The sequence below is a fragment of the Coregonus lavaretus genome (assembly GCF_964263955.1).
Source record: "Coregonus lavaretus genome assembly, chromosome: 5".
NCBI lineage: Eukaryota > Metazoa > Chordata > Actinopteri > Salmoniformes > Salmonidae > Coregonus > Coregonus lavaretus.
The window spans coordinates 69,303,732-69,375,820 of NC_139992.1; the positions used below are offsets into that span (position 1 = coordinate 69,303,732).

Sequence of the window (72,089 nt, forward strand, 5' to 3'; positions counted from 1 at the left end):
GACCTTCATCAAACATCAGAAAAATATTTTGTTTTCATTTTCTAGTGACGTTTTTAAATGAGAGCGGTTCAGACTCTGTTGTCCAACTTGCTAGATTTAAGCCTTATTTACCATTCAATATTACTGCTGTGAGCTATGGTTTTCTCTAGTTTGTTATCCACCTCCACATCTGCTGTTTCTGAAATCCTTCAATTTGGCATTAAGCTTAAGGTTCATTTGTTTTTTCCCCCTCTTTTTCCATAGTCCTTTGTTTATTTGATATGAGAATTGGCTCTTGGTAAAAGCTTTTACTCATCTCCTCTGACTGGATTAAACCAGAGAGGAAAGATCCTATCCTAAGCATTTCCATCCAAATTAAGACTTTGATTGACCACATGCAGGGTTGTATGTGTGTGTTTTGTCAGTTTCTCTGCCTCCTCTATTGTTCAGAATGTTCTCTGTCTTACAGCTGGGTAATGAAATGTATAGGGAATCATTCAATATAAACATGAAGATGACATGAAGACTGTGTTGAATCTTCAGTCTTATGTTAATAATGGTGTCTTGAACAATGACCTCAAAATGCCTCTCTCTCTCTCTCTCTCCAACACACATGCTCACAAGCACGCGCACAGGCACATTATGTCTCCCTCTGTCTGCCATTTATTAATATAATGGTGGGTTTGCTGAATCCGTAGCATTGGGAAGGTGTCGCTGTCAACATCAATAACGTCTGCCGATGTGAAGGGCCATTAATACAAAAGTATCCACTCCGCATGTTGTCACATATGAATAATGGTTTGCATAACAAATCATCTCGCTGTCTGACAGATATTCAAATGCAGGCGCCGCCACAGGCAACGGTCGCAGCACTTTGCTCCCATCAGCGGCTCGCCACTTGATCAAATCTGAAGTTGAGGGCCGTCGATTCGGCAGAATGGATTTTCAGAACACGGAGGACACCTTGTTCCTTGGAAAGATAGAGCCGAGACACCTGTATATGGAGATTGAGCCTCAACGACAGGAAATATTGGTTTGTTTGTGATATAGGGACACAACAACAATCAGAGATGGTTTGTGTCCAGCCGATCCAGACTGTAATTACGTTTTCTGGAGACCCCCTCCCTCTCACACACTTCCATCATCAATCCTGTATCACCATCACCCCCTCCTTCCTTCTGTTGTGTGCTTGTAGCTGGAAATGTTGGAATTAGACCAGTTAACTACACAGATGATATTTTATTGGCTCCCACTTCTGTTCACTCATTCCCCATGATCCTGCTTTGTGCACATGTGTGTTTTGACATTTTAATTGCTGCCCTAAATCAAGGTATAGAAGGGAGGTTATGGAAATACATAGAGGAGTGGATAGAGGAGGAGAGAAACCTGGATACTCTCTGAACTGTGCAATCCAGCTCTGGACAGCAGCTGACACTGAGTGGAGACAGCAGGTAATGAAACAGGTGGGTAACCAAGGAGATGGGAGGAAACAGGGTTCTATGATTTACTATACTGCATGCTGTAGTGCTCATCACTTCACAGCACTGGCAAAGCTGGCATTGTAAGGCCTGAACATCTAACCAGTTAACGCTAGTTAGCAATGGCTCCAGAAACTACCTTCAACTTCCTTCAAATACATACAAATTCTATCCATGAGTTCATCTGACACTGGGTAATTAGAAAAAAGGTATTGATTGCTAAAATGTCGCACCATCCCTTTAACCCTCCCGTTGTCCTAGGGTCAAAATGACCCGCCACTGTGTTGAACCAACTTTATTTAATTTTTATATTTTTTGGATCATTTGTGAGAAGGAGGCAGTGATACTTTCTTTAAAGTCTCACTGCCTCCTTCTCACAAATGATCCCAAAAATATAAAAATGAAATAAAGTTGGTTCAACACAGTGGCGGGTCATTTTGACCCAAGGACAAGGGGAGGGTTAAGGAAGTCTGGGAAAATGAGAAGTATTGACGGGTCGTACTGTAACTCTGAATTTTTACGCGTGATGAAAAACATAAATTATTTAGCATCAATTGAATGTACCTCATGGGACTTTATTGTGAGGGAAATTAGTTTCACTCTCAGGATGACAGCATTAAGGATGCCACAGATGACCAATCTTGGACTTGAATACACTGGGACGACATGACATTAGCAATAAGACATCCTGACTGAAGTCCACAAGAACACTACAGTGAATACTGTAGTATTTACAGTTAACTATAACATAACTACTGTAGTAAAAAACGGTGGTATAAACTATAGTAATTAATAGTGTTTTTGCAGACCGTAATATAATGTAGTATTTACTGTAGTGTTTTTGCAGACTAATTTAATGTACTGTTTACTATAGTGTTTTAGTTTTATTATCTTCAACATAGAAGGGGAGGCTTTCTCCTTGAGGAAACCTAGTGGAGAAATACTGAAAGAGCAACATTTCCATAACCTATAGATAACCTGTGATCTGAATGGATAGTTCAGAGCTTCTGCTCTATAAGCTGTATGGAACACAATATGGTCTATATTTGGCATGTAGGTTTATTACTTATGGGTGACACAAATTGGGATATGGGGGAGGGGAATGGCATATGCAAATTACATACTGTAGTATTAACTATAGTTTAAAAAAGTGTCGTGATTTTGTGGTCATTACTGTAGTACTTACTATAGTATTCTACAGTATACTACAACATTATATAGTAAGTACTACACATGATCGAGTGATATTACAGTGTGTAGTATAGTATACTACAGTTTGCTACAGAATTATATAGTAGGTACTGTAGTATTCTATAGTAACCGTCATATTTTTTCATGTGGTAACCCATTAATGGCCTGGGACCCATAGAATGTAAAGATAGATAACCAATTAGTGTGAATGGTGAGGCCAAATTGCAGGTGGCGCTAAGGGAAATACATTTCAGGAAAGGAGAGGGGTTTTTCTCTTCAGAAAAAATGAATAGGGCTATTTCCCTTGGTTAAGGTGACATTAAAATGTCAAAAGTAATTGGATCTAGGGGAGCACAGTTGAAAGAGTTTAACTCTGAAGTACAGAAAGTACAGTATGGCCAGCCACCTTCTACTTGACAGGAATAGGAGAGGTCAGCTACTGTATGTTTGCCCAGAGAAGAGGTGGAAAAACTATTACTGTTTTGGCTGCAGGATATAAGGTCAAAGTTCAACTGACCTTAATTTAAAGGAACATACTGCATCCACTTCACCCCACCATATATATTTCAAGTCCTAGGTGGAAGATCAAGTAATTCTGTTTCGCTACAGATTTTGAGGAGGTTTCACCCTTTCCCAGCGTGTCAGCAAATGTCACGGTCATACAGCATCGGTGATCTGGTGGCGTTCTGTCTTCATGCCTTTGCTACAGCAACACACTGTACCTGACATTTAAAAATCTTGACATTTCCAAGATAAAAGTCCATAAACATCAGAAGTTTTAGAATGAAACAAAAGCTCTTTGTATTTCATTTGGATACCACCAATACGTCGGAGACCAAACTTTTCTTATCGTATTAGTTGCCCTTTTTCACCCCCTCAGCTCTCTTGTCCTTCCATGTGTTGTTGGTCCAACATCGAGCGGCCAGATAGTGTTTCTGTGTCGTTGCATCAGCCCAGGGTGTTATGACACAGGCAGAGCCACACAGGTGCAGGCTCTCGGAGGGAGACCGAGGGAGAGGTGAACTGATATTGAAGGCCTCATCAGACCCAGTCAGAAGTCGCTGACTTGGAGGGTTTCAGGTCTATATTGCTGAAGCACTGTTATTGCATTTCCTTCTGTAAGCCATATGGATAGGGAGCATTTGTCTTCCCCGGAGGCATCAGCCTCACCACCTCCCCTTCCTCAGACGGCTGTTGGGATCACAGACAAGACTTGAATTAGCTGAGGTATAGTAGCACATGGAAGGACTGTGGGAATCAGAGTACATAGATAGCCAAATACCTGCTGGGGATAGAGAGGAGTAGAAACCTTTAGATTGGTAAACTTTTTATTGCTTACACAACATTTTAGATAAATTAAGCGTATGAGTCCTCTTGACACTTCGCAGTAGTGAGAAATTGCTTAATGCTATAATTCAACAAAATAGTCAATCTTAAATTACATAGTAATGATCATTGTGGTAGCGACCATAATAACTAGAGTGTTGAGCACTAAACAGAAAAGGGAAAGGAAAGAACATGAGAAAAGTGTTCCCAAATAAAACGAAAGGAAAAGATGGATTACCCCCACTGAGAATTAAAACTGGATACTGTTATAAATCTGGTACTGGGTGTCTGAGTCAGGCAGTGTGGTGCAGTATGTCTGAAGGAGAGAGGAGTAATCTGATTGCAATGGGAGATTACTCTCTGCTGCCTGTGTCCTGGAGGAAGATCAGAGAGCGGCCGTGTCCTCTCTTAAATTCCCTGCCCATTAGCCTTGCATCGTTGGGGAGATTAATCGAACCTCACGCGCACACGACAATGCATTTGTCAGCTGCCTCATCGGCTAATATGAGGCTTTCAGCATGCCTTTTTACCCCCTCCTCTTAAAATACCATAGAAGGTAATTCTAGAAATGCTAGAATATTGAATGGTGCATTGGGGAAGAATCAAGCAGATTTGGAAGACATTATATTCTAAAAGTCAAACATGAAGGGAACATCTGAGACCAGAGGATTTTATAGGCATGAGCCAAGGTTAAATTGCAGTGCATTCGGAAAGTATTCAGACCCCTTGACTTTTTCCACATTTTGTTGCGTTACAGCCGTATTCTAAAATGAATTAAATGGATTTTTTTCCCATCATCAATCTACAAACAATACCCCATAATTACAAAGCAAAAACATGTTTTTTGAAATGTTTGCAAATGTATATAAAAAATGATAATAATAATTTCACATTTACATAAGTATTCAGACCCTTTACTCAGTACTTTGTTGACGCACCTTTGCCAGCGATTACAGCCTCGAGTCATCTTGGGTATGACGCTACAAGCTTGGCAGACCTGTATTTGGGGAGTTTCTCCCATTCTTCTCTGTAGATCCTCTCAAGCTATGTCAGGTTGGATGGGGAGCGTCACCGCACAACTTTTTTCAGGTCTCTCCAGAAATGTTTGATCGGGTTCAAGTCCGGGCTCTGGCTGGGCCACTCAAGGACATTCAGAGACTTGTCCCGAAGCCACTCCTGCGTTGTCTTGGCTGTGTGCTTAGGGTCATTGTCCTGTTGGAAGGTGAACCTTCGCCCCAGTCTGAGGTCCTGAGCGCTCTGGAGCAGGTTTTCATCAAGGAACTCTCTGTACTTTGCTCCATTTATCTTTCACTCGATCCTGACTAGTCTCTCAGTCCCTGCCACTGAAAAACATCCCCACAGAATGATGCTGCCACCACCATGCTTCACCGTAGGGATGGTGCCAGGTTTCCTCCAGATGTGACGCTTGGCATTCAGGCCAAAGAGTTCAATCTTGGTTTCATCAGACCAGAGAATCTTGTTTCTCATGGTCTGAGAGTCCTTAGGTGCCTTTTGGCCTAACTACAAGCAGGCTGTCGTGCCTTTTACTGAGGAGTGGCTTCCGTCTGGTCACTCTACCATAAAGGCCTGATTGGTGGAGTGCTGCAGAGATGATTGTCCTTCTGGACAGTTCTCCCATCTCCACAGAGGAACTCTGGAGCTCTGTCAGAGTGACCATCGGGTTCTTGGTCACCTCCCTGACCAAGGCCCTTCTCCCCCGATCGCTCAGTTTGGCCATGCGGCCAGATCTAGGACAAGTATTGGTGGTTCCAAACTTCTTCCATTTAAAAATGATGGAGGCCACTGTGTTCTTGGGGACCTTCAATGCTGCAGAAATGTTTTGGTACCTTCACCAGATCTGTGCCTCGACACAATCCTGTCTCGGAGCTCTACGGACAATTCCTTTGATCTCATGGCTTGGTTTTTGCTCTGACATGCACTGTCAACTGTTGGACCTTATATAGACAGGTGTGTGCCTTTCCAAATCATGTCCAATCTATTGAATTTACCACAGGTGGACTCCAAGTTGTAGAAACATCTCAAGGATGATCAATTGAAACAGGATGCACCTGAGCTCAATTTCGAGTCTCATAGCAAAGGGTCTGAATACTTACGTAAATAAGGTTTTTCTGTTTTTATTTTTAATACATTTGCAAACATTTCTAAAAACCTATTTTCACTTTGTCGTTATGGGTATTGTGTGTAGATTGAGGATTGTTATTTATTTAATCCATTTTAGAATAAGGCTATAACGTAACAAAATGTGGAAAAAGGGAAGGTGTCTGAATACTTTCCGAATGCCCTGTATGTCTATTTCTATTAATCCTTGTTCAGGTAGTAGTGAACTATTGCAAGCACTTGCAGTTGAACGATTCAACACAACCAGACATGAATGATCCACTTGCACAGCCAATAGCATGAAACAACAGAATGTGGCAAGATGTTTCCATTCAGACAAACCACATCTGTCCAGCTTTCAGGCTCCCTACAGCTGCATTCAGCAAACCATGGCAGAATGTTTCTCTGATGGTGGCTATTATCTTTCCAAATCTCAGCCTGAACTTCCAATATTCCACATATGTCCACACACAGGGAGGGAGGGAGAGAGTGGGAGGGGAAGAGAGGGAGAGAGAAAATACATTTCCTGATGAGAGTCAAGATGAAAGTCTTTCTAGCATTACGTTGTAATTCATGGTCGACTGGTCCAGTCGATCATTCAGTCCAGTATTTATATCCCTATCAGTGGGCTGTTGATCTTGGGTGCCTCAACGTGGACCTATGTGGGGCTGTTGGCGTCGGCTCGGACTCAAGAAGATGACGGCCATGTTTATTTGGTCACGCTGCACCCGAATGGCCAGTCTGGACCAAAGCCTGGGCTCTGAGGCCCTGAAAACTTTCTTGTCCAATTCTGCAACATCCTCCTCATCCACAGCCTCATCCACCTGCCACTCCACCAAGAACCAACAACAGGGTGTTTACTTACACAGGTATTTAGGGCCTCTAGTGTGGTACGGAGGGGGTAGTGTTGGAGTGTTTACCCTCCATTGGCATGGTAGTGTCCCCCGCCGCCATGGCCACACAAACCCTGCACCCTCCATGAAGACACATACGTTTCCCGGGGCTGGGGAAAGAAAACAAGGCAGGAAGGAGACATTTCCCATTAACTCTGGAAATTGGTACATGCTGTGCTGCGGCACAATCCAATCACCTTTCCTATTTTACCACCCGCTCAACCTGACACATACTGGCAACTCATGTGCACTTTGTTTTTAGCTCTACCATTAGTCCATCCACAGAAGTATAGAGTTCGGTATATTCCTTTCCTCTTCCGCCTTTGAAGAGGAAAGAACAATATTGTGAGTTGCTTGCAAAAGTAAGTTTGATTATACATTGTTTTGCACAAATATGTTTTTTTGAGTCTGATGGATATGGAATAAGAATATTGTTTGGCCCGCTTTCTTTGAAATGATCAAATGTTTCTTTCAAAAACAGACACCCCAGGGTTATTCGGTGAATTAAAACTATTCTTGTTATAAGGGAAATGTGTCTCTAATATTGTCAGTATAATTGAATCTTGAAAAGGATGCTTTTCATTTGAATGAACTGATTCAAACATGTTGAAAGTCATTGTTTATTAACGTGGAGGTATTATTCTTCCTAATTATAAAAAGAAGAAGAAGAAGGAAAAAGAATAGCTCTACAAAGAACAAGGAACCATTGCAGAATATGTTTAATTTGTTTATTTTTGTATTGTGTTACGTTTGCTAATTAGGTTTGCAAAAAGCTACTTTCAGTTGAATTTAGTTTGTGTGTATCAGTGTGACAAGTACTGAGTATACGAAGAGGAATGACGCAGGAAATAACAAGATCAAGGTTTACTTAACAATGATAAAGAGAAATAACTAAGATAGAGTAAATGACACAAAGCTTAACAATTCCCCCCCCCCCCCCCCCAGATGCGCGGCTCCAGCCGCTGGACATCGCCGGCCAGGAGGACGACCCCGAGGACGAGGAGCGGGCCGGTCAGGGCGGCGACGTTGGAAGTCCCGAATTAGGTTGGGGTCCAGAACGTCCACAGCCGGAACCAAGCTCCTCTCCTCAGGACCATACCCCTCCCAGTCCACCAGGTAATGGAGCCATCCCCAACTGAACCTGGAGTCTAGCAGGTCCCTCACAGCATACGCTGGACTCCCGTCAATGTCCAGGGGCAGAGGAGGCGTACCTCGGGGGACGACATCCGCCAGAGGACCAGGAACCACCGGCCTGAGGATGGAAAGTGGGTGATACATGGTAGTGAGTGGGAAGGAACAGCCAGTATGATACCTTATTTATCCGCCGGAGGACCTTAAACGGCCCCACAAACCGGGGGCTCAGTTTCTTACAGAGCAGGCGGAGAGGGAGGTTTTTTGTGGACAGCCAGACACGATCCCCAGGCTGGAATACAGGGGCATCACTGCGGTGGCGGTCGGCTTTGTCCTTCTGCCGACGAATGGCCCTCTGGAGATGGACATGGGCGGCATCCCAGATCTGTCCAGCCCTGTGGAACCACTTGTCGAGAGCGGGCACATCAGTCTGGCTGGGTGTCCAAGGGGCCAGGGCCGGCTGGTACCCCAGGACGCACTGGAAGGGAGTGTGCCCCGTGGAGGAGTGAACGAGGGAGTTCTGGGCATATACTTCCCAGGGAAGAAACCTCGCCCACTCACCCTGCCAGTCCTGACAGTGGCAATGAAGAAACCTCCGCAGCTCCTGGTTCATGCACTCCACCTGCCCATTCGACTGAGGCCTTTACCCGGAAGTGAGGCTGGCCGTGGCCCCGATCTTCTCCCGGAAAGCCTTCCACACTCGGGAGGTGAATTGGGCGCCACGGTCTGAGACGATGTCCTCCGGAAGTCCGTAATACCGGAAGACCTGTTGGAACAGGACCTCAGTGACCTGGAGAGCAGAAGGAAGACCAGTTAGTGGCAAAAAACGTCATGGACAGGTGTGACCAAGGTCGCTGAGGCACTGGGAGAGGAACTAGTTTGCCTGCTGAGGCATTCCGAGGTGTCTTCGTATGGGCACATACAGCACTGGAGTTGACATAGCGGGAGACATCAGAAGCCAAGGTGGGCCACCAGTATTTTTGGGTTACAGAATGCAGGGTACGCGTAATACCAGAGTGCCCTGCCGTAAGGGTAGTGTGCGCCCAGATCAGCAGGCAGTCACGGACACTGGTGGGTACATACACGCGCCCCGGAGGGGCGTTGGCAGGCGCTGGGTCCTTCTGAGCCACCAGGTGGATGTCTTCGTCCACATCCCAAACAACAGGTGCAACGATGAGAGATGAGGGCAGGATAGGACCCCCCAGATCCTTCCTTTCTCCAGTATGGTACATCCTGGAGAGTGCGTCGGCCTTCACATTCTTGGATCCTGGGCGGTAGGACAAAATGAACTGAAAGCGAGTAAGAAATTGGGCCCACCTTGCTTGACGAGAGTTCATCCGTTTCGCTGCCCGTATGTGCTCCAAATTCCGGTGGTCAATAACAATCCGGAATGGATGGACTGAGCCCTCCAGCCAGTGTCTCCATTCCTCCAGAGCGAGGACCACCGCCAACAGCTCCCTGTCTCCAACTCCATAGTTCCTCTCTGCGGGGGTAAGCTTTTTAGAGAAAAAGGCACAGGGATACATTTTCTCTGGCTTAGCGTGCTGCTGGTAGAAGACCGCACCCACGCCCTCCTCCGGTGCGTTCACCTCCAGGATGAAAGGACGAGAAGGATCTGGGTGTTTTAGGATGGCCGCTGTGGTGAACCTCTCCTTCAGCCTCTTGAAGGCAGCATCAGCCTCAGGGTTCCAGTCCAGGAGAGAGGTGAGCGGGGCGGCTATGGAGCTGAAGGACCTGATGAAACGCCGGTAGAAATTAGCGAAGCCCAGGAAGCTATGTTGGCCCTTGATGGTGGTGGGTACTGGCCATGACCTGACGGTGTCCATCTTCACTCCTTCCATGAACACCCCCTGAGGACTGATCCGGTATCCCAGGAAGGAGATGGCCTGTTGGTTGAATTTGCATTTCTCCCCCTTCACCAACAGGACAGCTCAGACGTCCCTGACGTGCTCCTCGAACGTAGCCGAGTAGATCAGGATATCGTCGATGTACACCACCACCTGTCTACTCAGCATGTCCCGGATTGACGAAGGACTGGAACACAGAAGGTGCGTTGGTGAGGCCGTAGGGCATGACGCAGTATTCATAGTGGCCTGAGGTAGTGCTGAATGCCGTCTTCCACTCGTCTCCTTTGCGGATTCGGATCAGGTTGTAGGCACTGCTCAGGTCCAACTTGGTAAAGTACCGGGCCCCTCGTAGCTGCTCGATGGCCGACGGAACCAGAGGGAGGGGGTACCGGTACTTGGTGGTGACAGCATTCAGCCCCCTGTAGTCAATGCATGGTCTCAGTCCTCTGTCTTTTTTGGCCACGAAGAAGAAGCTGGCGGAGGCAGGAGAGGTAGAGCGTCTGATGAACCCCTGTTTCAGGGTCTCCACCACATACTTCTCCATGGCCTCAGTCTCCGCCATGGAAAGGGGGTAAATGTGATTCTTCGGGGGGTGTTGTCCCTCCAGCAGGTCAATGGCGCAGTCCCAGGGCCTGTGAGGAGGGAGACACTTAGCCTTTAACGAAGAGAAGACATCGGAGAGATCTGCGTACTCACGTGGAATGTTGGGCTGGAGAGCAGACTCCGGACTCTCCACTGACGTGGAACAACAAACCACCGGCAGGCAGGTCTTCCGGCATGAGGTGGACCAGGCTGTGATCCTCTTGGTGCTCCAATTGATGGTGGGGTTGTGTAGTCTGAGCCAGGGCAATCCCAAGACGATCCGGTGAAGGGGTGACGTGACGATGTGGAATGACAGCTCCTCGTGGTGTGGGAATGGTGAGGGTGATGGGGAGAGTGAAGTGCGTAATGGTGCCTGATCCAAGGGGTTTATTGTCCAGTGAGGTGACGTGTAGCGTAGTTAGCAGTGGCATGGTTGGCAACCCACATTCAGAGACCAGCTCCCTATCTATAAGGTTCCCCGCTGATCCGGAATCTATCATTGCAGTAGAAATGGAAGAAAAGGAATAACCAGTCACCGTTATGGGAACTAAAAACAATGGTTTTGTGATAGGAGCTGACGTAATACTCACGGAGCGGCGACGGGAGTCATAACGCCTAGATAAGGAGCCACCAGGAGATCTGTCGTCCGTGATGGTGTAGGGGGTGCTGCATACCTCCATGGGTGAGGACTCGGAAGCAGGGCGGCTTCCATAGCTCAGATAGGGTGAGCGTCGAGGCTCCGGGAGGTGTTGGGAACGCTGTCTCTCTCTCAACATGTCGTCAAGACGGACGGACGTGGTGATGAGGGTATCAAGGTCCATCTTGTCATCCCAACATGCGAGTTCCGCCTTGATGTCCTCCCGTAAGCCTCTCCTGAAGGTCATGTGCAGAGCATGCTCATTCCAGCCGGAAGACGCCACCACCGCCAAAAGCTCAGAGCGTACTCGGACGCGGGCCCCTCTCTGTTGTAGATGGAGGAGACGCTCACCCCCATCCTTTCCCTCCGTGGGATGATCAAACACCACCCTGAACTGAACGAGGAAGGTGGGATAGGGAAGCACCACTGTCTCCTCTCTTTCCCAGACTACCGTGGCTCAATCCAGCGCCTTTCCTTTAAGGAGCGAAATCACCAGCGCTATCCTGGCTTGGTCAGATGGATATGCCCCAGGCTAACGTGCCAGATAAAGTGAAACCTGTAGCAAGAAGCTGCTACATTTAGTAGTTTTACCGTCATAGCGCTCCAGTAGGCCGAGGATTCCCGCAGAAGTGGGTGATAGCACGGGAACAGGTGGATTGGGGGCACTCGCCGCTCCCTGAGGTGGAACTGGAACGCTGGGCATATTTTGCAGAGTTTGTAGCACTTCCTGCATGGCGGCGTTCAACTGGGCAAGCTGCTGCTGGTGCTGGTCAAGGCACTGGGAAACTCCTGCTGCATCCATTTTCGTTTGGTGTGTGATTCTGTGACAAGTACTGAGTATACGAAGAGGCATGACACAGACGCAGGAATTACCTTGATTAAGGTCAAGGTTTACTTAACAATGATAAAGAGAAATAACAAAGATAGAGTGCCATGTAACAGCGCCGGAGAAGATGGCTGCCGTTTTACAGCCCTCTAACCATTTGTACTATTATGTGTGTTTTTCCGCGTTATTTGTAATTTATTTTGTACATAATATTTCTGCCATCGTCTCTTATAACCAAAAAGAGCTTCTGGATATCAGGACAGCGATTACTCACCTCGTATTGGACGAAGATTTTTTTCTTCAACGAGGCGGCCGCGAAGGATATCATACAGACACCCGACAAGGCCCAAATCCCCGTCGTTCGCGTGAGGAAGAGACGGAGATATCGTGGACGTAGATCGGGGTGCCTTGTAAGGATCCGACGGCGAGCGAGTAAACTGCCTCTTCCATCAATCCTATTAGCCAATCTTCAATCACTGGATAACAAATTGGATGACCTAAGATTACGGTTATCCTACCAACGGGACATTAAAAACTGTAATATCCTGTGTTTCACCGAGTCGTGGCTGAACGATGACAATGATAACATACAGCTAGCGGGCTATACGCTACGTCGGCAGGATAGAACGGCTGACTCCGGTAAGACAAGGGGTGGCGGTCTTTGTATATTTGTAAACAACAGCCGGTGCACAAAATCAAATACTAAGGAAGTCTCAAGGTTTTGCTCGCCTGAGGTAGAGAATCTTATGATAAGCTGTAGACCACACTATTTACCAAGAGAGTTTTCATCTATATTTTTCATAGCTGTCTATTTACCACCACAAACCAATGCTGGCATTAAGATTGCACTGAATGAGTTGTACAAGGCCATAAATCAACAGGAAAACGCTCATCCAGATGCAGCGCTCCTAGTGGCCGGGGACTTTAATGCAGGGAAACTTAAATCCGTTCTACCTAATTTCTACCAGCATGTTAAATGTGCAACCAGAGGAAAAAAAAACTCTAGACCACCTTTACTCCACACACAGAGACGCATCCAAAGCTCTCCCTCGCCCTCCATTTGGCAAATCTGACCATAACTCTATCCTCCTGATTCCTGCTTATAAGCAAAAACTAAAGCAGGAAGCACCAGTGACTCGGTTAATAAAAAAGTGGTCAGATGACGCAGATGCTAAGCTACAGGACTGTTTTGCTAGCACAGACTGGAACATGTTCCGGGATTCTTCAGACAGCATTGAGGAGTGCACCACATCAGTCACTGGCTTCATCAATAAGTGCATCGATGATGTCGTCCCCACAGTGACCGTACGTACATACCCCAACCAGAAGCCATGGATTACAGGAAACATCCGCACTGAGCTAAAGGGTAGAGCTGCCGCTTTCAAGGAACGGAACTCTAACCCGGACGCTTATAAGAAATCCCGCTATGCCCTCCGACGAACCATCAAACAGGCAAAGAGTCAATACAGGGCTAAGATTGAATAGTACTACACTGGCTCTGACGCTCGTCAGATGTGGCAGGGCTTAAAAAATATTACAGACTACAAAGGGAAGCACAGCCGCGAGCTGCCCAGTGACACAAGCCTACCAGACGAGCTAAACCACTTCTATGCTCGCTTCGAGGCAAGCAACACTGAAGCATGCATGAGAGCACCAGCTGTTCCGGATGACTATGTGATCACGCTCTCAGTAGCCGATGTGAGTAAGACTTTTAAGCAGGTCAACATTCACAAGGCCGCAGGGCCAGACGGATTACCAGGACGTGTACTCCGAGCATGTGCTGACCAACTGGCAAGTGTCTTCACTGACATTTTCAACATGTCCCTGACTGAGTCTGTAATACCAACATGTTTCAAGCAGACCACCATAGTCCCCGTGCCCAAGGACTCTAAGATAACCTGCCTAAATGACTACCGACCCGTAGCACTGACGTCTGTAGCCATGAAGTGCTTTGAAAGGCTGGTCATGGCTCACATCAACAGCATTATCCCAGAAACCCTAGACCCACTCCAATTTGCATACCGCCCCAACAGATCCACAGATGATGCAATCTCTATTGCACTCCACACTGCCCTTTCCCACCTGGACAAGAGGAACACCTACGTGAGAATGCTATTCATTGACTACAGCTCAGCATTCAACACCATAGTGCCCTCTAAGCTCATCACTAAGCTAAGGATCCTGGGACTAAACACCTCCCTCTGCAACTGGATCCTGGACTTCCTGACGGGCCGCCTCCAGGTGGTAAGGGTAGGTAACAACACATCTGCCACACTGATCCTCAACACGGGGGCCCCTCAGGGGTGCGTGCTCTGTCCCCTCCTGTACACTCTGTTCACCCATGACTGCATGGCCAGGCACGACTCCAACACCATCATTAAGTTTGCAGACGACACAACAGTGGTAGGCCTGATCACCGACAACGATGAAACAGCCTATAGGGAGGAGGTCAGAGACCTGGCCGTGTGGTGCCAGGACAACAACCTCTCCCTCAACGTGACCAAGACAAAGGAGATGATTGTGGACTACAGGAAAAAAAAGAGGACTGAGCACGCCCCCATTCTCATCGACGGGGCTGTAGTGGAACAGGTTGAGAGCTTCAAGTTCCTTGGTGTCCACATCACCAACGAACTATCATGGTCCAAACACACCAAGACAGTCGTGAAGAGGGCACGACAAAGCCTATTCCCCCTCAGGAGACTGAAAAGATTTGGCATGGGTCCTCAGATCCTCAAACAATTCTACAGCTGCACCATCGAGAGCATCCTGACTGGTTGCATCACCGCCTGGTATGGCAACTGCTTGGCCTCCGACCGCAAGGCACTACAGAGGGTAGTGCGTACGGCCCAGTACATCACTGGGGCCAAGCTTCCTGCCATCCAGGACCTCTATACCAGGCGGTGTCAGAGGAAGGCCCTCAAAATTGTCAAAGACTCCAGCCACCCTAGTCATAGACTGTTCTCCCTGCTACCGCACGGCAAGCGGTACCGGAGTGCCAAGTCTAGGTCCAAAAGACTTCTCAACCGCTTCTACCCCCAAGCCATAAGACTCCTGAACAGCTAATCATGGCTACCCGGACTATTTGCACTGCCCCCCCACCCCATCCTTTTTACGCTGCTGCTACTCTGTTAATTATTTATGCATAGTCACTTTAACCCTACCCACATGTACATATTACTTCAACTATCTCAACTAGCCGGTGCCCCCGCACATTGACTCTGCACCGGTACCCCCCTGTATATATAGCCTCCCTACTGTTATTTTATTTTACTTCTGCTCTTTTTTTCTCAATTTTTTTTTTGTTGTTGTTTTATTTTTACTTTTTTTGTTAAAAATAAATGCACTGTTGGTTAAGGGCTGTAAGTAAGCATTTCACTGTAATGTCTGCGCATGTGACCAATAACATTTGATTTGATTTGATTTGACACAAAGCTTAATGTGGTCCTCTGTAGCTCAGCTGGTAGAGCACGGCGCTTGTAACGCCAAGGTAGTGGGTTCGATCCCCGGGACCACCCATACACAAAAAAATAAAAAATAAAAAATGTATGCACGCATGATTGTAAGTCGCTTTGGATAAAAGCGTCTGCTAAATGGCTTATTATTATTATTAATAATAATCACACACAACATCATACAGAACAGTCCAGGGCTAAATAGGGGTGGTGATGAGATGAGGTGCAGGTGCGCTGGAGGTGATTAGGGTGCGTTGGGTTTCCATGCCGGTGTTGCCGAGGTGGTGCGCTCAGACCGGTGGCTCAGTAGGTGGGCGAATCAGAGCGCCGGAGGGGAGCAACGGGAGGAGACGTGACAATCAGTCAAATTAACGGTTTCAAATGTGTTCTGTCTTTATTAACAGTCCTCAGCACTTTTCAAAAGGACATTATAAAAGTTATAGGACTGTTGTTGATGTTGAAAACGTTTTGTAATCAAGGTACTGTACAGTCGTGGTCAAAAGTTTTGAGAATGACACAAGTATTGGTCTTCACAAAGTTTGCTGCTTCAGTGTTTTTAGATATTTTTGTCAGATGTTACTATGGTATACTGAAGTATAATTACAAGCATTCCATAAGTGTCAAAGGCTTTTATTGACAATTACATTAAGTTTATGCAAAGAGTAATTGCAATATTTGCAGTGTTGACCCTTCTTTTTCAAGACCTCTGCAATCCGCCCTGGCATGCTGTCAATTAACTTCTGGGCCACATCCTGACTGATGGCAGCCCATTCTTGCCCAATCAATGCTTGGAGTTTGTCAGAATTTGTGGGTTTTTGTTTGTCCAATCGCCTCTTGAGGATTGACCACAAGTTCCAAATGGGATTAAGGTCTGGGAAGTTTCCTGACCATGGACCCAAAATGTCAATGTTTTGTTCCCCGAGCCACTTAGTTCTCACTTTTGCCTTATGGCAAGGTGCTCCATCATGCTGGAAAAGGCATTGTTCGTCACCTAACTGTTCTTGGATGGTTGGGAGAAGTTGCTCTCGGAGGATGTGTTGGTACCATTCTTTATTCATGGCTGTGTTCTTAGGCAAAATTGTGAGTGAGCCCACTCCCTTGGCTGAGAAGCAACCCCACACATGAATGGTCTCAGGATGCTTTACTGTTGGCATGACACAGGACGGATGGTGGCGCTCACCTTGTCTTCTCCGGACAAGCTTTTTTCCAGATTCCCCAAACAATTGGAAAGGGGATTCATCAGAGAAAATGACTTTACCCCAGTCCTCAGCAGTCCAATCCCTGTACCTTTTGCAGAATATCAGTCTGTCCCTGATGTTTTTCCTGGAGAGAAGTGGTTTCCTCACTGCCCTTCTTGACACCAGGCCATCCTCCAAAAGTCTTCGCCTCACTGTGCGTGCAGATGCACTCACACCTGCCTGCTGCCATTCCTGAGCAAGCTCTGCACTGGTGGTGCCCCGATCCCACAGCTGAATCAACTTTAGGAGACGGTCCTGGCGCTTGCTGGACTTTCTTGGGCGCCCTGAAGCCTTCTTCACAACAATTGAACCTCTCTCCTTGAAGTTCTTGATGATCCGATAAATGGTTGATTTATGTGCAATCTTACTAGCAGCAATATCCTTGCCTGTGAATGTCACGTTCGTTGTATAAAGGATCGGACCAAGGTGCAGTGTGGTATGCGTACATGTTTAATTTATTAACTAAACACTTGACAAAATAACAAAAGCAACTGAACGTGAAGTTCTGAAGGCTAACAGCAACAAGCCTAAACAGAAACAAGATCCCACAACATAGGTAGGCAAAATGGATGCCTAAGTATGATCCCCAATCAGAGACAACGATCGACAGCTGCCTCTGATTGGGAACCACACCCGGCCAACATAGAAATATATAACATAGAACAACTATCATTCACACCCTGACCAAACTAACTAGAGAAATAACAGGGCTCTCAAGGTCAGGGTGTGACAGTGAAGCCCTTTTTGTGCAAAGCAATGATGACGGCACGTGTTTCCTTGCAGGTAACCATGGTTAACAGAGGAAGAGTTATTCTAACTCAATCAGCATGACAGAGTGATCTCCAACCTTGTCCTCGTCAACACTCTCACCTGTGTTAACGAAAGAATCACTGACATGATGTCAGCTGGTCCTTTTGTGGCAGGACTGAAATGCAGTGGAAAAGTCTTTTTGGGATTAAGTTCATTTTCATGGCAAAAAGGGACTTCGCAATTAATTGCAATTCATCTGATCACTCTTCATAACATTCTGGAGTATATGAAAATTGCCTTCATAAAAACGGAGGCAGCAGACTTTGTGAAAATTAATATTTGTATCATTCTCAAAACTTTTGACCACGACTGTACATGTTTTGATTAAACTCCCCTTAAGTCTGGATAACTTTGTATACAACTCTGAAATAGGTAAGACAACCAAGATATGTTTCATCAAAGACTTTAAGATGTAAAATGCAGATGATGATGATATTGTGTGTGTGTGTGTGTGTGTGTGTGTAAGACGACAACAACAATGACGTCAATGCGGACCATATCAATGTGACATGAACCAACCAGTCACCCTCATCCAGAGGATACAGTTCATTGCATCTTCTTCCCTCAGAATCATCATCAGGCTGCCTGTCTGTCCCAAGGCGCTGGCGCTAAACAAACCTCATTACACTGTTTAGAATAATAACGTGCCTCGTGGGAGACCAGCTTTGTGCCCATTATCCTCAACACAATGAACCCTCCGCCAACAGACCCATTAAAACCCTTTATCCAAATCACTGGAAGGAAGAAAAACAGGCTTTTGAAGTGACAACAGTCACTCACTTTCCCTTTTCTCACTCCCTCATTGATTATGTACCAGGCTAGTCTATGCACTATTCATATAGACCTGTGTCTGTGGCACAGAATTGACCAAAAACAAATGGAATATGGAATGAGATCAAACGGTCCCCCTTGGCTTTCCTTCCATGTGGCGTGCTCTTCTCTCTGGTTCTGTAAGTGGCGGCAGGTTTAATCTGGAGCGCCGTATGGCGCTAGCAGCCGGACACCATCTGCATTCATCAGGTTAGCCCACCGTCAACGCCGCACCGCCACTGACTTCTACATTCATGACAATTGCACCCTCTCGCTCTCCTTCCCTCCAGTGAATGAGCAAATCACTTGACTTTTTTTCTTCTTTCCCGTGGCCTAAATCAACAAGCTGTTTGTTCCATCTGATGGTGAATAGTACAGCGCTTCTATTTAAAGAGTATCTGTGTAGTGATCTGTTTGTTATTGTGACTATGTGTTTCTTATACTAATTTGTAAAATTCCAATGATCCTAAAAATGCTCTTTGCCTGGACATCTCCGACTAAATTAACAGCACTTTCCTCTAAGCATACACATGCACCTTCTACTCATCACATCCTACATGATGCCTAAGCAAACAGAAATGTCCACTACCTCCATCTAGATGTATGTCTCTCTAATCAAGAGGACAACTTAATTCTCGCACATCCAGTTAGAGAGGATGATTAGAGCTGGTAAAGAGCCAAAGGGTCATATCATCAAGGAGTGGTTCATTTGTGTTGGTCTTAATTTACATTCTCTTCGGTTTCTCCCCTATTCTCTAGGCCTTATCTGTAATCCATTATTACTCTGTGTTTGTGTGTGTATGTGTAGGTGTGAGCATGTGAAGATACTTTAATTAAAAACCCAAGAGAGCAGAGCCATAGTCATTAATCAGCATTCCGCCCCACTTTGTAGAGGCCAGGGGAGAACACTACTCCCTGACAGAGCGGATGGCATCAGCCCAGAGGCTCCAACTCTGGCGCTGACATGCCTGGGATAGGGTGATGGGGGAAGTCATACAGGTTCAACACACAGCAGGTGAGGGCTGTATCAAGATAGGGCCATGGGTACTACTGTACAGTATGTATCGGATGTGCAGCGATGCAGAGGTTATAAGGACATGTCAGTGTGCGATGTCTGTGTGTCTGTGTCTGTGTCTGTCTGTGTGTCGGTGTGTGTTTGTGCATGAGTGTGTGTATACAGTTCAGTACAGTATGTATGTGTGATCGTGTTCAAGTCATCGAAGACATTCAACAGACTAGCCGTAATGGTGTAGGACAGAAGAGGGCCTCATATGCACTCAATGCCACATTGGATGAAATAATCAAGATCACTGTCCCAACTTCAAAGTAAGTTATCCTAAGATAATTGTATTAAAACTTAAAGATTTTGACACAGATGCCAAAATAGTAATGCTTATAATTACAACATTCCCACTGATAATAACAACAAGTTCAGCCTCATTTGAGCTAGGCTCATAGGGGTGGGTTTCATGCTAGCCTAGCGTGTGACACCGGCCGGCCTTTACGTGTTACACTGTTATCCCATTGATCTTCTATGATGAACAGAACAGTAATTACAGCTAATCCAAGTCAGAGGACATGGCAATTTGTGTCAAGGCTGTCCCAGGCCCCCATAGGCCATTATCTGCTAGTTCATTAAGGAGAAAAGCAGTCAGAGACTGACCCCATGGCTGGCAGGGTGTTGTGTTGAGTGAAGTGACAGGACAGAGGAAGCTGAGCTCAGCATGAAATGTCTACTGTACCAAGTTAAACCAGCCATCATGTTACGGGATACTGGGAAAGGGGATACCGAGTCAGTTACACAACTGAATGCATTCAACCGATATGTGTCTTCCGCACTTAACCCAACCCCTCTGAATCAAAGAGGTGCTGCCTTAATCAGCATCCATGTTATCGGCGCCCGGGGAGCAGTTGTTGTTGGGTGTTATCTGCCTTGCTCAAGGGCAGAACGGCAGATTTTTCCACCTTGCCGGCTCAGGGATTCGACCTTTCGGTTACTGGACCAACGCTTTTTAAAGCTAGGCTACCTGCCATACACTGGCCTGTTCAAGAGGATTGTACATTGTTAACTTTTCTTTGGCATTTGATATGGAATTCCAATAACTTCCCTAAACATTTGTTCAATGTACATGTGTGTTTGGTCCAATCCGATCAAAGAGTTCCCATGATAAGCAATGGTGTGGATTAAATTAAGAAAAAAAGTGATGCAGTTACGTTTGTTAGAAATGAAATGTAAGGGATGTGAAATCCTTATGTACACTTTATGAAAAGATAAATCATACCAAAACCTTCAGATTCAGGTCTGTTGGCTATTTTGTGTCTAATAGTTTATACAAGTTTCTTGTCCTTCTCTTTGGTCTCAGAAATGCACCTGTCTCAATCCAGAATCATCTATGTTTGATGAGCAATGGTTGCTTGACATTCCTGACAGTGGTCAATCACATATTAATTGGCTACATTTCTACAGGATCTGGAGGTTCTTCACAATGAAAACTATCCTTTCTTATGCCGGGGGCCAACAAACACCATCTTGGAATTTCACTGCCAAAGCTGATACACTGTTTGGGAATTTCAAAGACGAAGCTGATATTGCTGCTCTAAGTCACCCACCGGATCCAGCCTCCCAGGGCCAGATCAGTGTCCAGAACTATGCAGGGAATTATGGCAGCTAAGGGATGTCTGGTCTATACTGCATTCAATCTTATCCAGCCCCTCAGATCCCCCATTAGCTAAATCTCTGGAAAGATGTTCCCATCCACCAAGCCACACATTCACCTCTAGGTTTTACTGTTCTCAGCTGTAGGTTATTGGAGTTTATATGAGGTGTATCACTTCCCCCTGACTCATATCCCATACTGACAGTCACTGCAGTAACGGCCCCCTAAAACTCTGTGGTGGTGTGCGTGTGTGTGTGTGTGCATGCTTGTGTGTATTACTGGGTGGGTGTGTGTTGGTGTACTTATACAATCTTGGTGGGCTTTCCAATTGGGAGTAATTTACAGCTTTTCATCCCTGAGAGGACTTGTTAAATCGTCACAATAATTTTATTGACGGTTACATCAGTAAGATCACATGATGAATATGTTCTGAATTCACATTTACCTATAGACCTTACATATGGATTCAGAACTACTGTATGCAATATAGTGTGTGCTCTATAAACCATTTAATCAACTGTTTTAATATTGATTGACTGTCAAATAAATCTTGCCTAGGAGAGCTAAGGTCATGATGTGTCCAATATTTGTCCATATATTACCATCAACTCATCCAGTCATACATGTGTTACTGTAATTGATACTGTCAGTCACACCGACTAAACGTCTATTCACCTCTATTGTGACAAGAGAGGACATTCAAAATTCAACATTATGGGGAAATTAATATGTTGTCATCCGGCCGAGAGGATTTATCTGAGGATATGTGATTTTAAATGTCGGTTTTGAGGTTTGAATCTTTGGTAGGAGAAACTGGTTGTCTCTATCAAAGGGACCATGGTGAATAACATGTAAAACAATGACGAGCTATACATTTCTGTAAGCACCTCATATATTATACTTAAATGTTTTGTATTTTGGGCACCGTAGAACTTACACTATTGATTTCCCAAAATGTCTGAACAAGAACACTCCTCAGTTCAATATCCCCATATAATGGCAGTCTTAACTCTCTTCCGGTTCCAGTCCCAGCCACTAAACTCTTGGACGCAATTCCCTCATTCTCCTCTCTTGATCCAAAGAAGCCATCAAGTGAACACCCGGGTGGGTTCAGAGTGTGTGTTGGGAGCTGGGCTTAAGGGTCTGGACCTCTGCCACTGGCCCGACTGTAAATGTGTAAGCTGGGATGTGAGAGGGAGAGTGAGAGGCTGTGCTAGAGCCAGAAGCACAGTGTGACGGGAAGCTTCACTACATTTGAGTCTACCAACCCAAACTCCAGTGAATTATGCACTGTCCAGCCATTGTTGGAATGGTGAAGTTATGGCATTGCGTTGCATTTAAATGTTCAAATCTAAAATGACTTTATATTAGAATCCCTCCTTGTCTTTTGCAAATAAAATATTTTAGCAAATTATTATAGTAACAAGTGGTGAACTGAGAGGGGAAACTTTTGTTGACAGACATTTTTCTTAACAATTTCTGTCATATTAAAGACAACTGGGGAGACCTCACACAGAGCAGGAAGGAGTCTGGTGTCCATCCTTTAAACCACATTGTACATTTTACAAAAGCTCCCTTGTCTAAACATTAGCCTTTGCTATAGTAACAACCTGTGACCTACAGCATGTTACAATTCTGCTGTGTCCGGTCATCGCAAAGAATATAAGGAAAACCTTGCTTGTGGAGACACTTTTACCCATACTCCCTTGCTTCAGGGTTGTTTCCTGTCCCGCCCCTGCCCGTCGAGGCCCCCTGACACATGCAGCGGAATAACTGGTTCCAGTTTGGAGTGGGCCATGGCCAAAACCACAATGCCACTCAAAGCGGAGCCGCTTGTGTCATTTTTCCACTGGGTTTCCGTGGTATATTTTGACAGGCGATTCCAGCTGAGCTTCAGTAACTGGGGAAAACTATTTTTCTTCTCCCCTTTCCTGGTTTCCGCTGAAATCCAGGGCATTGAAGTAGAACTCATGTGGATTTATGTGGCCTGCTAATTCCTCATATTAGAGAGTTGGTTAAGCTGCTCAAATTAGGTCTGTTTTAATTATCCTGTTATTTTTCTTACAATGACCTAACTACCACCCTGAGCAGTGTCAAATTAACAATCAATTTGGTTTCTGTTATTGAAATAATTACTTTTGTCAATTTAAGACTTACATACATTTTTGGTTTCAAATCGAAAAGTTCCAGATATTGTTTTTCAATAAGATATACATATTTTCTACCTATAAATCATATGTATCCATATTAAACACCTTTTTGCCAACACTTTTAGTTATGTAACTCCTTCTGTTCATTTATTCCAAGCATAGTTACTGTAAATGGTACAATGTTTCAAGGGCAAACACTTTGTCCTAAAGGTACTGACAGACCTTAAACAGTTTATTTTAACACATTTTATGCTCGATAAAACTGGGTTACATTTCCTCTGCTTTGAACTCTGTAGATAGGCCTGCCAGCCTATCCTTTTCTATATGCTCTGAACATGACTTACAAAAAGATGATGTGAATATATTTACCTCAATTAGCGGTGGGCAGTCAAGCAGGAGAGAACAGAGCGTGCCATGTTCTATGAACGTTTATTGTTACACAGTGAAATAACCATGCGCATGGTGACCTGGCTAATGACATAGATTAACTCTGCCAGGCAACCTTTGGGAAAGTCCAAAACTATTCCACGGGTATTGATTGGGAGGCTGGTTGTGAAATTGAACTGTCAGGTGTTCCACCAGTCCTGATATGATATTGATCCCTCCTGCTAAGGCACCAACAAAGCACCCAGCTCCCTGAATCACCGCCGGCTAGGTGCCGAGGGGGTATTTCTTACTCTAATTAGTATTGGAATTTGGAATAGAAATTGGATAAACTTCTGTTCCGCCAGGTGTAGGGTCAGAATCTCTTGTCATTCTGACTTGGTTTCTCTATGTTCTCATTTCATTAGCTACGCCTACTGGTATGTATCCATCTTGGTTTGTAGCCATTGACTTTGTGCTTATGGGATTTACAGTGACAGCAGGTTAAAATGGGCATTACAAGGGTCCTCGGCTATTGCTTCTGCTTTTCAAGAGCTGCCCTTTTCAGAACAAAAGGAGGAGGTGGTTCTAGTTAACGCAGGGTCAATGGAGTGTTTACTGTGTGTTCCTGTAAGTGTGCACGCGTGTGTGCCAGTATCTGCGCGTGCCTGTGTGTATGCGTGAAGTGTCTATTTAGTGTGTGTGTGGAAGTCCCTCTCTTCTCACTCTCCATTTTAATTAGGGTGTTGTGGGCCGAGCCGAGTGGTGTCATGGAGTGCATGGAAGCAATCAACGCCCCGCATGGCTGAGGTCACATGGCTTTGATCAGGCCCTAGAGAGACCGATCCACTGTGAAGTGGAGAGGTGTCGGTGATATCACCCCTCTGCATGCCAACCAACACTGCTGTCGCCGCCACCACCACACCAACAACCACTACCACTTACGCCAAACCCGCCTTGGGAGAGTTAGTTACTCTGAGGGAATTGTAATGGTTGGGTGGAGTGGGTCGACTTTGCCAATACTGTCACCTACCGTATCTTCGATTTATTCTGAGTATTGTATATAAAGCATGTCATTGCAAAACAATTCATTCAACAAGTGGAAGTTGTTTGTTGTCCAACGGGGCAACAAACTTTGGCTGGTATTTCTTCCTACTACTTACTTTTTAAAATAGATAAGCTGCTGAAAGGTATAGCCTTCCAGACTGTCCCCTTGTTTTTTTCCCATTTAACAGACGCTCTTATCCAGAGTGACTTACATAAGCAATTAGGGTTAAGTGCCTTGCTCAAGGGCACAGCGACAGAGCCTTTTTCAGCTTGGGGATTCAAACCAGCAACCTTTCAGTTACTGGCCCAATGCACTAACCGCTAGGCTACCTGATGCCCTCATTTAACCTAACAAATGTATTTCAGTTAGACCCGGGGGCACCTTGTGGCTAATCCCTAATGAAATTCTGTCTGAAGAAGGTTGGCAGACTGTGGAGTAATGTGTTTGTGTGTATTCTGCCGTAACCCCTTTCCGATAATCTTAGCGTAATCCAATAAACTATGTATAAAAAAAAGAACATCATTTGAACCAATGCTTTGATTCCCCCACAAAAGTCAATGCAAAGATATGCAACAGAGGTTTCTGTCATACTTAATTAGCATAATGTTATTATAATCTTTGTCTGTATTGTATCTACTCTCTCATCCCCTAGCGACTCTGTTCCATGCTGTGTGTTGGAGACAGGAAGTGAACAGCAAAGTGGTCCCCGAACAAAAACCCATGTACACACACATACAATCAAACTTTATTTAAAGAGCACATTTCTTACAGGGGATGCATTTCTAAGTGCTTGACAAATATAATAAAAGGTGAGAAAGATAAAAACTAGACACATTAAAATAGTAAAACAATAATAAAATAAGAGACTAATGCATTAAAATTAATATGAAATATAAAATGGGATAAAATATATAAAATAGATAGTATGAATAAATGCATCCTAAGTAAAAGCACGGCAAAAAAGTTGTGACTTAAGATCCTTCTTAAAAATCCCTATAGTTTCTGAGGCCCTCAGATCCTCCGGCAGGCTGTTCCAAAGGACGATAGTGGCTGAAGGCAGCCTCACCAAACTTGGTTCTGACCTTTGGAACAACTAAAAGGACAGTGCCAGACAATCTGAGGACCGACCGGGCACATATCTTAAAATCATGTCAGACATACATTCTGGTGCAAGGCCACACACACACACACACACACACACACACACACACACTGTCGGCCCCTGAGTACATCTGACGTCCTGGAGTGGCAGCCTTTGTCTGTATTCAGCCAGGAAGAAAAACAAAGTATTATCCTAGTCTGCAGTTCAGCTTGGAACACTGGGGAGGGTTTAGGTACTGGAGATCGGATGACAAAAAAGAGAAAGAAATGAAAATCCTTTGCAGCAGGGAGAGAGAGAAAATTGCACAATAGTGAGTTTAGACAGGGTGATCTGTGATTGTTTAATTGCCATCACTCTCTATTTCTTCTTAACTGTCTGATACCCTAAGTTTATCTCTCACTGCTGTTTTACTTTCTTTAATTCTATCTTGGATGAAATATTTCATGAAAGAAGAGGGATGATATGACTTAGATAATATACTGTATCACAGACAAATGCTATTACACTTAAAAGGTATACTAGAAATATCCTTCCCCCGTTGAGCTTGTCAATCATTGATAGTAATACTGTAATGGTATGCTGGCAGTAAAATACCACTGATTTTGACTTACACTGGAAATCTGGAGTTCAAACAGTAACAAACAGGCACCCTGCCACTGTTTTGGTAAAAAGAGGGATGGGACTGGAGAAATGTAACCACTCTCAAAGTCATGGACAGAGCTATAGATACAAGGACTGACAATCCATGATATCAAAATGATAGTTTTAGCCATGTTTTGAGGCTATACAGTGTTTGTTTGATCTACTGTTTAGCATCTAAAGGCTGGTAAGTTAGATCCTAATCTGTGTTTATATTTGTCATAGTATCCATTACTATATTTAACTATCTAAGTACGACACACTGAACACCCATGGTGAAAGTGGCATGAACACAGGTCAAACCAAGCGTCACTGGGTGATGCTTTGTTTGGAGAGTTTAGGCAATAGATGTTTGAGGTCAAAATCCATAATTGCACAACATGAATACATAAATATGTCCCAATTTACTGTCAGAAAGTGAGCAATGTGCAGGGGGACATAAATCTAAGTGAAACTAAGGGGAAGAGAGACTAAGACAGAGAGGAATGTGAGGATATGTGGTATTGTGGTGATGCCTTTGCCTACGTTCTGAGCCCAAAACCACACTCATCTTCTGCCAAGCCTCTTTCTTTCTTTCTTTCTTTCTTTCTTTCTTTCTTTCTTTCTTTCTTTCTTTCTTTCTTTCTTTCTTTCTTTCTTTCTTTCTTTCTTTCTTTCTTTCTTTCTCTTTCTTTCTTTCTCTTTCTTTCTTTCTTTTCTTCCATCTATTCCACAGTTGAAAGCAATATATTGTGGGAGAATTTCCTTCTGCTGTGAACTTTTCCTCCTGACATGATCGATGGCCTTGCAGCAAGAGGAGCTCAAAAGCAAGTGTAAAGCGAAACAGCAATGTCTGTCTTGTTCTTGTGCCATGTAGAAGAGGCATGATGATCAATGTCAGTAGCTATGTGAGTGCTTTCTGTCAATTTTAACACTCACTCCAAAGCACATCTGACAATGTTTCTATTTAGCAAGGAATGTGTGAATGTGGTGGGTGGGCAAATGCATATGTGTGTGTGTGTGTGGGGTGGGGTGGGGGTTGTACTGCACTGTACCTAAACTCTATCTACAAATGAGCTTGTGGAATTAGTGAGTAATCAAGTATAAACTGACATAATATACTGTATGAGTAATATTCATAATGTATTACATATATTCCAAATATTACATATCCTAGTAATTGGATAAATACAATGAAAGACAATCACTTACTACACTCACTGTTGAAAAATAGTTTTACAGCAAGCCAAAATCCTTCAAGGAGTAAAAGATGCCATGTGTTCCAGAGCCTCAAACTCCAGTTTAATCAGCGAATGCCAATGCACGCCTGCCAGGTTGAACAGAACAGACGGCCCTCAATATAAAACACACAATGATAGAGGAAGGGAAGGGCGGTGCTACAGCCAAGTTTATGCCAATTGTTGATGGAATAAACAGACGAAAATGTTCATTGTATCCTAAGTGAGGGATTTGGAAAACAAAGCATTGAACAAGAACAACAGTGGAGGCACATCTTAAGGGCAAACAGTAAACCCTTGTCACTTTTCCACATGTGACTTCAGACATCATGAATTACAGTACAGTTTACACCACTACATAGTCTTCTGTTCTAACTCATGTTCATAAAAATATCAATCAACCACATTACAGTAATGCCAATCCTGTCCATCCTCCCCAAAATATACAAGGACCAGTCAAGCCCAACGAACAAATAAACAGCTGAGCTAGCCTCAGCATTTCAAAGCCCACGGACAGAGCGGGAGAGAGAGAGATAAAGGGGAGAGAAAAAAAGAGAGAGAGAACATTGTTATTACACTGCTTTACTGAGCCAAAGAGGGCAAATTGTGCATAGCCAGAGCTGGAGGGACTACAATACGACCGCTCTTGTGTGAAAGATGAATCGGGGACTGGGAGCTCTGTGAGTTTATTTATGTTGCAGAACTTTCTAACGGGGAACACGCTTCACATTTATGGCGAAGCACAGAGAAGAGTTACCAGGGCTAGATGCCAGACCTGGCCAGATGAATATGCCTCCAATATCACAGTGTTCCTTTCATTACACTACCTCAGCTCAGCTGGCTTCAGAGACACAACATGGGAGGAAAACATGAGGATGATATTTAGGAGCCCAGTCCATCCACCCTCAGACAGAGGGTTTATATCTCAATTGGTTCTTGCATCCACTGCATAAAGAGTCTCTTTCAATTGCTATGACAATTTAGCAAATAATGACCAAACTATAGTTTAGGCCTAGACTGATAGTAAACGCCGACTAGGTGAAAAATCTGTCGATGTGCCCTTGAGCAAGGCACTTAACCCTAATTGCTCCTGTAAGTCGCTCTGGATAAGAGCGTCTGCTAAATAACCAATTATTATTATTATTATAAACGGCTTGTCTTGAAATCTTCTCTGAGTTGAATGAGGAAGTGAGGTCACGATCACTGTAAAAAGGTCACCAACCTACAGATCTACTGACTCCACCTAGTGGTACAAATACATTTCAGTGCATGTCAATGCAGAAAGCTTGGAGGACTTCCAAATAAAACAAAAGTAATGGCTATGACTCAAAAATAACAAAACATTTCTTACAATTCAAAAATACCTCAAATAAACACAACTGTGACCAAGTCTGTGTACATATCAGAGTTAGGGGGCGAACAAACTACTCAATCCATACAGCATTTTTGTCTGTATTGTCCAAACGCAGAGCAGATACAAATCACTCGACCACTGGACTCGCTCTTTGGAAGTGTTTAGAAACATGCCGGTTGTTGGTTAGGTGAGGTGTTGTGTTTCCAATTTATTTTAGCTAGGTAAGTTACAATACAATACTGACACTTTTTTCCTCATCCCTAAAATAAACCATGAGATCTGTTAGTGAACATATGATGGCACTTGATAGCATTGTCACAGGTGCGAACTGAACTTTTTGATCGCGTTATAACAGACCCAGTGTCTGTTTCTGTGGCAGCAGAAATGCTAAGGCTCATGGTTGGTGTAGTTTTTGGTGCTCTTTGAAACCAGGAACTGACTGTAAAAACAACTTCTCAACACAGAGGTTAAAACATTCATAACCGATGGGCACTACATCAACATACAAATGTGTTTCAATCTCGGGAGAAAATAGAACATCTACATTGCACAGTAATATCGCTATTGCTAATATTTAATATCACCACAGGTTACGAGGATTGAGAATCCAGTTCCAGAACCACTCGTTGGAGCCCTAAATATAGCCGATTTCATACTTTTTAACTCTGCAATGTTGGGAAACGGCTTGTAAGTAACCATTTCTCTGTAAAGTCTACACCTGTTGTATTTGACGCATGTGACAAATACAATTTGATTTGATTTGTTTTATTTGGACAGGTTAGAAATCAAATCAAGCTTTAATTATATAGCACATTTCAGGCATGAATGCAACACAATTCGCTTCACAGGAAAAAACAGAACAAAATAAAAATGAAAATAAAAACATAAATATTTACTACACAACAAACATAAGATGGCTGGGGGCATAGTAACTAAAGGCTGCCTCTCCATGCCTCTTGGTCCTAGGCTTTGGGATAGTTATAAGGCCAGTGCCAGAGGACCTGAGGGACCTATTGCATGTCTGATATGTATTGGGTTGCACAACCGTGGATTGATTTTTAAAACCAATAGAAAAATCTTAAAATAAATTATAAAACTCACAGCCAGTGCAGAGACTTTAAAACCGGTGTAATGTGTGCTCTCCATCTGGTCTTTGTCAGTACCCATGCTGCACCATTCTGTATGTTTTGCAGTTGACCAATGGCTTTCTTGGGTAGACCAGACAGGAAAGCATTACAGTAGTCAAGCCTGCATGTAATAAAAGCATGGATGAGTCTCTCTGTATCAGCCTGAGATAGAAACGGCCACACCATTGGTTACTCTGTGTAGCTTAGCTACAGTACAAGCAATACCTCCACTAATACCTAGCAGGCAGCCATACATCTGGCTCCCACTGATATAATGTGGTTCCTGCACTATGGGTCAAGGGTTAGCCTCACAAACACAGCCCTGAGCATGTCTCTGATTCATCATGACATAGAGCCCTCACAGAGTCCATGTACCCTGACAGACATGGAGGAAATTAAAGTCCAGGGTCCATCTCAGCAGGACCTGCCTGGGCCCCTGGACTGTACTGTAGCCACGTCTTGTCTCATCTTGTCTCTTCCCTGCCTGTGATCTCACTAAGGCCTTATCTCTGAGCCCCCCTGCCCATTTCTCAATCCCATCTATTCCTGTCTTTTCAAAGACAACATGGATGTCACCTCCATCTAACCCCCATATTTCCCCATTACCTTTAACTACATCTCCCCTCTTATATCCTCTCCTGTTTGTATGCCTGTCATTGGTGTAGAATGTGAAAGTTAGTTTCCGTGGAGACCACTGTAATCAGCAGTATCAGAGGGAAAGGCTGGTGGTCTATTGGAGCCATACATGTGTTGCCTCAGTGCAAAGCCATGGCGTCATGCTAACAGACCGTGCCAAACCTGAGACCTGAGCCAAGCCCCTGGCCATTCCTGGACGTTTCCTGGAGACCCTGCCTGCTCTGCTCAAAACTCGATTCATGAATGAGGCACTTCAAAATCATAACTCAAAACCTCCTAGGTATGAGTGATTTATTGCCTTGGTAATAGAGCTTCCTTTACGATTTGTTTTCTTCTTTGATCCCAGTATAGATCATAAGGAGGCTTACCGTCAATAGCCAGTCCAGAAATCACAAACAAAGTTCTTAGTATCAGATGCTCGGAAATTGTCATATTTATGGCCTCTATCCTCTTAATCAATAGTAATTAGCAGAGCTTTCTCTTTCACTCGATATAGTAGTGCTGGGACATACAGTATGGTTTGGACTGTGGGATTGGAGGTTCAATTTAAACAGTCCCCTGATGGCCAGATGGGGTGTATATCAATGGAAGTCAAGTAGAACTAAGAAAATAAGGGGGAAATACATTCCTCGTCTGCAATGAGGTGAATTCCTCCGAGCCGAGCTTGGAAAACCTCAATACAATTTTAGAGCCCTCGTGTTTTGATTATAAGCTGTTTACTCAATAAGAGAACGCATTCAGTAATTCCGAAAAGCCACCGCCAGAGAATAACAGTACCCTTCGTTGTTTAATCAGTTTAGCTGGAACCTTAAAGACACAATAAACATTGACCGTTAGTTATTTTTTCTTTACAAATAAGAAAAATGAAAAACACATTCTTAATTCAAATATTTTCTTCTTTCTTTTATTTCTCATTTTCTTTCTACTGGGAAATGACAGATCCTGTCGACCTCGCTGGCCGTTTATTTTCCCTTGCTGATTAGTTCGTGAGGTTGAGACATTGGGGAAACAGGAGAAAGGCAGACGGTGGGTTGATAGACAAACTTGGAAGCATTGTGATAGAAAGTGTGTGAGGCGTAATGGGGATTACTCAGAATTAATGTAGCGCTAGCAAACAGCGTTACACACACACAGGATTAGCGCCCCGCGCCGACTTCACTTGCTGACTACTGCAGGAACTTAATGGCTAACCCCAGGCTAGGCTATGAATCAGGTTACCTGCACTGTACCCACCCTCCCCCTTAAGTCACCCACATGGCTGATGTACAGGTAACTGCCAAAATAAAGGAAACACCAACATAAAGTGTCTTAATAGGGTGTTGGGCCACCACGAGCCAGAACAGCTTCAATGCACGTTGGCATAGATTCTTCAAGTGTCTGGAACTCAATTGGAGGTATGTGACACCATTCTTCCACGAGCTTTTCCATCGTTTGGTGTTTTGTTGATGTTGGTGGAAAACGCTAGTGGTAGCCATAATAATGGCCTGCCCAGTATTTTTATACATGACCCTAAGCAGTCTTCCTCCTTTTTCTGTAGTGTGAGGCAGCTTGATGTACAGTATACAGTGCATTCGGAAAGTATTCAGACCCCTTTACTTTTTCCGCATTTTGTTACGTTACAGCCTTATTCTAAAACGTATTAAATAGTTTTTTCCCCTCATAAATCTACACTCAATACCCCATAATGACAAAGCGAAAACAGGTTTTTAGAAATGTTTGCTAATTTATTAAAAATAAAAAAAACTGAAATACCTTATTTATATAAGTATTTACTATGAGACTCGAAATTGATCTCAGGTGCATCCTGTTTCCATTGATCATCCTTGAGATGTTTCTACAACTTGATTGGAGTCCACCTGTGGTAAATTCAATTGATTGGACATGATTTGGAAAGGCACACACCTGTCTATATATTGTCAGAGCAAAAACCATGCGATGAGGTCGAATTAATTGTCTGTAGTGCTCCAAGACAGGATTGTGTCGAGACACAGATCTGGGGAAGGGTACCAAAATATTTCTGCAGCATTGAAGGTCCCCAAGAACACAGTAGCTTCCATCATTCTTACATGGAATACATTTGGAACCACCAAGACTCTTCCTAGAGCTGGCCGCCCGGCCAAACTGAGCAATCGGGGGAGAAGGGCCTTGGTCAAGAACCCGATGGTCATTCTTCCAACAGGACAATGACCCTAAGCACACAGCCAAGACAACACAGGAGTGGCTTCGGGACAAGTCTCTGAATGTCCTTGAGTGGCCCAGCCAGAGCTCGGACTTGAACCCGATCAAACATCTCTGGAGAGACCTGAAAATAGCTGTGCAGCGACGTTCCCCATTCAACCTGACAGAGCTTGAGAGGATCAGCAGAGAAGAATACAGGTGTGCCAAGCTTGTAGCGTCATACCCAAGAATACTCGAGGCTGTAATCACTTCCAAAGGTGCTTTAACAAAGTGCTGAGTAAAGGGTCCGAATACTTATGTAAATGTGATATCTTTCCGGGGGGTTTTGAAACAAATTAGCACAAATTTCTTAACCTGTTTTTGTTTTGTCATTATGGGGTATAGTGTGCAGATTGATGAGCGAAAAAAATATTTAATCCATTTTATAATCAGGCTGTAACGTAACAAAATGTGGAAAAAGTCAAGGGGTCTGAATACTTTCTGAATGCACTGTAAGTACACCCCCTGGACATGACTCTAGTCTATCACAGGGCCTTACCTCCAATCTATCTCCTTAATTCTGAGTGCTTAGCAGAGATGCATTGAGTCCCATTTTTACAGTCTTTGGTACTCCCAACCTTCCAATCTCAGGGCAGACACTCTAACCACAAGGCCACTGAGCTGGTCATAACCCTAAGCATGATGGGATGTTAATTGCTTAATTAACTCAGGACCCACTCCTGTGTGGCAGCGCCTGTTTCAATATACTTTGTATCCCTCATTTACTCAAGTGTTTCCATTATTTTGGTAGTTACCTGTAGCTCTCTGTGCATAGGATATTTTGTGCCAGCCAGCAGCACTGGAATCACACACTATCGCTATTATTAATGGCTAAGACGGACTTCAGACCCTATGTTTTGTCTAAGCGACCAACATCCAGGGTAGATTAGTAACCACAGTCGTTACCATTCACTTTCTCACATGCTTAGGCCCAGAAGGTTATAAACCACCCAAAATTGGAACGGACACTGTGGCACGATCACATTTGACTGTGGAGCATAGCAGGGCTCTTTGCTGTGGGTTATGCTCAGCTCTGTGGGAGGGGAGGGGGAGGAGGAGGAGGGGGGAGGGGGGGGGGTGATAATGCAGAACAGATGCCCGTCTGCTGGAGTGGCTGTTCTCTACTCCCCAGGCCGGCTGATGAGCCTCAGATGGACAGGCAGCTGGTTTGGGTTTTTGCGCCAGTGGGAGATGGCCGGGCGTCACTAGAAAAGTTGTAGTATTGTGTTTAGGGAAGGTGGTATGGAGGGCAGGGGCCACTGATGTGTTAAGGTGTGGGATAGAAGTGATAACTCCTGAATCTGTGCACCCTTTAGCCATGCTATGAACATGCTGGAGGAAACTTCCATTGTGAGGCCATAGGGGCTCTCATAGATCAATATAGGCCTACTTGAGTCAATACATTAATCTCTCATCTCTCGTCTCGGACCATCCCACTTCCTACAAGAGGTGTAATTAAAATGCCATATGATACACTGTCTGTCCCTGGCATTCAACCTAGAGCTACACTACCAGTCAAAAGTTTTAGAACACCTACTCATTCAAGGGGTTTTCTTTATTTTTACCATTTTCTACATTGTAGAATAATAGTGACATCAAAACTATGAAATGACACATATGGAATCATGTAGTAACCAATAAAGTGTTAAACAAATCAAAATATATTTTATATTTGAGATTCTTCAAATAGCCACCCTTTGTCTTGATGACAGCTTTGCACACTCTTGGCATTCTCTCAACCAGCTTCACCTGGAATGCTTTTCCAACAATCTTGAAGGAGTTCCCACATATGCTGATTGTGGAGGCCAGGTCATCTGATGAAGCCCTCCATCACTCTCCTTCTTGGTAAAATAGCCCTTACACAGCCTGGAGGTATGTTGGGTCATTGTCCTGTTGAAAAACAAATATCCCACTATGCCCAAACCAGATGTGATGGCGTATCGCTGCAGAATGCTGTGGTAGCCATGCTGGTTAAGTGTTCCTTGAATTCTAAATAAATCACAGATAGTGTCACCAGCAAAGCACCCACACACCATAACACCTCCTCCTCCATGCTTTATGATGGGAACTACACATGCAGAGATAATCCGTTCACCCACGCCGTGTCTCACAAAGACACAGTGGTTGGAATAAAAAATCTCCAATTTGGACTCCAGACCAAAGGACACATTTACACCGGTCTAATGTCCATTGCTCGTGTTTCTTAGCCCAAGCAAGTCTCTTCTTCTAATTGGCATCCTTTAGTAGTGGTTTCTTTGCTGCAATTTGACCATGAAGGCCTGATTCACACAGTCCCCTCTGAACAGTTGATTTTGAGATGTGTCTGTTACTTGAACTCTGTGAAGCCTTTATTTGGGCTGCAATTTCTGAGGCTGGTAACTCTAATGAACTTATCCTCTGCATCAGAGATAACTCTGGGTCTTCCATTCCTGTGGCGGTCCTCATGAGTGGTAGTTGTCCTTGATTATCTTTTGTACTCTCATTTTAGCTAATGTTTCAATCATCTGAAGTGAATGAACTAGCTATAGTAGCTAGCTAGTAGCTACAACAGTCAGTTCAGCTCTAGCCACTAGCTATCTCAGTAACTGTCAGGTAGCAGTATCTAACAGCTGTTGTGTGTATAGAAATGTTTTGTAGCCTTTGTTTTGTCCCGTTTCAACAGAAGTAAATTAACTTGGCTAGTTTCCGCTAGATGATGTACCATTAGAGCTAGCCAAAAGTTGGCTAACGTTTGCTATCTAGCTCACTAACTTTAGCTATTATTTTTGCCTCACACTAGACCTGAATCAAACAATGAAACCAGTGGCCAAACGATTGAAGACCGATCTGTCAGTTTCCTTCGCTAATTCCCTACTTTTCACACTGACAGTATAAACAGCTATACAGGCTTCACTGTCATGGGACACAGTCAGTACACAACACTATGTTTATCATGTCTTAGCAGGATCAGATGGTGACAGGTGTCCCAGCAGGGTCAGACAGCCAGGAAAGACCAGTCTATGGAGCTCATGTGAATTTGGCAGTATATTATAACAATCAGTGAATGGATACAAAGTTCCATCTTGAGTTGATGGGTAGCTACATGACAGCAGCTTAATGCTACAGTCTGGGATCTTGGAATAATGGTCATTTCAATTATTTAACCATTTATTCTATTCTTGGATAATATTATGTATAAATGTACACCAAGGTAATTCTTTGTCATGCCTCATGTTAGCAGGCTCAGATGGCGACGGGTCTCAGTAGGGTCAGGCAACCAGGGATGACCAGTCTGTGGCGGCGCTGAGGAGAACTTTTGCAGATGCAACACTTTACTCTTTCTCTGCAGGAAACACTGGACAAACAAGAAGCTTCAAAGATTGAAACTATTACATTTTAGTCATTTAGCAGACGCTCTTATCCAGAGCGACTTACAGTTAGTGAATACATATATTTTTTTATACTGGCCCCCCGTGGGAATCGAACCCACAACCCTGGCGTTGCAAACGCCATGCTCTATCAACTGAGCTACATCCCTGCCGGCCATTCCCTCCCCTACCCTGGACGACGCTGGGCCAATTGTGCGCCGCCCATGAGTCTCCCGGTCGCGGCCGGCTGCGACAGAGCCTGGATTCAAACCAGGATCTCTAGTGGCACAGTTAGGACTGCGATGCAGTGCCTTAGACCACTGCGCCACTCAGGAGACTATTATAAAGGCAGTCTGACAAAACTCTAAAGTTGATTTCAAAACTGTATCAAAGCTTTTCCCGATGACACAAAACATGTCAGACAAAAATGTGAGGAAGGCCTGGGAGACTATTAATGATGATGAATGGATACAGATATGTTTGAATGCCCAGTCATGTATGTATAATTACTGCAGTTTAAGACCATCCATAGAATGTACTATATGTGACCGACCACCTCAATTTGGTCTTAAGTAGCAACATTTGAAATTGTGTTTTTTATATTGGATAAAAGTAGAGACTCAGAGCTAGAAAATTGTATATCATACACTGCAGTTGAAGAACAATGGGAAAGTAATTCTTCTTTGAAAGTTCATAAACTTGTAACCCCACTTTTAAGAAAATAGCCCTAGAATGTTTTGGTGCACCTACTGGAGAGCTCTTCTTTGTCTACACCCATTCAGCATAGTTCACAACCTCTTAAGCATTAGCCCCACCCATCTCTTTAAAGATTCACATGTGAGGTCATTTGCTAAACATAGTGATTAGTTTAGTAAACAACCAAAGATTTCAAGACTAAAAGTGGTGCAAGTAGTGGCCTGCAATAAGGAAAAACACCAGGTAAAAATACACTTTATCTAGTCCTTGGTCTATATCCTAATCTGACTTTGGTGCAGGTCATGTTGTTTTTTCACATTACCGTCTCTGGTAAACACACACTATATCAAATCAAATTAAAAGTTGATTTGTCACATGCACAGGATACAGAAGGTGTAAACAGTAGAGTGAAATGGTTACTTGCATAGTAGCAATATCAAAAACAGAATGTGTCCAGATAAAAATATTGTACAATTATTAGATGACGTTTACCTGACAACCTTGTCTAAATTGATGGGTCATGTGAAGGAAATGCTATAACCAACCCCCAGTCACATCTAGCTAAGTCGATGGGTCACCATTATCTAGACATGTATACATCTTCATGAAATACAATAGATGGCCGTAATCACCCCCAGACACACCTGGCTAACTTGATGGGTCATGTAATCATCTGGCGATTCTTTTTTTTTTTTTTTAGACATGTAGTCTTTTGTTTAGACATGTAGCTAGCTAGCTAAACAATGAACCGGCATAATCCCAATGTATACTACTACCAACCAATACAAACATTGTCATAGCTATAGTATGAATCTGCAGGTAGCTAAAGCTAACCAACCAGGTTCAATGTTAGCTTGCTAACATTAGGCTATAACTAAGATTGCAAATGGATTTCTGATTTGAATCATATTACTACACAGATCATACATGTAATGTTAGCTAGCGAGCCAGCAAGCAAACGTTCGCTAGCTAGCGAACAGTATGCTTTAACTTGCAATGAAAGCGACTTTCTGACAAAATTAGAAACCTATAATATCTGAAACATGTAGCTAGACTCTTACCCGTATACATGGATGAGCGCTTCATGGCAGACTGGAACCATTTAACTTTGTTTTGTTTATAGCTACATCTTGTTTGGCCAGCGTTGTGTCAAGTCACTCCGGTACACACTGACCGTGGCGTCTGCAGAAAGTAGCAAATCACTTTTTCCAACTGATCTGTTGATAGCGCCTGCTAAATTCAGATCATCAATGTTGATGCAACTTTTGTAGTTCTCGATGGCTAACGTTATATATTTAAAAAATGGAGTGGTAGAAAGGACTATCAACACATACTGAGCAGCTCACGTTGTAAACAGAAGCATGCTACATGGCAGACCAATCCAAACTCATCTCCCGGCATGTCCAGCCCATCCATTATCTCAGCCAATCATGGCTAGCGGGAAGGTTCCTGTCTTTTTCCGTGGCTAAACCAACTAGGTTACTTTTTGTACACAGATCCCCATTTTAGGGGAGCAAAAGTATTGAGACATATTCCCTTGTATGTGTATTAAAGTAGTAAAAAGTTAAGTATTTGGTCCCACATTCATAGCACACAATGACTACATCAAGCTTGTCTCTATACATTTGTTGGATGCATTTGCTGTTTGTTTTGGTTGTGTTTCAGATTAGTTTGTGCACAATATAAATTAATGCTAAATAATGTATTGTCATTTTGGAGTCACTTTTATTGTAAATAAGAAAATAATATGTTTCTACATGAATGTGGATGCTACCATGATTACGTATAATCCTGAATGAATCATGAATAATGATGAGTGAGAAAGTTATAGACACACAAATATCACACCCTCAAGACATGCTAACCTCTCACAATAACAGGGGAAGTTAGCATATTTTTGAGGGTATGATATGTGTGCGTCTATAACTTTCTCACTCATCATTATTCACGATTCATTCAGGATTATTCATAATCATGGTAGCATCCACATTCATGTAGAAGTGTTTAGAAACATATTATATTCTTATTTACAATAAAGGATACCCCAAAATTACCCCAAAAGCGTCGTAGAAATGCAGGAAATGAGCTTTAGATGCCCCAAAACATTTTGAGGGAGGACCCCCCCAGACCCCCACCAGGTTATGTCCCCCCACACTTCTAAAACCAAAGTTGCACCCCTGCTGTGTATAAACATCCAGATGACACATATGGAGTGAGATATCCAGCCAAACCTTCATTATGTCAATAATGAGATCGCATTCAAGCCTTTGAAGACTCTGAAGCCTCTTTTTCCATGCAGGCCACCGATCAGGATTATGTCACAGAGTCTAGAGACAGACTGTCATCAATCAGTCTATAATTAATTTGGATGATTGCCCTCAATTGGCCCTGGTTTAGGCTATTAGACATCCTTTATTCACTCTGTTTCCATCAAACCAAGTCAAGCTGATTCTTCTGTATACAGTCATGGTGGGATCATTATTTGTCATACATATAAACGCAGTCCACAGCTGCGTATACTGTGGATTTTGTGCCCGACCATGAGAGAAAACAAAAACAACCCTCTAAAAGAAAGCAAATGTGACTATCAAAGCATGGTAGGGCTAATGTTACAGATACACTTAGTATTGGATTCCACTTGAGCATCCTCTCCTCTCCTCTCCTCTCCTTTCCTATCCTATCCTTTCCTCTCCAATCCCATCCTATCCTCTCCTCTTCCTTTCCACTCCCAGCCCACCATTACTGCATCCTAATCAGCCATGGATCCGTGGTATAAATAGATCAGTCTCCTCAGAGGAAAACTGATATGATATTAAGCCTGTTGCAATGCAGCAGAATGCTTAAAGCAGCAGTCAGCAGTTGAAACAATAATAAAGCATCTCCCCGCCCCTGTTTGGTTAAAAAGCTGAGGGATGGGGCTGAAGAAATGTAACCAGTCTCAAAATTCATAGACAGCACTATGGATGCAAGGCCTTACCATCCATGATATCAAAATTATAGTTTAAACTATGTTTTGAGGACATATAGTGTTTGTTAATATTTACTTTGTTTACACACACAAGCAGGCACATCCATGCACACACACACACACACACACACACACACACACACACACACACACACACACACACCCTTACACACATATCTTGTCACCCCTCTCTTGGACTGTCCTAATTGGCTGAGGAGCATAGGGTTCAGATAGACACCCACCACACACACATATATGCATGCACTATATGCATTTATTTATTTATTCAATATGAGGTAAACCATCCAATCCACTCTCAGTGGTATGTTCTGTGCAGGACAAATTTCAGATAATTTGAGATTATCAATAACATTTGGCAGGTTTCCCGAGGAGTGGGGTTGGATGTCTTGAGGCCATGCCAATCACAGCTAAGCCTCTATGAATAAAGATATCTCCCAGAGAACCTCTTCATCTCCTCTTTACACTCCAATACTAATTAGCTGAGCCCTCCACTCCAAGAAACACAAATCTGAAAAGGATATATAGGAGAGTATGTGTGTGTGTGTGTCTTTAGGGGGCTAAAGGGGTCCATTGAACAGATTCCTGATAAAGTATTTTGTATAATCTTTTATCACTTTATTTAAAATCGCTTAACATCCTTTATGCTCATACTTATATTTGAGTGTACACTACCTTGCACCTCTCGGATCCCACCAACCCCTGTATCTAGCCCCAACACACACTCTTAGATAAAAATGTTCCAAAAGGGGTTATTCAGCTGTCCCCATAAGATAACCCTTTTTGGTTCCAGGTAGAACCCTTTTTAGTTCAAAGTAGAACTGTTTGGGTTCCATATAGAACCCTCTGTGGAAAGGGTTCTACATGGAACCCAAAAAGGTTTGACCTGGAACCAAAAGGGTCCCACCTGGAACCAACAAGGGTTCTTCAAAGGGTTCTATGGATACAGCCGAAGAACCCTTTTAGGTTCTAAATACCACCTTTTTTTCTTAGAGTGTAGCACATCTGGATACTGTACATCTGTGTTGCTTTAGATGAAGTGAATGCGTTTGTTAACCTGCTGCAGATATTGAATATCCAACCCTCTGCTATCAAAGATGTACAGCCACTCGCTAACAAAGACAATGATAAATGCAAACTGGCTTCATCTGGAAACTATCTGTCCCTGACTCACAGTCCCAGGCCTCCCTCTCCTGTTGTTTGTTGAGCATCAATTACATGTGAATGTCCCACTGTTTGGAGTAAACCAAAGCCAACATTCCCCTTTAGTCTCCTGGTCAAAAACATGGTAGAGAATGCCTGATAGGCTCCAATGATAACAGGGTATTGTTTGTTGTGTGTGTGTGTGTGTAAATGATAACCTGAATGGCCGCTCAGCAAAGAAGAAGCCACTGCTCCAAAACCGCCATAAAAAAGCCAGACTATGGTGGGCCCCGTGTAGCTCAGTTGGTAGAGCATGGCGCTTGCAACGCCAGGGTTGTATGCACTCACTAACTGTAAGTTGCTCTGAATAAGAGTGTCTGCTAAATGACTAAAATGTAAGTGGGTGTTTGTCAAAAAAAATAAAGGTTTATTGGAGCGTAAACAGATTTGCAGATGCAGCGAAATGCTTATGTTCCTAGCTCCAACAATGCAGTAATATCTAGCAATACAATACACACATCATCTAAAAAGTAAAAAATATATAATAATATCAGAACAAGCAATATCAGAATGAGCAATGTCAGAGCATGGAATATACAGTTGAAGTCGGAGGTTTACATACACTTAGTTTGGAGACATTAAAACTTGTTTTTCAACCACTCCACAAATGTCTTGTTAACAAACTATAGTTTTGGCAAGTCGGTTAGGACATCTACTTTGTGCATGACAGATTATTTCACTTATAATTCACTGTATCACAATTCCAGTGGGTCAGACGTTTACATACACTAAGTTGACTGTGCCTTTAAACAGCTTGGAAAATTCCAGAAAATGATGTCATGGCTTTAGAAGCTTCTGATAGGCTAATTGACATCATTTGAGTCAATTGGAGGTGTACCTGTGGATGTATTTCAAGGCCTACCTTCAAACTCAGTGCCTTTTTGCTTGACATCATGGGAAAATCAAAAGAAATCAGCCAAGACCTCAGAAAAAAAATGGTAGACCTCCACAAGTCTGGTTCATCCTTGGGAGCAATTTCCAAATGCCTGAAGGTACCACGTTCATCTGTACAAACAATAGTACGCAAGTATAAACACCATGGGACCACGCAGCCGTCATACCGCTTAGGAAGGAGATGCGTTCTGTCTCCTAGAGATGAACATACTTTGGTGCGAAAAGTGCAAATCATTCCCAGAACAACAGCAAAGGACCTTGTAAAGATGCTGGAGGAAACAGGTACAAAAGTATCTATATCCACTGTAAAACGAGTCCTATATCGACATAACCTGAAAGGCCGCTCAGCAAGGAAGAAGCCACTGCTCCAAAACCGCCATAAAAAAGCCAGACTACGGTTTGCAACTGCACATGGGGATAAAGATCGTACTCTGGTCTGATGAAACAAAAATAGAACTGTTTGCCCATAATGACCATTGTTATGTTTGGAGGAAAAAAGGGGTTGCTTGCAAGCCGAAGAACACCATCCCAACCATGAAGCACGGGGGTGGCAGCATCATGATGTGGGGGTGTTTTGCTGCAGGAGGGACTGGTGCACTTCACAAAATAGATGGCATCATAAGGAAGGAAAAATATGTGGAGATATTGAAGCAACATCTCAAGACATCAGTCAGCAAGTTAAAGCTTGGTTGCAAATGGGTCTTCCAAATGGACAATGACCCCAAGCATACTTCCAAAGTTGTGGCAAAATGGCTTAAGGACAACAAAGTCAAGGTATTGGAGTGGCCATCACAAAGCCCTGACCTCAATCCTATAGAAAATGTGTGGGCAGAACTGAAAAAGCGTGTGCGAGCAAGGAAGCCTACAAACCTGACTCAGTAACACCAGCTCTGTCAGGAGGAATGGCCCAAAATTCACCCAACTTATTGTGGGAAGCTTGTGGAAGGCTACCCAAAATGTTTGACCCAAGTTAAACAATTTAAAGGCAATGCTACCAAATACTAATTGAGTGTATGTAAACTTCTGACCCACTGGGTATGTGATGAAAGAAATAAAAGCAGAAATAAATCTCTCTACTATTATTCTGACATTTCACATTCTTATAATAAAGGGGTGATCCTAACTGACCTAAGACAGGGAATGTTTACTAAGATTAAATGTTAGAAATTGTGAAAAACTGAGTTTAAATGTATTTGGCTAAGGTGTATGTAAACTTCCGACTTCAACTGTAAATATATAAGCATATTTTCTGATTCCACAGTAAGTAATGTTTTAACGTAACAAAATACTTTTATTGGAAGTAACATTGAAACGTAACACGCTACTTTTAAAAGTATCGTTCCCCAACACTGATTGTTATACATTAAACAGTCAATCCTCTATAGGAAACCTATTGAAATCATATAAATATAAATAATAGAATATACATTCCCATTCAATTTGACATTAGACGGTGGGTGGACCAGCGGCCATGTTGTAAGTTAAAGTTTCAATTCAACTTATATTTCAATGGTGTACCAGATAAATTGCAGTGGTCTGAAGGGATAGGTCCATTCTATGAAATATATTTATATGATGTAAATGACACCCACCCTGTATTCAAGTATGCTATGTCTCAACCGATGACGGGCACAACACAAACACCTCAGATGATTTACAATAGAGTCTAAGCTACAAGAAAAAAGTATTTAGTCAGCCACCAATTGTGCAAGTTCTCCCACTTAAAAAGACGAGAGAGGCCTGAAATTTTCATCATAGGTACACGTCAACTATGACAGACAAATTGAGAAGAAAAAAAATCCAGAAAATCACATTGTAGGATTTTTAATGATTTTATTTGCAAATTATGGTGGAAAATAAGTATTTGGTCACCTACAAGCAAGCAAGATTTCTGGCTCTCACAGACCTGTAACTTCTTCTTTAAGAGGCTCCTCTGTCCTCCACTCGTTACCTGTATTAATGGCTCCTGTTTGAACTTGTTATCAGTATAAAAGACACCTGTCCACAACCTCAAACAGTCACACTCCAAACTCCACTATGGCCAAGACCAAAGAGCTGTCAAAGGACAGCAGAAACAAAATTGTAGACCTGCACCAGGCTGGGAAGACTGAATATACAATAGGTAAGCAGCTTGGTTTGAAGAAATTAACTGTGGGAGCAATTATTAGGAAATGGAAGACATACAAGACCACTGATAATCTCCCTCGATCTGGGGCTCCACGCAAGATCTCACCCCGTGGGGTCAAAATGATCACAAGAACGGTGAGCAAAAATCCCAGAACCACACGGGGGGACCTAGTGAATGACCTGCAGAGAGCTGGGACCAAAGTAACAAAGCCTACCATCAGTAACACACTACGCCGCCAGGGACTCAAATCCTGCAGTGCCAGACGTGTCCCCCTGCTTAAGCCAATACATGTCCAGGCCCGTCTGAAGTTTGCTAGAGTGCATTTGGATGATCCAGAAGAGGATTGGGAGAATGTCATATGGTCAGATGAAACGAAAATAGAACTTTTTGGTAAAAACTCAACTCGTCGTGTTTGGAGGACAAAGAATGCTGAGTTGCATCCAAAGAACACCATACCTACTGTGAAGCATGGGGTTGGAAACATCATGCTTTGGGGCTGTTTTTCTGCAAAGGGACCAGGACGACTGATCCGTGTAAAGGAAAGAATGAATGGGGCCATGTATCGTGAGATTTTGAGTGAAAACCTCCTTCCATCAGCAAGGGCATTGAAGATGAAACGTGGCTGGGTCTTTCAGCATGACAATGATCCCAAACACACCGCCCGGGCAACGAAGGAGTGGCTTCGTAAGAAGCATTTCAAGGTCCTGGAGTGGCCTAGCCAGTCTCCAGATCTCAACCCCATAGAAAATCTTTGGAGGGAGTTGAAAGTCTGTGTTGCCCAGCGACAGCCCCGAAACCTGAAGGATCTGGAGAAGGTCTGTATGGAGGAGTGGGCCAAAATCCCTGCTGCAGTGTGTGCAAACCTGGTCAAGACCTACAGGAAACGTATGATCTCTGTAATTGCAAACAAAGGTTTCTGTACCAAATATTAAGTTCTGCTTTTCTGATGTATCAAATACTTATGTCATGCAATAAAATGCAAATTAATTACTGAAAAATCATACAATGTGATTTTCCCCTTTGCAGAAAAGCATCCTCAAAGAATGATGTTTCCACCTCCATGCATCACGGTTGGCATGGTGTTCTTGGGGTTGTACTCATCCTTCTTCTTCCTCCAAACACAGCGTGCACTGCAGGATTTTAATCCATGACGGCGTAGTGTGTTACTAATGGTTTTCTTTGAGACTGTGGTCCCAGCTCTCTTCAGGTCATTGACCAGGTCCTGCCGTGTAGTTCTGGGCTGATCCCTCACCTTCCTCGTGATCATTGATGCCCCACGAGGTGAGATCTTGCATGGAGCCCCAGACCGAGGGTGATTGACCGTCATCTTGAACTTCTTCCATTTTCTAATAATTGCGCCAACAGTTGTTGCCTTCTCACCAAGCTGCTTGCCTATTGTCCTGTAGCCCATCCCAGCCTTGTGCAGGTCTACAATTTATCCCTGATGTCCTTACACAGCTCTCTGGTCTTGGCCATTGTGGAGAGGTTGGAGTCTGTTTGATTGAGTGTGTGGACAGGTGTCTTTATAAAGGTAACGAGTTCAAACAGGTGCAGTTAATACAGGTAAAGAGTGGAGAACAGGAGGGCTTCTTAAAGAAAAACTAACATGTCTGTGAGAGCCGGAATTCTTACTGGTTGGTAGGTGATCAAATACTTATGTCATGCGATAAAATGCAAATTAATTACTTAAAAATCATACAATGTGATTTTCTGGATTTTTGTTTTAGATTCCGTCTCTCACAGTTGAAGTGTACCTATGATAAAAATTACATGCTTTGTAAGTAGGAAAACCTGCAAAATCGGCAGTGTATCAAATACTTGTTCCCCCCACTGTATATATAAAGGGGTGCAGTCAGAAAGTGATTGAAATCATATGTAACGACCCTCCTACATACAGTACCCAAATATCTATATATACAGTATATACTGTATGTGTTCAGGGTGAGCTTTTTACAGTTGACACCAGTTTACACATCACAATAAACAAGCTTGTGTAACAAGTCATTATCATAATGCTGCATGCAAGGTTTGAAAAGGTTCCCGGAATGATTTGGAAAATGACTGACATTTTACGAGAAACAGATCAGGCATAACTATTCTTGTGAGACAAGGCAAAGTTATTACAATTATATATGGATTCTGCTCACTTCACATGGTACATATTGTTTAGAGTGCAGAAGAGAAAACCTTGCCAGCATTTCACCTGACATTTAACTGGAATTAACTTAACATATTACACTACAGCGGCATAAAATGAATTTGCTTTCGATCAAGTGCTCTCCTGCCTATATTTCAGCAACCCAGATAAGGTCAAACTGTCAGAGAGCAATATTTGCAGAATAAAAATGGCTACATAACAAGCAGGGATGGTGGGAGGAAAGTGGGATTTCTCCATGACCTTTACCCAGGCAGATTTAATATGCTTACTCTTATATGTGTGTGTTTGTTCTCTGAATGTGACGATCTCCCTGGTTACCATACGCAACACATTTTTCATTTGATTTTACAGTTTATTTTATTTTCTCTTGTTTTACTGTGTTTCTGATGTGTTTTCTCTTCTTCCCCAAAGCACCCAAGGAACTATTGTTATACACTGTGCTTTTATTTTCTTCCAGGGATGGAGTTTTTTTTTTTTGGTCCAGAAATGTCCAGTTTCAGTTGCTGGTAGTGGTGCCAAAGACAACAGGAACTGCAGGGATGGGAGGAGGGCGCAATGTGCTGTGTGTCTATCTGAACCCTATGCTCCTGAGCCAATTAGGACAGTCCAAGAGAGGGGTGACAAGATATGTGTGAAGGTTGTTTGTGTGTGTGTGTGTGTATGTGAGAGAGCGTGTGTGTGCTAGCATGTGTACTTCATTAACATTCTCTGTACCATGCTGAAAAGGTCAAGTTGAGTGAAAGTGATAGCTCTGTTGGAACACGGCACCAGATTATGTGTTGAGGTTCTAGATACAGTATGGATCTGTCTGAGCAGAGATAGCCAGAGGAATGTAGAGGAAAAATAGGTTGGACAATTTTTTCCAGGTCAAATATTTCGGGAATGACAGCTGGGATAGTGAACCTTCTGTTATGATGTTGTGATGTGCAGAGACTCTCCCTTTGATGTAATCTCAGCCAATGGGAGCAGCTTCCTGGATAAATATAAATCAGGGCAGAATTCCTCATGTTATCTTTTATGACCCCATAATCCTGGTGAATTTACATCCACGTTGAGTCTGAGACGGCCCATCACTCACTCTCTTCAGCATCTGAAAGACACATGGATTAGTCCAACAAATTGGACATGAAATGCAGTAATGACAACTGTCTGCTACGTAATGTACATTTGCAGACTTCATTTAATGTGTTATGGTAAAGCTAATATGAATTATGTACTACACTTTGATTACTATATGCTCACACTGCCACTTTTGACTTTTCAGGCACTACACACTGGCACACACACATGCACACACACACACATAAACAGCTCAGACACTCATACATACCCCGCGAGACATGCCACCACGTGTCTTTTCACAGTCCCCAAGTCCAGAACAGATTCTGGTAAACGAACAGTACTACATAGAGCTATGACTACATGGAACTCTATTCCACATCAACAAAAACAGATAGAACTACACTTTATGGAACAACGTAGACTGTGATGAGACACACACACACGCTAACACACACACTCTACACACACGTATATTGTAATATTGTTGTATTGTGGTATTATACACTTTGTATTGTAGATAGGTAGTGGTAGCCTTGGCAGCAGCTAATGGGGATCCTTAAGAAATACAACACACACACTTTTCACTCATTATACCCTATTAGAATTCCATGGTAGTTGAATTGCATTCGCCTGCATATTTGTTGGGCATGGTAAAAAAAAAGCGATCCTCTGGAGGTGAAGATAACCTGACACGGTGTGATTGCAAGCTGACAAACTTGAAAAATGAAATTACCTTGCCCTAGTCTGGAGAGATTACTTCCTCACCCCTCGTCTCTCCTCTCCTTATCTCTCCTCCATCCCCCACACACATTCAGCCTGCTTGCTCCCGCACCTGTCAGATCACACCACAGCGAAAGGAGAAATACAGATGAAATAAATAAATATTGAAATGAAATAAAATAAAAATCCAAGAGCATTGTAATTCCCCTTTGAGCCCCTTGCAGGTGAGAGGAAATGGAAGCAAGGACATTCATTTCCAGGGTGTCAGGGGTCCTGGGAGAGGCAGCAGGGGAGTCATCAGAAAAGCCTGATTACTGTTAGGGATTTGGGTGCCTCCTGAGAATAACGGTCAGAATCTATCATCTATAAACATGTCTTTGCCATTTATTTTTTTACATTTTTTTGCCCTATAAGTTATGGATGTTTTGGAATGGCTGAGAGGGTGGTTAACCTCTGCTACAAACACAGAAAACCTGCATTCATTTTTTTCCTCTGAAAGTGTTACACATGGTATTATGATGTGTAAGGACAAAATATAATTTTAAACTTCCTGGCTCTGTAAATGCTATCAGTAATCTTAAGCATTCTCTGCAAATTGCCCTGGGCAGGTAATTCTGCCCTGGGCAGGTAATTCTCCCCTGGGCAGGTAAAATCATAGAAGCAAATGGTTCAGTAGATAGTGAAATTATGTGGTATGGCCAACAAAGATCACCCATTTCAACCGTGCCAGAACATATACCTCAGCTAAATGTATTCCCTCTCTGTTGCTTTGAGAACAGACCTGCTCAAGGTGATTATTCAACGGCTTCCAACAACACAGTATTTAAATAGACACTGGGCACAGATGCATGACAACGTTATTTCCCCTTCTCCTAGAAGCACTCTGAAGCTAGTGAATGGCACATTGTCACTGACCCCTGAATTTGTGTAAGAGAGGATGGCGATTCATAGCTGCAGGGTGACACACTTGGTTCTGACAGAGAGAGAGACTTTACCTTCAAGCATAGAGAGATTTAATGCTGCCTGAAACTGCAGTGTCGACTGGCTCAAAGGCCTGGGTCTCTGAAGAGGTAAGATGATGTGTTTTACTCTGGTACTTATTCATTGAGTTAAAATGTACATTAAAGGATAACCATGAGCGTTCTCCCAAGTTTATGCTTCATCTTCCTCTCCTCGCCCTTGTAAGATACCTCTATCATTTGATATGCTGTGCCTGCCTGCTATTACCTACTAATGCCATGCTTTTGAATCTCTCTCTTTCTTATTCCAGTAAATTAATTAAACATCATACATACAGACTTTTTCCTTTGTGATGTGTTTCTTTTCTTCCTCTAATTCTGCCATCCGTTTTTATTCTGTACTCTGACGTTACGTGTTCTAAAATGCATTGGCGAGAAAGGCTCAGTGGGTGTTGGTTCCACTTTGTAGTTTCAGCAATGGCCTGTTTTCCCCATGTATGTGTTCCCTCTTACAGGCTCACAAAGTGCATCTCCATTTTTCATCTGAAAATAACAGGAACCTGCAGAGATGGAACCTAGCCTTCACTTAGACCCAGGTTTTAATCGTCTGAAAACGTCTGGAGAGCCCAGCTACATTCCCACTGGTTATTCCTCACAAGCTACAGCATATGCCAAAAGAAAGCCAAGTGCTTCAGAGGTACAGCACTGAAAGTGATCCATGGCCACTAAAACCACCACGAGCACTGTGTTTTCTCTTAGCAAGGAAAACGGCTCTTTGAAGCTTTCAGGTTTGGTTGTTGTGAAGTCGGTGAAATAAGTCCTTTGTTTTTTGCTTTTAAGTTTTTACTTTTTCAAATTGGTATTAGTCATGAATAGAGTGCAGCACTCTGATCTCAGCTGAGTTTCCAGCATGAATATACTACTTACTGTGTGATGTGCTGTTGCCATGGAGTTTACCAGAAAAAATATCTAATATTTTGTTTGTTTGCCTAAATATATCCTCTCTTAATATAACCACATCCACCAGAACGTTTTTTGCCTGCGAGTCAACATTTGACAGGAGATAGCAGGAACGCAGGAACTAAAAGCAATGTCAACCTGCTATTTTGTCTTTCAATGTCAATGAAAATAGTGTCTTGAAATGAAGAAAGAAAGTCACATATTGTAGAGTATATATGCTCCCAACAATTTAATGGGTAAACCTATTAAGCAAAGTTTCGGCAACGCAGTGCCTTCTTCAGGATTGAAAACAGTGTCAACAAAGAAAACCAGCTAGCAATACCGCTTATCCTTCAAGACTTTATCATGAACCAGATATGTATTGCCCAACTGGCTCAACTGAAACAGAAGAAGATCCCCATCATCATTATATTAACTGTGTCATCCTGTTGTGTCGATTATGACTGTACGACCAGTGCAGTGCTCTATCTCATCCATCTTGGTCCTGCTGAAAATGATGCAGGACATAATTTACTCCAACGGCCTGCTGCCTCCCAGGGATTGAGTAATTGCTGTGTGCTTGAATGCTGAACGAAGGAAAACAAACCGGGCCGCACTCCATTTCCACAATGTGCCGCCACAGCTATGGCACCAACCCACTAAGCCTAAGATCATTCAACCAATAAGAGTGCAGACAGTCCTGTTTTTGAAGGATTCTCATTCACATCACCAGGTTTCTTTGTTGTCTTACATTGTCATTGCCGGAGCGGTGCAGACAGTTTGTTTCTGTCTTTGTCGAAGATTTGATGATGAACAGCAGATGCAGTCTGGAGTCAATTCAGGATGTCAAGGCATGTTTATCCCCTGCCTCAAAAAAGCAATTATCCACCACAGTATCTGTTGCTCCATTATCATAATAGTATTTGCAGATCTTGCCTGTGATGACTTAGAGCAGGTGTCAGAATCATTAGGCATGCTGTAGGTTTAGACTGGGAAGAGAGAGTAGACACATTAGTCTGTGTTGTTACCCAGTGTCGGAACAATGGATGCGGTTGGCGGTTGAGGTGATATCATGTCGCCGGAGTCTGAGTGTGTCACAGCTTGACATCCCAGCTTTGACAGACATGAGTAAGCAGACAACAATGCATCAAGTTAAGCCATTACTCATAACCTTGTCTTATAGTAATGAAATCCTGGTAACTGTAGTGACAATATTTAATTACCTCTAAGAGGACGAATCTCTTTCTTTTTTTATCTCACCCCACCCACCAACACACTCCGCCCTCTCCACACCCTTCACCTACACAAACACACATTCTGACACACTCACACAACACACTTTTAAAAAATCCTGCTGCTTGTGTGAAAAGGGGACTTTTACAGTGGTGAAAATTAGATCAGAATTCCTGGCTGTCCCTGTTCCCACCACCCTGCTGTAGTACTAATCCCAGCTCTCCTGCTCCGCCCCTCTGTAATTCTCAGAGGAGACAAACAGGGCTCTCTTTCCAGAGGTTTAATAAGAACCGCAGGCGGCAAGCCCTCCAGCCCTGTTCTTGGCTACCACATCGTGGGATGGCAATATATTTGATAGGATTTGGTAACTGATCTAATAGTACTCTACAGTGACTGCCAGGTCACGAGGAGATTATCGGCCGGCTCTCTCTCTCTGCTCCTTCTCTCTCCCTCTTCCCTCGACTCCCTTCATCTCAGGGACCAATGACTGAGGTCGGTCCAGGCCTCACTGTACTGCCCTATTTTATTTCCTCTAGGGTTTAGAGGGTTGGACTCTCACACTGACCCCACTGCACTAAAACTATCCATCTGCTCACTGCTGTCCTGTGTGTGTGACAGTGGAGGGAGTGTATCAGTGTCTGGGTGTTTGTGTTGATATGTGTGTTTTTCAAGTGTGTGTAATGTGAGTATGTGAGTGTGTGCGCGCATATGTGTAATGCACATTTGTGTGTGTGTTTCCGTGGAAGAGATGGTAGATTAGACAGTGTCAGATTATTAAACCTGCATTTTTATTTTTCTGCTGGCTGAGTGTTTGAGTTGCCTTAGCGAGTCAAATCCCTGACAGAGTCAATAGCACCCCTGCCCGACCTCTCCACACACTGATTAGATTGGTCCAGGTTCACGGCTTAGTGCTGATGTGAATCGAACACGGAACAAAAATACTTACCTTACCAAATAAGGAGGAGATTTGATAGTAACCACAGTGACTTTAGTTACATAAAAGTTAGATTGTCATTCTATTCTATTCTTCTGTCCTTAAACCTATTCCAGCACTTAAAGCTTCCCTGTGTGGAGCATGGCGAGAAACGAGTGGTGTTTTAGCTTGTATCCTCTCAAAGCGGCTCAATGAGCGAGAACCAGATTGGTGAGATAGGGTTGACCTTTACTTTCAGAGCGGAGGGCTGCTCATTACTTGTGTGCCCTTCTTATTACAGATTTATAGCCCGTCACGTAGCTTCTCACCACCCTTCCCCTCCCCTGAAATCCCCTGTCCATGCTAAAGCACCCTGAACATTGTGCTACTGCCTCCCATGACTAATGTATAGACAAGTGTTAGTTCAGAGTGGAAGAGGATGCACAGCAAATTCCCCAGTGTTAATTTAACACTGAAAGTGTGGACCTGCTTATTGTAAAGCTTTATTTGCATATTTCCCAGAGTGCCTTTCAGTTCCTTAAAAGTCTATGCAAAACCTAATGGGATAGTTACCACTTTGTTGCAATATGTAAATAATCAAGTTAATATTTTTGTATTAAAATATTGTGCAATAATATTCAAGAACAATTTGACAATGCCGTGTACAAACTTAACATGATCAACAGGAATGTAATTTACTATCATGGGTGGCCAAAAAAACTATCTAAAAGCCACACCTCATGACTACAACCTATGGATTACATTAAAAACTACCCAGCTGCTTGGTCAACCCAGCATGAAAACCCAATTTAATGATACATTTACCCACGTTTGGGTAATCTGAACAACCCAACATGTTGGATTATTCACGCAACCTGTTACATTATGCTGGCTTGCAAAGTGATGTGTAATTCTTATTGAAATCCAGCCAAAGTGGGGATATCCAACCTTCTGAATTGATCACCCGCAACCTGCATTCAGAATGACTGCCAGGGTTAGGAAGACTGCAATATGAGACTACCTAAAGAATCTAAACTGGAACAACCATTTCAGTAACAGGTGCAATAAGTCCAAGTAACATATTGGAATAATTTAGAAAATGTATGTAATTTATATTTGAGCAGGATACAATTAATATATCAAATCAAAAACATAGATATTGAAACAAACAATTCTTAAAATCAACCTGCAATCAAGCATGCTGGGAAATATGATAATGATGGAATTGGTTTGGTTAAACTCTGGCCAATAATGCTAACACTGGGGTTATTTTACACCAATTAGTGTTAATTCAACACTTAGAGAGTTAATTGTTATGTTTAGAGTGTAGGCCGTCAAAATAAGGCTATATGCAATATGTTAATTTAATTTAAATAAAAACATATTTTCTCAGGAGCTCACTTGGTGAAGTCAATATGATTGAATATGGATGAATGCAACAACCATGTCTCTGTCACTTACAAATACAGTCATGGGTGGTAACTCTACAATTCACTCGAAAGGCAAGGCACTCTGGGAAATAAGGCTTTACACCAAGCAGTGTGTGAATGTAACACTGTTCTAGTGTCTATACAGGTCCACACTTTCAGTGTTAATTTAACACTCTCAGTGTTGATTTAACACTGAAGAATTTGCTGTGTGGGTGTAGCTTATCAGACCCGTCACCACTGTGGCCCCTATGGGGACTGATCCAGACTCCCCAACAAGAGTGCTGCTCTCAGGCCCAGTCAGCCCAGGCTGGCCTTTTGTGCTCTGCCAGCCAGGGATTATTCCTGCAAGGGGACCAGGAGGAGCCGAGGCCGGCAGACTCTACCCACATAGAGAGACAACTCTGTGGGGAGAGGAGGGAGAGGCTCTGGCGTTTGCATGGGGCTGGAGAGTCTGAGAGTCTGCCAGGATTCCCCTTGGCTCCTCCACTGGTAAAATGCCATGGCAGGCCAGCTCCCAGCGGGACAGGGCCGCCAGGGGGAAGCTCTCAGTGGGGATGGGGCTACCACGAGTAAGGGACAGGTTATCCTAGTGGAATACTCTGAACAGACAGGGATAAGGATGAGAATCAGATTGCGAATGTTTTCTGATATTATTACAGACATATTTGTGATGCACTTTACTCCAATGTCATTACTGCACTGGTTGATAGTCTGTCTATATATCACCGAGATTTGTTCCATTCCAATAAATTCAGATATTAATATTGATAATTTATTATTGAACAAACACACTTGATAGCAACACAACATGCACCAGTATATTAATCAGAGAGATTATGCTGTAGTTGTACCTCGTTACATAGGATATTTTATATGCCCTGCAGTCTGCCATTCCAGTTGCCCTATCTGTGCCCATTTGATTATTAACATTGATGCAGATTCAGACATGATAATGCTCTAGTAGCCCTAGCGCTCTCTGAATACAGACATATACGTTGACGATGTTGTGACTTATCACGTAATCCTCCTGGGAGAAACGGTTTAACATCCCCCTGGGCCGTTTCGAAACGCATATCACTATATATATATCCCACAAGGTTGTGGAGTGTTTATAAGACAGAATGGCGCCGGAGAAGATGGCTGCCGTTTTACAGCCCTCTAACCATTATGTGTGTTTTTCCGCGTTATCTGTAATTTATTCTGTACATAATGTTTCTGCCATCGTCTCTTATAACCAAAAAGAGCTTCTGGATATCAGGACAGCGATTACTCACCTCGTATTGGACGAATAATCTTTCTTCAACAAGTCGGACGCGAAGGATATCCTACAGACACCCGACAAGGCCCAAATCCCTGTCATTTGCATGAGAAAAAGACGGAGATATCGTGGACGTAGGTCGGGGTGCCTTGTAAGGATCCGACGGCGAGCGAGTAAACTGCCTCTTCCATCAATCCTATTAGCCAATGTTCAGTCATTTGAGAATAAATTGGATGACCTAAAATTACGGTTATCCTACCAACGGGACATTAAAAACTGTAATATCTTATGTTTCACCGAGTCGTGGCTGAACGACGACATGGACAACATAAAGTTAGCGGGCTATACACTACATCGGCAGGATAGAACGGCTGACTCCGGTAAGACAAGGGGTGGCGGTCTGTGTATATTTGTAAACAACAGCTGGTGCACAAAATCAAATACTAAGTCTCGAGGTTTTGCTCGCCTGAGGTAGAGTATCTTATGATAAGCTGTAGACCACACTATTTACCAAGAGAGTTTTCATCTATATTTTTCATAGGTGTCTATTTACCACCACAAACCAATGCTGGCATTAAGATTGCACTGAATGAGCTGTATAAAGCCATAAGTGAACAGGAAAACGCTCATCCAGAGGCAGCGCTCCTAGTGGCCGGGGAATTTAATGCAGGGAAACTTAAATCCGTTCTACATAATTTCAACCAGCATGTTAAATGTGCAACCAGAGGACAAAAAACTCTAGACCACCTTTACTCCACACACAGAGACGCATACAAAGCTCTCCCTCGCCCTCCATTTGGCAAATCTGACCATAACTCTATCCTCCTGATTCCTGCTTATAAGCAAAAACTAAAGCAGGAAGCACCAGTGACTCGGTTAATAAAAAAGTGGTCAGATGATGCAGATGCTAAGCTACAGGACTGTTTTGCTAGCACAGACTGGAACATGTTCCGGGATTCTTCAGATAGCATTGAGGAGTACACCACATCAGTCACTTGCTTCATCAATAAGTGCATCGATGATGTAGTCCCCACAGTGACCGTACGTACATACCCCAACCTGAAGCCATGGATTACAGGCAACATCCGCACTGAGCTAAAGGGTAGAGCTGCCACTTTCAAGGAGCGGAACTCTAACCCGGACGCTTATAAGAAATCCCGCTATGCCCTTCAAACAGGCAAAGAGTCAATACAGGACTAAGATTGAATCATACTACACCGGCTCTGACGCTCGTCAGATGTGGCAGGGCTTGAAAACTACACTGCTCAAAAAAATTAAGGGAACACTTAAACAACACAATGTAACTCCAAGTCAATCACACTTCTGTGAAATCAAACTGTCCACTTAGGAAGCAACACTGATTGACAATACATGTCACATGCTGTTGTGCAAATGGAATAGACAACAGGTGGAAATTATAGGCAATTAGCAAGACACCCCCAATAAAGAAGTGGTTCTGCAGGTGGTGACCACAGACCACTTCTCAGTTCCTATGCATCCTGGCTGATATTTTGGTCACTTTTGAATGCTGGCGGTGCTTTCACTCTAGTGGTAGCATGAGACGGAGTCTACAACCCAAGCTCAGGTAGTGCAGCTCATCCAGGATGGCACATCAATGCGAGCTGTGGCAAGAAGGTTTGCTGTGTCTGTCAGCGTAGTGTCCAGAGCATGGAGGCGCTACCAGGAGACAGGCCAGTATATCAGGAGACGTGGAGGAGGCCGTAGGAGGGCAACAACCCAGCAGCAGGACTGCTACCTCCGCCTTTGTGCAAGGAGGAGCAGGAGGAGCACTGCCAGAGCCCTGCAAAATGACCTCCAGCGGGCCACAAATGTGCATGTGTCTGCTCAAACGGTCAGAAACAGACTCCATGAGGGTGGTATGAGGGCCCGACGTCCACAGGTGGGGGTTGTGCTTACAGCCCAACACCGTGCAGGACGTTTGGCATTTGCCAGAGAACACCAAGATTGGCAAATTCGCCACTGGCGCTCTGTGCTCTTCACAGATGAAAGCAGGTTCACACTGAGCACATTTGACAGACATGACAGAGTCTGGAGACGCCGTGGAGAACGTTCTGCTGCCTGCAACATCCTCCAGCATGACCGGTTTGGCGGTGGGTCAGTCATGGTGTGGGGTGGTATTTATTTTGGGGGGGCCGCACAGCCCTCCATGTGCTCGCCAGAGGTAGCCTGACTGCCATTAGGTACCGAGAGGAGATCCTCAGACCCCTTGTGAGACCATATGCTGGTGCGGTTGGCCCTGGGTTCCTCCTAATGCAAGACAATGCTAGACCTCATGTGGCTGGAGTGTGTCAGCAGTTCCTGAAAGAGGAAGGCATTGATGCTATGGACTGGCCTGCCCGTTCCCCAGACCTGAATCCAATTGAGCACATCTGGGACATCATGTCTCACTCCATCCACCAACGCCATGTTGCACCACAGACTGTCCAGGAGTTGGCAGATGCTTTAGTCCAGGTCTGGGAGGAGATCCCTCAGGAGACCATCCGCCACCTCATCAGGAGCATGCCCAGGTGTTGTAGGTAGGTCATACAGGCACGTGGAGGCCACACACACTACTGAGCCTCATTTTGACTTGTTTTAAGGACATTACATCAAAGTTGGATCAGCCTGTAGTGTAGTTTTCCACTTTAATTTTGAGGGTGACTCCAAATCCAGACCTCCATGGGTTGATACATTTGATTTCCATTGATCATTTTTGTGTGATTTTGTTGTCAGCACATTCAACTATGTAAAGAAAAAAGTATTTAATAAGATTATTTCATTCATTCAGATCTAGGATGTGTTAGTGTTCCCTTTATTTTTTTGAGCAGTATATTACAGACTACAAAGGGAAGCACAGCCGCAAGCTGCCCAGTGACACAAGACTTCCAGACTAGCTAAACCACTTCTATGCTCACTTCGAGGCAAGCAACACTGAAGCATGCATGAGAGCACCAGCTGTTCCGGATGACTATGTGATCACGCTCTCCGTAGCCAATGTGAGTAAGACTTAAGCAGGTCAACATTCACAAGGCCGCAGGGCCAGACGGATTACGAAGACGTGTACTCCGAGCATGTGCTGACCAACTGGCAAGTGTCTTCACTGACATTTTCAACATGTCCCTGACTGAGTCTGTAATACCAACATGTTTCAAGCAGACCACCATAGTCCCCATGCCCAAGGACACTAAGATAACCTGCCTAAATGACTACCGACCCGTAGCACTGACGTCTGTAGCCATGAAGTGCTTTGAAAGGCTGGTCATGGCTCACATCAACACTTTTATCCCAGAAACCCTAGACCCACTCCAATTTGCATACCACCCCAACAGATCCACAGATGATGCAATCTCTATTGCACTCCACACTGCCCTTTCCCACCTGGACAAGAGGAACACCTACGTGAGAATGATATTCATTGACTACAGCTCAGCATTCAACACCATAGTGCCCTCAAAGCTCATCACTAAGCTAAGGATCCTGGGACTAAACACCTCCCTCTGCAACTGGAACCTGGACTTCCTGACGGTCCGCCCCCAGGTGGTAAGGGTAGGTAACAACACATCTGCCACACTGATCCTCAACACGGGGGCCCCTCAGGGGTGCGTGCTCTGTCCCCTCCTGTACTCCCTGTTTACCCATGACTGCATGGCCAGGCACGACTCCAACACCATCATTAAGTTTGCTGATTACACAACAGTGGTAGGCCTGATCACCGACAACGATGAGACAGCCTATAGGGAGGAGGTCAGAGACCTGGCCGTGTGGTGCCAGGATTACAACCTCTCCCTCAACGTGACCAAGACAAAGGAGATGATTGTGGACTACAGGAAAAAAAAGAGGACTGAGCACGCCCCCATTCTCATCAACGTGGCTGTAGTGGAACAGGTTGAGAGCTTCAAGTTCCTTGGTGTCCACATCACCAACGAACTATCATGGTCCAAACACACCAAGACAGTCGTGAAGAGGGCTCGACAAAGCCTATTCCCCCTCAGGAGACTGAAAAGATTTGGCATGGGTCCTCAGATCCTCAAAAAATTATACAGCTGCACCATCGAGAGCATCCTGACTGGTTGCATCACCGCCTGGTATGGCAACTGCTCGGCCTCCGACCGCAAATCACTACAGAGGGTAGTGCATACGGCCCAGTACATCACTTGGGCCAAGCTTCCTGCCATCCAGGACCTCTATACCAGGCGGTGTCAGAGGAAGGCTCTCAAAATTGTCAAAGACTCCAGCCACCCTAGTCATAGACTGTTCTCTCTGCTACCGCACGGCAAGCGGTACCGGAGTGCCAAGTCTAGGTCCAAAAGACTTCTCAACAGCTTCTACCCCCAAGCCATAAGACTCCTGAACAGGTAATCATGGCTACCCTGACTATTTGCACTGCCCCCCCCCACCCCCACCCCCCACCCCATCTTTTTACGCTGCTGCTACTCTGTTAATTATTTATGCATAGTCACTTTAACTCTACCCACATGTACATATTACTTCAACTACCTCAACCAGCCGGTGCCCCCGCACATTGACTCTGCACCGGTACCCCCCTGTATATATAGCCTCCCTACTGTTATTTTATTTTACTTCTGCTCTTTTTTTCTTTAAAATAAATGCACTGTTGGTTAAGGGCTGTAAGTAAGCATTTCACTGTAATGTCTGCACCTGTTGTATTCGGCGCATGTGGCCAATAAAATTTGATTTGATTGCTGTTTCTCTACTGCACCTCTTCAGTGGTAAGAGGATCTCTATCTTTTATTAAGATATCACAGTAAGGAGAAATCCCAGAGAAAAGTATCAGAAAGGTCAAGCGCCTTGGAGAGACAGGAAAAAAATACAAATGTTCATCCATGATTGATGATGATCTTCCTGCAAAGCTGCATGGCTCAGTATTTGGAAGAGACTCTGAGACGTCGCTTGCACGGACACACACACACGGTATGACTTTAAGTGTGCTGAACACTGAAAGATCACAAAACAGGCTAACCTACTAAACATTGTGTGATGGAGTGTACTTATAGCTACTGTACAACAATGACTTATGTGAATATTATAATAAGATAATCCTTATGAATAACATAATGTGTTGAGGATAATGTCATAGTTTAGAAAGTTACACATGGTTCAAACAGCACAAAAAGAGTGATGTTTCTAAGAGAAAGCCTCTATGCAGACCCTCTTACAGTGTGGCAGCTTTGACAAATAGCATGTGTGTGAGACACTCCCTGGGAACTCATCTCCCCTCTGTGTCCTCCTGTGGTGTATAGCTCCTCACTGTAAGTCTGTGTTTTCAACACCGCATGGGCACCCACATGATTTGATTAATAGCATCCGTATTGAAAGAGGAATGGTATGTCGAATTTAGGTACCCAGATGGTCATTCTGTTTATAGTAATAAAACATTGTTTCTGTGGATTTAAGCTGAACAAATTCTAAGATATCTAGCATGACAGATGTATAAGAGGATCTGTGGTAAAAGAATGTCTCACAGAATGTCTCACAAAACATCTCACAGAATGTATCTCAGAATGTCTCACAGCATTTCTAAGAATGTCTCAGAAAGTCTCAGAATGTATCTCAGAATGTCTCACAGAAAGTCTCAGAATGTCTCTCAGAAAGTCTCAGAATGTCTCTCAGAAAATCTCAGAATGTCACTCAGAAAGTCTCAGAATGTCTCACTGGTTCAGTGTGTTGTGAGTAATGCCCTGTGTAGCTCAGTTGGTAGAGCATGGCGCTTGCAACGTCAGGGTTGTGGGTTTGATTCCCACGGTGGGCCAGTATGAAAATGTATGCACTCACTAACTGTATGTCGCTCTGGATAAGTTTGTCTGCTAAATGACTAAAATGTAAATGTAATGGACTTCATGGAGTGTTGGAGAGAGGTATTGTCATGCTAATGAATGTATTCCTTGTAACTTTAGCTGTTGTAATGTCACCCAAGGTCACTTTGACCTTTTGTCCCTTTAGTTTTTATTTACCACTGTCAGACGTGACTCATGCTACCTGCACAAACAGGATATTCTAAGAAAAGCTTTCTCCGCTGTAGAACTGAGAATTGATTAATGCGAGGAGACCTGTAGCGATGACCAACTGATAATACTGATTAGGTTTATTCTTGTTGATCTGAGTACATTATTATAGATGACCATGATTGTGTTGTCATCATTAGTCTTTGAATCGTAGCAATGCCTTTTTATTATTATTAAGAAATGGCTCCTCATTTATTTAAGGCATTCATCATTATTCCTATTTTATTAACGTGGACTAGCATCTACTTCCCACCAAGCTACAGGGCAATAAAAACGAAATATCTGAAAATATCTGAAAAGATGATATGATATTGTTATATATGTTTTCGAAATCCCTCCCATAACCGTATTGACAACTTAAGCTAACTGGCATCTCACACTGCACTTGACAGATGCAGTAATAAATGGAGCTGTATAAATTGATGCAGCATAAATCGCTTTGCTAACAAGACAGCAATAAACAGCATGTCGCCTGCTGGTGTGTGCTTATTTGCATTGAGTAGACAGAGGACTCAGAGTGGCCATTAAAAGTCTCCAACCCAACCTGTTCTATGTCAAACTAAATGAGACCAACGATAACCGAGAGACTTTGACAAATGTCTCAACAGGTAATTTTTCTCTGCACAGCCAATCCAGCTGACCCCTTGGGAACTGTTTGATTATTACAATTGATTCAGGTTCAATAATAAAAGGCTCCACGTCTGTCTGGGTGGAATTAAATGGGAATGTTAACAAGCTTAGCTGCTGCCTATACATATTCATTAGGGCTACATGAGGAGGATGAGTGATGGGCTTGTCAGCCTGGTTAAATCGTGAACTTGATCACAGCTAAACCTGACGCACATATTGAAAAGGTTGAGTTGGTAAATAATTATATGGAGAGGACGCAGCTGAACATGTATCTGCTTTTAGGGCATTACATACATGTAAGGACCTATGTGCTACAGTATAAACTATGCGTCCATATAGTTTAAATAGAATTGTATTCATATTCAAAAAAATGTGAGATACCTTATCACACCATATATTAAAAACTGCATATTTTGTCAAATCAAAGTGTATTAGTCGCTTACACAATTTAGCAAATGTTATAGCGGGTGAAGCGAAATTGTGTTAGTAGCTCCTAACAGTGCAGCAAAAAATTCAAACAAGTACACAAATAATAACCAAAACTAGAAACAAGAAATCACAAATGTCAATATGAATCCAGTTAACAAACCAAATAATACTGTATCAGTAATCTAAATGCAATCTATGCTTATATATACCAAAAATATGTACTAAGAATAATATGTACAGCAGTAGATACACTACCGTTCAAAAGTTTGGGGTCACTTAGAAATGTCCTTGTTTTCTAAAGAAAAGCAATTTTTTTGTCCATTAAAATAACATCAAATTGATCAGAAATACAGTGTAGACATTGTTAATGTTGTAAATGGCTATTGTAGCTGGAAACGGCAGATTTTTTATGGAATATCTACATAGGCGTACAGAGGCCCATTATCAGCAACCATCAGTCCTGTGTTCCAATGGCACGTTGTGTTTGCTAATCCAAGTTTATCATTTTAAAAGGATAATTGATCATTAGAAAACAATTTTGCAATTATGTTAGCACAGCTGAAAACTGTTGTGCTGATTAAAAAAGCAATAAAACTGGCCTTGAGACTAGTTGAGTATCTGGAGCATCAACAATTGTGGGTTCGATTACAGGCTCAAAATGGCCAGAAACAAATAACTTTCTTCTGAAACACGTCAGTCTATTCTTGTTCTGAGAAAGGCTATTCCATGCGAGAAATTGCCAAGAAACTGAAGATCTCGTACAACGCTGTGTACTACTCCCTTCACAGAACAGCGCAATCTGGCTCTAACCAAAATAGAAAAAGGAGTGGGAGGCCCCAGTGCACAACTGAGCAAGAGGACAAATACATTAGAGTGTCTAGTTTGAGAAACAGACGCCTCACAGGTCCTCAACTGGCAGCTTCATTACATAGTACTCGCAAAACACCAGTCTCAACGTCAACAGTGAAGAGGCGACTCCGGGATGCTGACCTAAACAACCAAAGATTTCAAGACTAAAAGTGGTGAAAGTAGTAGCCTACAATAAGGAAAAACTCCAGGTAAAAATACACTTTATCTAGTCCTTGGCCTATATCCTAATCTGACTTTGGTCCAGGTCATGTTGTTCTTCACATACACTTTTCTCCGTGTATATCAATGATGTCGCTCTTGCTGCTGGTGACTCTCAGATCCACCTCTACGCAGACGACACCATTTTGTATACATCTGGCCCTTCATTGGACACTGTGTTAACAAACCTCCAAACGAGCTTCAATGCCATACAACACTCCTTCAGTAGCCTCCAACTGCTCTTAAACACTAGTAAAACTAAATGCATGCTTTTCAATCGAACGCTGCTGGCACCCGCCCACCCGACTAGAATCACCACTCTCGACGGGTCTGACCTAGAGTATGTGGACAACTACAAATACCTAGGTGTCTGGTTAGACTGTAAACTCAACTTCCAGACTCACATAAAGAATCTCCAATCCAAAGTTAAATCTAGAATCGGCTTCCTATTTCGCAATAAAGCCTCCTTCACTCATGCTGCCAAACATGCCCTCGTAAAACTGACTATCCTACCGATCCTTGACTTCGGCGATGTAATTTACAAAATAGCCTCCAACACTCTACTCAGCAAATTGGATGTAGTCTATCACAGTGCCATCCGTTTTGTCTCCAAAGCCCCATACACTACCCACCACTGTGACCTGTACGCTCTTGTTGGCTGGTCCTCACTACATGTTCGTCGTCAAACCCACTGGCTCCAGGCCATCTATAAATCACTGCTAGGTAAATCCCCGCCTTATCTTAGCTCATTGGTCACCATAGCAGCACCCACCCGTAGTCTGCGCTCCAGCAGGTATATCTCACTGGTCATTCCCAAAGCCAACACCTCCTTTGGCCGCCATTCCTTCCAGTTCTCTGCTGCCAATGACTGGAACGAATTGCAAAAATCTCTGAAGCTGGAGACTCTTATCTCCCTCAATAACTTTAAGCATCAGTTGTCAGAGCACCTTACCGATCACTGCACCTGTACACAGCCCATCCGAAATTAGCCCACCCAACTACCTCATCCCTATATTGTTATTTATTTTGCTCTTTTGCACCCCAGTATCTCTATTTGCACATAATCTCTTGCACATCTAGCATTCCAGTGTTAATACTATTGTAATTATTCTGCACTATAGCCTATTTATTGCCTTACCTCCATAACTTGCTACATTTGCACACACTGTATATATATTTTCTGTTGTATTTCTGACTTTATGTTTTTTTTTACCCCATATGTAACTCTGTTGTTTTTATTGCACTACTTTGCTTTATCTTGGCCAGGTCGCAGTTGTAAATGAGAACCTGTTCTCAACTGGCTTACCTGGTTAAATAAAGGTGAAATAAAAAAATAAATAAAAAAATTACCATCTCTGGTAAACACACACTATATCAAATAAAATCAAACTTTATTTGTCACAAGCAGAGGATACAGAAGGTGTAAACGGTAGAGTGTAATGGTTACTTGCTTATTTGCATAGTAGCAATATCAAAAATAGAAAGTGTCAAGATAAAAATATTTTCTAAATATTTTATCATTATTAGATGACGCTTACCCAGACACACTTGTCTAAATTGATGGGTCATGTGAAATAAATGCTATAACCAACCCCCAGTCACATCTAGCTAAGTGGATGGATCACTATGGTCTAGACTTGTACACATGTTCATGAAATACAATAGATGGCCGTAATCACCCCCAGATACACCTGGCTAACTTGATGGGTCATGTAATCATCTGGCGAAGTGGAGTCTTTTGTTTAGACATGTAGCTAGCTAACTAACTAGCTAAACAATGAACCATGACCCAACCCATACAATAGCAATGCAAACTAATTGTCATAGCTAGCCACCATGCATTAGTTGCTGTAGTATGAATCTGCAGGTAGCTAAAGCTAAGCAACTAGGTTCAATGTGAGCTAGCTAGCTAACATTAGGCTATAACTAGCAATACAAATGTTTTTCTGAGACAAATAATATTACTACAGAGATCATACATGTAAAGTTAGCTAGCGAGCCAGCAAGCTAACGTTAGCTAGCTAGCTAACAGTACACTTGAACTTTTAATGAAAATAACTTTCTGACAAAATTAGAAACATATAATATCTGAACATGTAGCAAGACTCTTACCTGTATACGTGGACGAATGCTTCAAAGCAGACTGGAACCTTTAACTCAGTTTTGTTTGTACAGCTTGTTTGGCCTGCGTTGTGTAAAGTCACTCCGGTTCACACTGACCGTGTGCAGAAAGTAGTTCATCACAACTTTTTCCCACTGATCTTTGTCAATAGCACCTGCTAAATTCAGGGCAGCAATGTTGTTGAGATTAGCAAGGATTATCTACACATACTGAGAAGCTCATGTTATCGACAGAAGCATGCTACATGGCAAACCAATCCCAACACATCTCTCAGCATATCCAGCACATCCATTATCTCAGCCAATCATGGCTAGCGTGAAGGTTCCTGTCTTTTTCCATGGCTAAACCAACTAGCTTTTTAATTTAACAATTGTATTTGTATTTACAAAAGGCATACAAGTTTGTTATTAACACACATAACATTTCACATGTTCCAGAAGTAATTTTTGCCCCAAAACGCATTTTGATAAAAAAAAACAATGTTTTACGTTCAAATGCCTCTTCTGTGAAGTCGTGATGTGCGACATATGCCTAGCTTCCTGAAATGGGTCACATTTTCATACTGTGTTGTAGTGAAGTAATATTTTCATATATAAAGTTGAAGTCGGAAGTTTACATACACTTAAAACTCGTTTTTCAACCACTCCACAAATGTATTTTAACAAACTATAGTTTTGGCAAGTCATGCAACCATGACACAAGTACATTTTCCAACAATTGTTTACAGACAGATTATTTCGCTTATAATTCACTGTATCACAATTCCATTGGGTCAGAAGTTTACATACACTAAGTTGACTATGCCTTTAAACAGCTTGGAAAATTCCAGAAAATTATGTCATGGCTTTTGTTACGTTCCCCAGTTTCTATGTTGTGGTTTGTGTATTTTCCTGTAGGTATTTCAGGAAATGGGTACCTGAAATTCCCCAAAAAGCAGCTGATTGATTTGAAAAACATTGATGATTGGAGAGCTGACACCGCGCCCTCGTCAGGACGCAGCTGTCTCCAATTTACCAACTCCTCCTGAAGCTATATAAGCCCCAGTTGTTCAGAAAAGGCAGGAAAAAGGGGAACCAGAATTGCTGAGAGTTACAGCATGTTGGTTGTATGCTAAGAGTTTGGTATGTACTGTGTTGTTGTTGCTCTGAGAACCAATTGTAATGTTTTGTGTTAGTTTGTGGCTCAGAGTTTCTTTAATGTCCTGAGTTAATTTTTTTCTCAGGTTTTTGTTGTGAACCAGTTTGTGCTATTTTTGTTTCATTTGTTCCCAAGGGGGGAAGGGAAAGGCACCTAGGAAGTGCTTAGGCAAGAGGCCCGCGGGCATACATTACCCGTAGAAGTTGACTGTCTATGCACACTAGGAAAGACCTGGGCGGACCATCCCTTGTATTTTGGTTAGTGCACCAGGTGGTGCTAGTTAAGTAAGTAGTGGGTAGGCAGGTAAGGTAGGAGAGGGGGCTTTGATATTTATTTTCTTTGCTTTGGTTCCGTCCAGCCCCTTTTCCCCAAACTTACCGTGCGAAGGAATAAATTCCCTGTTAACGGTATTCTCTGCCTTTTGTCATCCTTACTCACACCTACAGTCCCATACCTCTTTCACACCACGGAGAGTTGAGTTGTAGCAGGGTGTTGCGTTCCCTCTTCCAAGAGGCGTGCGTAACATAATGGGGGCTCGTCTGGGATTTCATTAAACCGACCGGACCCTGCTGCACTGAGCTCTCTTGAGTTGTGATTGAGGTGTGATGGTAGGTTGTGAGTTTGGGTGACTTGTTTAGTTTGTGTGTATTCAAGAGGCTGCTGTTTACAAGATGGCTGCCTCAGCCATCTCCAAGTTCATTGAAGCGCCCTCTGTTGATAGTTTGGTGAGGTTTCGGAAAACAGATCTTTTCGCTATTGCTCACCATTTTGGAATTGTTGTCCCTGAGAAAGCCCTAAAGGCGGAGCTTTTGGTGCTAGTCAGGGAGGGTTTAATGAGAGAGCGAATTCTCTCATTTCAAGATAAGGAGCGGGAGGCTTCAGGAGAGGAGACGGGTAGACCTTCCGATGCCAAGTCGGAGGACAGGACGGAGGAAGGGGTTGCTCGTACCCCCTTTACATTGCCCCGATTCGATCCTTTATCTTCTGCTTCAGGTCGTTGAAGCGGGACCGCTAGGCTAAAGGTGAGGCTGGCCCGGTTAGAATTGGAGCAAAAAGATAAAGAGAGACAGATGCAGTTTGAACTTGAAAATGGAAAAGGAAAAGGAGGTGAGAATCCGACAACTGGAGCTAGACGCTGGCTTCAGTGCGACTCCACAAACTGCTTATCATCAAGCCCACTTTGATGTAAGTAAAAATATAGCGTTAGTCCCTCCATTACGAGAGTCGGAAGTTGATTCCTATTTCTTTGCTTTTGAGCGTGTGGCCGCTGCGCTACATTGGCCACGCGAGGTTTGGCCGCTCCTGTTACAATGTCAATTGTCTGGGAAAGCCCAGGAAGTAGTAGCTGCTCTCTCCCTGGAAGACAGTTTACAGTATGATACAGTTAAAACTACCGTGTTGCGGGCTTATGAGTTGGTGCCTGAAGCTTATAGACAGCGCCACAAAAAACCACAAAAACCACAAAAAAACATCTCACCGTACTTTTGTTGTGTTTGCAAGGGACAAAGAGTCTCTGTTTAATCGCTGGTGTTCAGCCAGCAAAGCTAACACCTTTGCTGATATTCGGGAGTTGATGCTGTTAGAGGATTTTAAAAGCAACCTCCCTGATAGAATTGTAGTTCATTTAAATGAACAGAAAGTGGTGACATTGGCCCACGCAGCAGTGTTAGCAGATGAGTACGCTTTGACACACAAGACTGTCTTTGGTGCGCCTCGTTTTGAAGACCGAACGATTACATCATCAGTGCCTCATTCAGGTCGCTTTTCCTCTGACAACCCTAAGCCTTTTCATGAAAACCGTGAATGTTTTTACTGTCACCAAAAGGGTCATGTGATTGCGGACTGCCCGGTTTTGAAAAATAAACCGAAACAGTCCCGGTCACCGTCCCCAAAAATGAAAAGTATGTGTTTAGTCAAGTCTTTGGCTCATCCGTTGGACCGAGTTATTGATTCAGCATTTGAGAAACCGGATCCTGTCTATGCTCCGTTTATATTTGCCGGTTGTGTTTCCTTAACTGGGGAACAAGCTGATCAAAAGCCCATTAAAATCTTACGAGACACCGGGGAGGTGCAGTCAGTAATGGTTACTGATGCTTTACCCTGGTCTCATGAAACATATTGTGGCTCGCATGTCATATTACAGGGGATCGAGACAAAAACTGTACATGTACCATTACACTGGGTCCACTTAGTGTCAGACTTGGTATCAGGATGTTTCCGAGTTGGTGTAGTGTCTACACTGCCAGTAAAAGGAGTTACATTGTTACTAGGGAATGATATTGCTGGTGGTAACGTCACTCCTGTGTTAGAGGTAGTAGACAACCCAGAAATCAGAATTGCAGATGATAAGCTGGTTCAAGCATTTCCACATGTTTTTCCAGCTTGTGTGTTAACGAGGGCATAATCTCGCAAGCTAGGAGATGTGGTGGATTTGGCTAGTTCCATTTTTGAGAAGGTTGAGGTAGAAGACAATGCACCGAGTATTCCTTCTGCTATGCCGACAGTTTTTACTCCCGTAAAAACTAAGGCAGGGGAAAGTGAAATTGCGCCCCAATTACATGACATTCTTTTGTCTGTCACCCCTGAGAAGGTGATTGAATGTCAAAAGAGAGACACCAGTCTTCGCAAGTGTTTTACTTCGGTAATGTCCATTGAGGAAGCTAAAACTAAGGAGACTGCCTACTTTATGGAAGCAGGAGTTTTGATGCGTAAATGGGCAGCTCATGACACCATTAGTGACTGGAGTGAAGTGTGTCAAGTGGTTGCTCCTACACCGTTCTGACAGCAGGTGCTGTCACTCGCCCATGACCAGGCTTGGTCCGGACACTTTGGGATCACGAAGACTTATAACCGAGTCCTTCAACATTTTTTTTGGCCAGGTTTGAAGTCTGACGTTGTCCAATGTTGTAAAACATGTCACGTATATCAACTCACTGGGAAAGCGAATAAAACAGTTCCTCGTTCGCCGCTCTGCCCGATTCCTGTGGTGGGGGAACCGTTAGAAAAGGTGATAATTGATTGTGTAGGTCCGTTGCCGAAAACCAGGTCAGGTAACCAGTTCTTACTAACAATAATGTGCAGTGCTACTCGATACCCAGAGGCTATTCCTCTCCGTACAATAACGGCTAAGACTGTCGTGAAGGCACTGGTAAAGTTATTCTCTACGTTTGGACTCCCTAAAGTAATCCAAACTGATCAGGGATCCAATTTTATGTCAAAGCTGTTCTCAAATGTGTTGAAGATGCTGTGTATTTCCCATCAGGTCTCCAGTTCGTATCATCCGGAGAGTCAAGGGGCTCTCGAACGCTGGCATCAGATGCTGAAGGCAATGCTACGCATGTATTGCATGGATACCAGTACCGATTGGGATGAGGGGGTGCCCTTTGTCCTATTTGCTAGTAGGGAAGCAATACAAGAGTCCTTAGGGTTCAGCCCTGCTGACCTTGTGTTTGGACACACCCCACGGGGTCCGCTGAAAGTGTTGAAGGAGCATATCTTATCTCCTACACCCAGTAGTGCCCCTAAAAATGTGTTGGATTATGTCAGTAAGATGCGGGAGAGACTGCACACTGCATGTGCGTTAGCCCAAAAGTCTCTCTCCTCTACTCAAAAACGCATGAAGTTGCATTATGACAAAAAGGCTGTTGGCCATTCTTTTGCACCAGGGGATCAAGTTTTAGTTTTGTTGCCAATCCCTGGCTCATCTCTGTCAGCACGTTTTTCTGGACCATATATCTAGTGGAAAAGAAACTGAGTGACACCAATTATGTAATAAAGACCCCAGATCGGAGGCGTTCTTCCCGAGTGTGTCATGTTAACATGCTGAAAGCATATTATGTGCGTGATTCTCCCAACAGTTCCTCAGGTAAGCCGGTCCAGGCCGCCGTCTCCAGTGTGGCTGTGGTTGTGCTGAAGCCTGGTTTGGACCTAGAGGAGGATAAGGAGGACGGGTTGGAGTTGCGCCATACGTTACAGCAGTGTGAACGCTTATGTAATTCAGAGATGTTGAAAAAGTTACCCTCTCAAATGGAACATTTGGATAACGAGCAAACTAAGCATCTTATCCTATTGAGAAACAGTTTTCTCAATGTGTTTCAGGACGTTCCAAGTCACACGTCCATCTTGGAACATGACGTGGATGTGGGGAACGCGGCTCCCATAAGACAGCATCCGTACCGAGTTAATGCAAAGAAAAGGGAGGTAATGAAAAGTGAAGTAGCTTATTTATTACAGAATGACATGGCAAAACCCAGTAAGAGCTCCTGGAGTTCTCCGTGTATTCTTGTTCCTAAGCCTGATGGTACGTCTCGCTTATGTACGGACTATCGTCGAGTAAATGCCGTTACAAAGTCTGATTATTTTCCTCTACCTCGCTTAGAAGACTGCATTGATAGAATTGGCTCTGCTGCTTATGTTAGCAAGTTAGATTTGCTAATAGGTTATTGGCAGGTGCCTCTGACCTCTCGAGCTTCTGACATCTCGGTTTTCGTTACGCCAGATAACTTCGTACAATACACTGTGATGCCCTTTGGAATGTGTAATGCACCTGCTACCTTTCAGCGGCTAGTTAACATTGTGTTCGCCGATGTGCCAAATTGTACTGCTTACCTTGATGATGTGGTGATTCATTCGTCTACTTGGTCTGATCATCTCGCCACCTTGAAAAGTGTGTTTCAGCGGTTGGAGAATGCTTCTTTAACCCTCAATTTGGCCAAGTGTGAGTTTGGGAAGGCTACTGTGACTTACTTAGGGAAACAAGTGGGACGAGGTCAAGTGCGCCCAGTAACTGGCAAAGTGGAAGCAATTGTTGCTTTTCCTGCTCCCACGAATTGCCGCCAGCTGCGCAGATTCCTGGGGATGGTAGGGTAGTATCGTACATTCTGTAAGAATTTCTCGACGGTTGTAGCTCCCCTTGAATCTCTGCTTAGTCCAAAGGTACCATTTATGTGGTCCCAGGACTGTAACTATGCTTTTGAGTCCGCTAAAGCGCTACTTTGTAGTGCCCCAGTGCTTGCCGCCCCCAACTTTGACAAACCTTTTAAGTTGGAGGTAGACGCTAGTATAGTGGGGGTGGGTGCGGTTCTCTTGCAGGAAGATGAAGATGGAGTGGATCGACCCGTCAGTTTCTTCTCCCGTAAGTTCAACTCGTGTCAGTCAAGGTACTCCACAATTGAACAGGAGACGCTGGCTTTATTGCTAGCCTTACAGTTCTTTGAGGTATATGTGGGCTCCAGTGCCTTGCCTGTTATGGTCTTCACAGACCATAATCCGTTGGTGGTCTTAAAGCAAATGTAAAATCAGAACCGCCGCCTTATGCGGTGGGCTCTGATTGTACAAGGATATAATGTACAGATAGCCTATGTGAAGGGCTCGGCAAATGTGGTTGCCGACGCCCTATCACGGGTTTAATAACTAGGGATGCGTTGGTTTTTGTTATTGCAAACTGTATGTTTGCATTATTTGTGGTGGGCGTTTTACGTTCCCCAGTTTCTATGTTGTGGTTTGTGTATTTTCATGTAGGTATTTCAGGAAATGGGTTCCTGAAATTCCCCAACAAGCAGCTGATTGATTTGAAAAACATTGATGATTGGAGAGCTGACACCGCGCCCTCGTCAGGATGCAGCTGTCTCCAATTTACCAACTCCTCCTGAAGCTATATTAAGCCCCAGTTGCTCAGAAAAGGCAGGAAAAAAGGGGAACCAGAATTACTGTGAGTTACAGCATGTTGGTTGTATGCTAGGAGTTTGGTATGTACTATGTTGTTGTTGCTCCGAGAACCAATTGTAAAGTTTTGTGTTAGTTTTTGGCTCAGAGTTTCTTTAATGTCCTGAGTTAGTTTTTCTCTCAGGTTTTTGTTGTGAACCAGTTTGTGCTATTTTTGTTTCATTTGTTCCCAAGGGGGGAAGGGGAAGGCACCTAGGGAGTG

At 43.5% G+C, this 72,089-nt stretch overlaps 1 long non-coding RNA gene across 1 annotated transcript; it reads right to left on the minus strand.

Annotated features, from left to right (window-relative positions):
- Nucleotides 1–2,498: 2,498 nt before the first annotated feature.
- On the minus strand, nucleotides 2,499–23,584 carry LOC311128971. Its single transcript, XR_014613250.1, has 3 exons — nucleotides 23,495–23,584; nucleotides 6,958–7,095; nucleotides 2,499–3,839 (listed from the first exon to the last, which is right to left on the minus strand). It is a non-coding gene; the product is annotated as an uncharacterized lncRNA (long non-coding RNA).
- Nucleotides 23,585–72,089: the final 48,505 nt, after the last annotated feature.